We start from the raw sequence: 72,089 nt of genomic DNA, 5'->3' as shown, positions 1-72,089 counted from the left end.
TGCAAAAGGCAAATTGTTTGTGAGAGAAGGACTGGGGACTGTGTCATTGCAAGAGAATTTGTCCACTGGCTGTGGGGATAACAAACCAGGTCTGAGGAGCTGAACTCTGAGGTTCAGAAGCAACGACAGAGAAGGGTGCTTGGCAAGAGGAAATATTTGAGGCAGAAAATGAGAACATGGAGAATCATGCAAACAGTTTAAATGCCTCTGTTCAAATAAGAAGCAGTGCAGCACAAGTTCAGCTTTTAAGCCACTGCTTTTGCTTAACGTGAAGAATTCTGACAGCAGCTCACTGACACCCTGCCAGCACCAGCTGGGCATAAAAGCAGGAAGAAAATGAGTGATTGCACAACTGCAATCATACTGAAACATAGAGTGCAGCCTCTATGGCTGCCTGGCAGCAAAGTTGCACAAAGACAGGTAAAATTCTGAAAAACTGGTAATTTAGGACCTGAGCCTTCAGTAGCTGGCTAGGAAATTAAGAAATGAAAATAAACAAATACAATAAAAAGTAAAATCTCATAGAACACATTTAGTCTGCATTTTAGATATTGGAGATAAGGTTGGAAAAACCAGCTAATTGAGCTGTATAAAATGCACTTTTCAACTTTGCGTGTTGCAGGAGCTGGTTGGATGTACTGACTTTGGAAACAGTCATTTCATTCCACTAGGCCCCACAGACACAGTCTAGCTGCATGCATCAGCATTCATTCCTCTCTAAGCATTACTAAATCCAGGGAATTATATTTGCATGCTCAATAAAGGGCTGAACATGTTCCATAAAGAGCATATTGAAGATCCCAGATAGAATGAGTTTTAGTGCAGGTGGCATTACGTACATTACTTGCAGAGTACAAGTGGCAGCGACAGGTAGGGTACAAAGAAATTGACTTGGTATCCAGGATAAACACCACATCTTTTTACTTGCAAATTGAAAGTGTTAGATATGGAAATTAGGAATAAACAAGATATTCCAGCTGTGTCTTTTTGGAGTAGATTTGTTCTTTGGTTTTATTTTTTCAATATTGTCTTCTCTCATATATCTAGCCTGTCTTAAATCCACAAAAATATCTGCATAAGAAAAATCTCCAATAGGAGGTCTTGCTTTGCACCTGATTATTTTTTCTCATGTCTGTAATTTTCATATCACTTTGAGGCATCTTAGCAAGTAAAAGTGAGAAGAGCAAAACTTTCTACATTCTATGTAGCATTTAAAATAGAAAGGTTTGGAGTCTTTCTCAGACTAGTTTTCATCTTTCTCTTCTGTTCTGCCTAACACAGATGTTTTGCCTAACAGAGGTGTTCTGTCTAGGTTTTTACTCAGTCACATTAATTCAGAATCCATTGTCTCCATATAGGAGACTTTCACACTGCTGACCACAAGTTTTTTTTTCTTTAAGTCAACAAGCAGAGTTGGAAGGTCAATGTCATCCCTGGCATATACAGTCACTGCACCAGCACGTCTGTCAGTGTTGACACCAGCACTTGGATGGGCTTAGCTAATGGTCTGCAATACCTATTTGACAAATCATCCCAAGAAAGAGTTGCCATCTTGTTATTGCAACTAGTTTTAATATTTAATAAACCAAGACTTTGTTTCCATAATATGGAGAAAAGCTAAGCAGTTAATCCTCACTCATGGAGATATTCTATGCCTCCTTTCACTACTGTGAGAAACTCAAGACAAGAAGTTTTCCATTTATAGGGTAATGCAAGCATAATGGAATGGGTCACCAAACATTTTTTTTCCTTTCCATAGACTCAATTACAATTTTCCTTTCTCATACACTCAATTACACTCATCAGGCTTGTGAGATCCATGCATGTAAACCTTAACAAGTTGAGCAGGGCCAAGTGTAGGATCCTACACCTGGGTTGGGGCAATTCCCAACACAAACACAGGCTGGATGGAGGAAGGGATTGAGAGCAGCCCTGGGGAAAAGGATTTGGGGCTGCTGGTGGGTGAGAGGCTGGACATGACCCAGCCATGGGCACTCCCAGCCCAGAGAGCCAAACGTGTCCTGGGCTGCATCCAGAGCAGCGTGGGCAGCAGGGGAGGGAGGGGATTCTGCCCCTCTGCTCTGCTCTGGTGAGAGCCCACCTGGAACCCTGCATCCAGCTCTGGGGTCCCAGCACAGGGAGGACATGGACCTGTTGGAGTGAGTCCAGAGGAGGCCACCAAAGGGGAGCATCTCTCCTATGAAGGCCTGCTGGGAGAGAGATAGGGTTGTTCAGCGTGGAGAAAAGAAGACTCCAGGGGTACCTCACAGCAGCCTTTCAGTACCTAAAAGGTACCTATAAGAAAGGGATGTTTTACAAGGGCATGGAGCAATACAACAAAGTGTAATGGCTTCAAAGTGAAAGAGATTAAATTTAGATTGGTCATTAGGAAGAAAGTCTTTACTGTGAGGGTGGTGAAGCACTAGCACAGGCTGTCCAGGGAAGCTGTCTCCTGCTCATGGCAGGAGGATTGAACTAGATGGTCTTTAAGGCCCCTTCCAACCCAAAATATTCTATGATTTTATTGTCAGGGACTGAAACAAGGGACAGAGTCAATCTTATATTTTGTCTTCTTTTAAACACCCAGACTTCTAAATATAAAAAGACAATATTGCTAGCAGCAGTGTGGTCAGGAGCAACAAGACCTTGTCAGGCATCCAACACCCACCCAGTCTCCAGATGATGATAGCAGGCCATTAACTTGGCAGCTCTGCACTCTCCTGCCCACCCTCTGGCAGCCATTTCCTCCATGACAGTACTAAACCCAGTTGCTGTCATAATGACAAACTGGTCTTTGCTCCCTTTCCGTGTCAGCTAACAAATCACAGAATGAAACTTAGGTAGCTGAAGTCTCCAAACCCAAAGAGTAATTATCATATTTTTCACAGAATGAGCTGTCAGAGCATTACCAACCCAGATGCTACTAGATTCCAAATTGCTTAGTATATAATCTAAACTATATTGTTTCTGAAATATCTGCAATACATTCTGCAGTACCTGTATTACATATGACAGCACATCATTCCTCATGGACTGTAGAACTCCAGGTTTGCTGAGGTGTAAATTTTGTACACATGGTAAGTTCTTTGCCAAAACGTAAACATGGTCAAATGTGGAGCTGTTTGGGAATGGTCTTGCTGTTTTTTCTTGAGGAAATACAAATGGATGTTGCAGACCAAAATACCTCTTAGATGCAAGATAGATTAAGTAATCAAAGCAGTAGTTCATTGGTCCAGAAAAGGCAGCTGGTCAAAGCATGTACCTGGACTTGGCAAGACAGGGTATGAATTCCTGGCCTTGGATGAGAAGAGCAGGGTAACACCTGGGTTTCTCATGCGCTACATTAGTCTTCTCTTTCAGACATCTTTTCTTCCATTTTTCTGCAGAAAAAGAAATCTTGGAGGTCCAAGGATTTATTTCAGTGTAAATTTTCCATAATCCCAAATTTCAAGATTTCATGGAGTAAAAAAAAATCTCTACTGTCTGGGTTTTGTAGAAGATTGTATACTTTCCCTGGGGTAGTATGAAAGTATTTCAGTCTTAGGGCAAAAAAATGGTTTGGAATGTTTTGTAGGATCAGTTTATTGTTTTATACTGGCTAGAGAACTCCCAGATTTATTGGTCTGAATTGCTTTCATACTGATGAGTCAGTCTTTTCAATGCTTCATCTCGAGATTGGAGTTTAGAGACCAATTTGTAGTTCCTTTCAAGGTGGCAAGTGTCCCAAGGAAAGACAGTTGAGAGTTCACTGGAAATAAAATAATTTTAATTATTCAAAACAATTCCACTCAGTTTCAACCACTCCAGATTTTCTAAACTTGTTCCATACACATGCTTTTATATGCAGAAAGTAAATACATTATTTGTATGTGCATAACTTTGGCTCAGAGTACAAACCCCAGGGATCGCATGCAGCTCTGAATACACAGGTTACAGAAAAATTTAATTTCTAAACTTTTAAGGCTGTATTAACTCCATATTAGTTTTTTCTGCACTTCTGCCTCTCCAGATGTGGAAGCAGAGGAAACACTCCAGGAGGAGTTTTGATGCCACCTGTCAGTATTAAGTGATTTGAGCTGCAGCCACAAACTCCACTCCACAGGTAAAAGTCTGAGGACCTCTGTTTGTGGGTTTTGGGCTCAAGAAAAAATGGGTTTAGCCTAGACAGTGCCAATATATTCTGCAGTATACATTTCTGCTAAGGTTCAGCACAGCACAAGAAATAAAACCCAAGTAAGATAACATGCAGGGTGAACACAGTGAGATGTAAGAGATGCAACTGTCAGCTGCTTAATGAGATTGTTCCATGTACAGTGATATGAAGGAATAAAACTCTATCTGAACAAAACAGGTGGACTCAGTGCATACCAAATACCTGGCTGCATAATCAGTTATCTTGGTAGTCCAGTGGCCAGAAGGAGTCAAATCCCAAAATTAAATATGAGTAGAACATTTCCAAACTAATGTTCAAGCACTGAATAATGGAAACTGAGAACTGTTTTGAAACTCAGTGTGCCTGAAGACTGAAGATCACAGATTCATTCACAAATCATGGAAGAATGGCAGGCTATATCTGCAGCTGTCCTGCAGATATCAACAGGTCTATCTCAATCTCTGTGAAGAAAATTGTTCAAATATTTCAGTTCCCCCAAGAATACTGGTATTTGTGCTGTATAGTGTGATAAAGGGTTCATTTCTTACACAGGGAATAGACCATTTTTACAAATTCCATACCAAACAATTTTCCAGGAAAACATTTCCCTGATAACAATTCATCTGCTAATTCTGAACTGTGAGATTTGAATTCAAAAGTTTTCCTGCTCTGTCCTGCAGTGAAATGAACAGCCTTTTCTAACTTTTTTTTTTAAACATCCCACATCCCAGCATCTAGAGCAATCATGTGGCCTTTAAGATATTCCCATTTAAGTTTGGTCATCTTTGTTGGTTTCAGCTAGAGTAAAGTTAATTTTCTGCAGAGTGGCCAGCGTGGGGCTGTTTTGGATTTGTGTTGAACACAGGCTTGATAACACAGAGATGATTTTGCTATTGCTGAGCAGCACTTACTCAGAGCCAAGGCCTTTTCTGCTTTTCACAGAGCCATGCAGGCAAGGACATTGGGGGTGCATGGGAAGTTGAGGGGAGACACAGCCGGGACAGGTGACCCAAACTTACCAAGGGGATATTCCAGACCATGTGGCATCATGCTCAGGATGTGAAGTGGGGGAAGAAGGAGGAAGGGAGGGATATTTGGTGTGATAGTGTCTGTCTTCCCAGGTAACCATTACGTGTGATGGGGCCCTGCTCTGCTGGAGATGGCTGAATAGCTCCCAGCCCATGGGAAAAAGGGAGTTAATTCCATATTTTGCTTTGGTTGTGTGCAGAGCTTTTGTTTCCCCTATTTAAGTGTCTTTATCTCAACCCATGAGTTTTCTGCCCTTTACCCCTCTGGTTCTCTCCCCAGCCTTGTTGGTGGGGGAGTGAGTGAGTGGCAGCATGGGCCTGGGTTGGGGTTGCTGGCTGGGGTTAAACCATGGCAACTTCAAATTCTCACACACACTCTCTATCCTGGAGTGAGTTTCATTTAATATTTTCTTGTTAGAAGCACTTCACTTGCTACAGATAGTTATTTAATTGAGATGAGATTTGAACTTGAGTGCTGTATAAGAAGTAAGTACTGTTACCTCTTTTTTTGTAATTTTAATACAAGACTACGTCCAATGGACTTTCTGAAAGTTCAGTCACACCTGCTAAAGCCCCATTAGAATGCATTTTGTGAAAAATACTCATAACCAACTCACACTTTCATTAAGGGGTGCCTCACAAAGGTGTCTAAGATGCATGATGGGAGGCAGACTTGACATGGAGAGACAACACCAGAGGAAAAAAAGACTCTGGGATATTCAGCAAGGTGTTCTCTGATTCTTTTAAAGCAATTCCATCATTTCTATTTTCCACTTAAAAGACAGGGTCAAAAATGTGGAGACTTTTTTCCCTTCAGTGCCTTGCAGACATACTTAGGTATTGCTGATTGCTTCTTCTTCAGGAGCTAAAGAAATATGGAAGAGTCCTCTGAGAATGAGTCTCTCTATTCCCTTATGAAAGATAACTATTTGAAACTTTTCACTTAGAGAGAAACTTATATAAGGTACCTCATGGTGATTTTGAAAAGTCATGCTAAGAAATAACAATCCATGTGGTATTAGAGATCCATTGCCCTAGAAAAGAAGTAAAAAGGGATTCCTACATGTCTTTTCCTGATTAGGGTCAAAACCTTAGAAACAAATTAATTATCTAAATCTCTTGCACACACTGTTGAAGTGCAGATTATTTCCTTAGAAATAGTCCATGCTCATTCCCTCAAGTCTTCTTCAAGCTCTAAATTTAGAATCTTTTGCAACTATAATGCCACCTTTAAATAAAACTGGAAATTCTAAAAAGAAAATTTGAGAGCCAAGAGAGGGAACATTAGCAGATGTTGAACAGCTCAAAATCAACATGAAGAACAAATGTGTGATTATACTGGAATTTACACCAAAATATTCCCAAAACAAAAAAAAAAATCTCAAGGGACTATGAAAGGTGCCATAAAAGGCCAGTAAAAGTTCTTAATTCTTTAGAGATTACTGTAATTTTGGTTTTTTCCAATAAAACTCTGAAGTCCAGTTGACCAATATTTTTGTCAGAAAACATACACAGAAAAATTAGTGTATGGGAAATATTCTCCTATTTTTCCTTCCTCAGGATTCACATTCCTGCACTTAAATTTTATTTTTCCAGTTCTTTTAAGGCTATTTCAAGGGTGATTCTAGAAAGACTATTTTGGCTGAAAGACACCCATTTCCATACCCTATGGATGACTGACTGTAAAAAGAAAAGAGACTGAAGTAAGAAAGACATTTCATTCTTGACTGCACAAGTAAGAAAATGGGGCAAATGGGACAAGAGCTCTGTGTGGATGAACAAGGAACTCCAGTCACTACTCAAGCATTAAGCAGGAAATACACAGGGGATGGAAGCACTCAGGCCACTTGGAATGAATATAGAGAATTTGCAAAGTGGAAAGTAGATGAGGAATGTGGAATTTAATGCAGCCAAGGATGTCAAAGACAACAAGAAAAGTTTCTTCAAACACATCAGCAACAAAAGGAAAACAAAAGATAATGTGGGCTCAGTACTAAATGGAGGGGGAACCCTGGTAACAGAGGACACAGGGAAGGCAAAGATATTGAATGCCTTCTTTGCATCAGTCTTCACTGACACAACCAGAGATCAGGAATCTCTGACGGGGGAGATGGCAGGGGAGGGTGGGAGGGAGGAACCCACCCCCCTGGTGAACTTGATATCCACAAGTCCAGGGGCTCTAAAGGAATGCATCCCCAAGTTGAGAGGGCTGTTGAATACGGTAGCAAGGCCATGCACTATCACTTTTGAAAGGTCATGGCAACCACAAGAGGTGCCTGGGGACTGGAAGAAAGCAAATGGCACCCCAGTCTTCAAAAATGGCAAGAAGGAGCCACAGGAACTACCAGCCAGTCAGCCTCACTTCAGTCCCTGGAAAGGAGGTAGAGCATCTCATTCTGGAGGCCATCTCTAGCACATGGATGACAAGGTGATCAGGAGCAACCAGCATGGATTCACCAAAGGTAAATCATGCTTGACCAGCCTGATTGCTTCTAAATGAAACAAGTACCTGAGTGGAGAGCTGCGGATATTCTCTACCTTGACTTCAGCAAGACTTTCAACACTGTCTCCCACAACATCCTCAGAGGTACACTCAGGAAGTGTGGGCTGGATGAGTGGACAGTGAGGTGGATGGAAGATCACAGAGAGCTGTAACTAGTGGCACAGGATCTAGTTAGGGGTCTGTTATAAGTGGTGTCCCACAAGGTGCTACAGTGGGCCCAGCATTGTTTACTTATTCATTAGTGACTTGGATGAAGTGATGCAGTAACATCTCAGCAAGTTCCCTGATGACACAGAGCTGGGAGCAGTGGCTGATAATCCAGAGGGATGTGCAGCCCTTCAGAGGGACCTTGACAGACTGGAGAGCCAGGCAGAGAAGAATTATCTGAAACTCAACAAAGATAAATGCAGGGTCCTGCACTGGGGAGGAACAATCCCAGGCACCAGCAGAGGCTGGGGGTGACCTCCTGGGAAGTAGCTCTGTGGAGAAGGACCTGGGGGTCCTGGTGGACTGCAAGCTGTCCATGAGCCAGCAGTGTGTCCTGGGGGCCAAGAAGGCCAATGGGACCCTGGGGTGCATTAGGGAGAGCATTGCCAGGAGGTCAAGAGAGGTGATCCTGCCCTTCTGCTGTGCCCTGGTGAGGCACATCTGGAGTGCTATGCCCAGTTCTGGGCTCCTCAGTACAAGAGAGACATGGAGGTCCTGGAGGGGGTCCAGTACAGGGCCAGGAGGATAAATTATTGGACTAGGGAGCATCTCTCTTATGAGGAAAGACTGAGGGAGCTGGGTCTGTTCAGCCTTGAGAAGAGATGACTGAGGGGGGACCTGATCAATGTCTGTGAGTATCTGAAGGGAGGGTATGAAAAGGATGGAGCTGGGTTCTGCTCTGTGGTGCTGAGCAATAGGATGAGAGGCAATGGGCACAAACTGGTCCACAGAAGTTCCACCTGGAAACAAGGAAGAGCGTTACTGTGCATATTACCAAGTTACAGAGAGGGTGTGGAGTATCCCTCACTGGAGATACTCAAGAACTATCTGGACACAGCCCTGTTCCATGTGCTCTAGGATGGCCCTGCTTCAGCATGGAGATTGGACCGGATGGCCAACTGTGCTCCCTTTCAACATGACTCATTCTGTGATTGTTGTAATCTCAACAAAACCCAGTTCCAGGATACCAGGTTGAAAGTCTTCCACAAAGGTGATGTGTGACCAAACCATGAGAACCAATGGCATTTCCAAATGAAGGGAAGTTCAACAACAATGTGCCTAAGGAAATTCACAGTGGGGGAAAAAAATGTTGTGTATGTGCTAAAAAAAGATGTGTATGTCCTAATAATTAAAGTTAAAAAACTAATTAGAAATCACTCCAATTTTCTTACTAATAGGAAGGAAGGGAGGGAGTAAATTATTATCACTAATAGAGATATTAAGAATTAAGGCTGATCTCCTGTTTTTTCCTTCTGATGAGAGATAAAAGCTGACTGCTGCTCTTAAGGTCTTACTTGGTTGCCAGAACTGGAATTCACACACACATTATGGATAAGAAAGCAGGCTCTGCCAACAGCTGCTTGGAGTAGGTGTCTCCAGAGACCCAAGTGATCATGATCTATCCCTAACATATATCTGGCTGCCACTGTGGTCATAGAAGGCAACAGTGGGATAGATGTTGCTGGAGAAGCTGGCCAGTTACAATACAATCCGTGAGGAAAACCCTTGATCTTGCAGATGTAAATTGCTCCACAGGGAGAAGCTAGATCAAACCCAAAATGCAAGATTTTTCTTGATCACTTCCCAAACCAGCTGCAAGTGCTTTCCAAACTCATGGGCCTCCAGAAAGAGCACACTAACCCACTAGCACACTTCACTAAGTGAAGTGAATTTCACTTTTGGCTTAAATTGTTAGAAAGACAGGATTCTCATATTCTGGAAAATATTTTTTTTTAAAAATCTCCCTCTGGATTTGTATGTGTTCTCAGAAAAACAACACTGAGTTTACTCAAAGCAGAAAGGAAAACACCAGTTTTGTTGTTTCTCACAGCTTCAGTAAAAGCTTATTCCTCTAGAAATCAGACACAAAATAATCAATACAAAAAACTGCTGCAGTCTGGAAAATACTGTAGGTTGATGGTTTGGTGGGGCATTTATTCACAGGTGCATTATTTCTTGTTCAAGAATAAAACAGGCAGTAAAGAAGTATAGTTTGAAAAGCTTGCAAATTACTATGTGTAATGCACTGGTCTCTTTGGAAGACAGTATGTTTGGGCCTAGAAAAATCTCAAACATCCCACTGTCATTCTTACAGTCAGTCAAATTACCACTCTTTCTATGCAGCCAGCCAAGAGTTATTTTCTCTGCTTTGTTTAATTCTGTAGTTAAGTTAATGCCATACAAAAAGCACCTTGTAGAAAAAGTCTGCCTCGGAAAACAGATGGAAAAATATTTATATGCTTTGTATTAATAGTTTATATCAGTGGCTGACTGTTTCACGATTTTATGATAACATACTCCTCTAAAATAAAAACTACAATAAATGTAGGTCTTATCTTAGCACTGCTATTAGCAGCGTGAGAAAATTTCCATTCATTTTTATTATCTTTTCAGTTAACTTGTCTCACATTATTTTAAAGATCCCAGATTGAGTAGAAAAGCACAAAGAATAATTAAGTCTCCTAATCTTTGATGATACTCAGGATGAACAAAGCAGACCTTAATGTAGACAAAAATTTTGCAACTTCTGTCATCCTAGAGATTAACAAAAATATCTCATATGTCTTGTAAATACTACCAGAAAAACTACCTTGTATATTATTGAAGACAGTTTCTAAATTCAACACAAAAATCTTTTTCACTGCAGGAAAGAAGAGAATATTTTTCCTATCTAAATGAGAAAACTGCAAGGGAAAAAGGGACAGGTTATTCTTTATATTGTCTTAAAATTCACATCACTGTGATCAAATTCATTCCTGATTTCACTAAGCTCTCAAGAGGGATGAATGTGGCAAATGTGACAGTTATAAAAACTATCTTCCAATGGAAATATTAAAAAAAATTAATCTTCCCTTTAAAAAAAAATACTTAAGACAAGATCCAAAGCAAAACAATTACTACTTTCGCATTGCAATAACAGAGAGTTATTCATAGCTATAATAAAATCCAAAATACATCAATACTTACAAATCTATGAAAATTTTTATTTCAAGGTGAATTCTACATTGCTCTCATTTTTTTACATCTCATGCATTAGAAGGAACAATATAAAACATTCATCTGGAACTGCAATATTCAATCTGGATAAAGATGTACACTGACCGGCAGGATCCCTTAATATATATGCACACATTCGTTCAAGTTAATGACTTTGAGAGTTTAAGAGTTTGATAAAATATTGTTTGCATGAAATTTATACTTCAATAAATAATTAGGCAAATAGGTGTGACCTCTGGTATTCAATTTCAAATGTGAATGCATGCCTGAATTTTTCCAGGTGGGTAGAGAGCCAACACTCAAAAACAAGCCATGAAGTGTACCAAGTATTTTGTAACTACTGATTTCATATCTTTTCACAATTATAAACTTAATTGGAATTATGAAAAGTACAGAATATCTCCTCACTTGCTCCCAGATAAATCAGTCCCATCGGCACCACTGACTTCCAAAACACAAATATTAATTTAAAACAAGTGCTTCTGAAAACCTGATTTCCACAATAACCCTTAACTAATTACAGAAAATCCTTGCCAGAGCAATAGTGCAAGAAAAAAAAAATAAAATTAACAATATCACCACCAAAAACAACAACATAAAAAACACATAAAAACAGGAAACCATTTTCAGTCATAAATTAATTTACTTTTGATCATTTCAATACATTCAGCAAACAAATTTTAAGCAGTAATACAGGTGCAAACAACTAATAAATATGAAATAAGTGAAGCCCTTCCAGGCCTTCAAAAAATTTTGCTGACAAAGTCCACATTTCTAGAGGAGATAAAGGAGGGTTTCCATCCTTATCAATGTATAATTGTATCTTTACCCTACCTATGTGAAAAAATGTTGAGCCCTCATCCCACCATTTGTTTTTTTCAGAATTTCACCTCAGGACGGCCAGCAAGGCCAGGTCCCCAGATGGCTTGTCACAACGGCAACGCTATGAATAGACTAATGTTTTATTAACTTTGGGGTTGTGTTATGCAAGGCTATCAGCCCCTAAAATAGGATGCCTTTGCCACAGAATCCAGCCCAGGAACCACACTTGAATCAATGCAAAGGATCTTATGAATTCAGCAATTTTCTACCCTTGAGAGAGGCCACAGAAGAAAAAGTCCTCCTAGAAGCTGGTATCATCTCTCACATAGGACCCATTAGCCAAGCCAAAATGTTACAAATTCTAAGAGAGCAATTGTTGCCTGGTGTTTCCCCTGTTCTCCACACACTAGGTGGACACAGCTTCAAGAGAAGTTGTTCCTGCACACTACAGGCTTGTGCTCATGCCTTCATCATTACTCAGATGTGACAACAGCAAAGGTACTGAAAATCCTGGCCCTTACATTTAATAATAAAGTTGGTTCACCTGGGCTGTGCAGTCCACACTCTCAGTCTGCTGACACAGACTTTATAATTAAGCTGTGCTATAAAGATTGGCAGCTCAGTAAAATACATTCTGTCCACACACTGCCCAGATGACAGGCTCTCTTCTTTATCCCACATGTTACACTATGTGGAAATGTATGTTTGAAAGTGCAATCAATACCAGTCCTTTAAAATTTAGCTCTAATAGGGAATGTTATAGCAAAAAAAAAAAAATCAGAAGATAATGACACATTAAATCTTACCTCAGAACTGTAGAGTAGTGGTATTATTCATGAGAAATTTTAGAGTAGAAGGGCAGAAGGAAATACTGAAAGTTACTGCTGTGTTCCTAGATCCTATACCAAGGTACAGGCCATGAACCTAAGGGCTCTCTTTAATTAAACAACATCAAAAAAAACCTAAATCTCTAACAAATTTAACAGAAAACATACTGTACCACCTACTATCTTGTTCCACAACGTTATTGCCATTGGTGACAGTCTTCATTTTAAATCTGAATAAATCTAAATTCAATTCCCAAAACTTGGGTCTTCTTTTATAACTTCAATCTCTTCTTCTCATATATTTCTTAGAAGACATCTGTCCCTTCTCAGATATCCATAAATTACAATTCCTTCTCTTTCTCTTTTACCAGCCAAATATTTCCTGGAATCTCTCAATTTACAGCAAACTTGTTCTTTTCTTGACTCTTCACTGAATTTTCTCAGACTTAGCAACTCCTATTTTGAATTTTGCACACTTATAAAAGATCCAACATTCTGAAAAAAGTTGTTCTAGAGCTAAATACAAAAGCAACCTATCTTCTGGTTTTCTTTTTACATATCTCTGATATACACTGCAGTTTAGTTCAAATAATTAGGGATAGACAATCAAAATTGTCAGTATTAATAAGAGACAGAATCAGGATAAAGTTTACTTCATGGGGATTATTAAAATGATGATTTACACTCTAGCCAATAACTTGTTAATTTTCAAGTATCACAGATATTGGTGAAAAGATAATGGGCCAAGAAAACAATCTAAAATAATCCCAGTACTTTGGACTCCTGGTTTGGTTTTTTGAGGGAGTGGGTATGTTTGAAGTTTTTTGGGGTTTTGTGGAATTACTCTTACTAAGGAAAGAATGAATCAGCTACTCTCAAAATTTCTCTATTTTTAATATGCTATCACTCACAACCTTTTTAAGATAGTCTGATGCACTGTAATAGTAATGAAGAAAAACCTGCTGTATTGCCTGCATGTGTGCTCAGCTGCAAGTGAGAAATAAAATAATCCTTAAAAATGCAAAAGCACAGAGAAAGTATTAAGTAATCTTAGATTTGAACAGATTATAAAATAAATAAAATGGAAACTGGGTAGTCATATCTGAAGACATCATTAAAAATTTCCAATTTTTTTTTAGCTGGTAAGTTTTCTGGATCAAGCCAAGAAAATTACATTTTCTAATTCTCATATTTTCATGTTCAAAACAGAAAGAACAAGAAGAAAAATCTTATTTCTTTAGCAGGTACAGCAAACAGTTTAATTGCAAAGGAAACTTTTTAAATAAGATTTGATATTGCTAAAATCTACTCAGAAACTGATCAGGTGCAGTGAAGCAGAGTGTGGAAATGATAAGACCATCTGAACCAATTACATTTCACAGAAATGACAACCACTAACATAATTTTGTGCATTGGAACCAGTTTGCTTACATCTTACATTACTTATGCCTACTGTTGAGGTCTGTATTTCAATAAAGCAAATGTGCAAATGGCATGGTTCCTGTTAGAATAGAGTCCTCCATCAAGTTAAATAGCTGCACAACACACTAAAATCCAGATAGCTATCATTCAACATCATTTTTGCATCTGTCTAAACTCTTGTTGCAGTAAACAAGATAAAAAGGGGAAATGGTTCAGAAATGAACAGCCTTTCTTGTTTTTATTCCATTTGCTGGCCTTTCCAAGACAATGTCTACAATACACATCATCAATAATCATCATCATAATCATCCTTACAGTTAAAAAACCCTGACTAACTCCAGAGATATTACAGAAATAGAACTATACTGTAATGTGGACTTCTCTGAGAGCAGCATGTATAGACAACACGCTCTTTCTACAATTTTGATAACTTTTTAAATTAAAAGATCCTTTATTGCCACACTTCCATTCTTCTTTTTTTTTTTTTCAAGAAATCCAGATGAACACCCACAAAATAATGGAGAACTACAATTGGTGTCAAAACAGTAACAGACACTTGTTATTAATAAATGCAACAGCATTCAACATTTAATCACCATAATTCCACCCATTTTGTTGTGCCTGTTGGCCCAGTTCTTTGCCAAAATTGAGCACATCATTTTTGCTAAGATACTTCCGGCAAACTCCTCATTCTTTCAGCAACCTCTCAAAACAAAATCTTTTCATGAACTCTCTGATTAGCTGTCATGCTACCATTTCAGAGAAGGTGCTGCCTTAGGGACCTGGCAGAGGAGAGAAAACAGAAATTCAAAATACTAATTTAGCATTAGTAATCTTTTTTGAAGCTGCAGTGATCTCAGGAGAAGTAAGCTAGAAGGCATTGGGTATCAAAGGATGACTAGATTTGCCATTTTATGATGATATAAAACTCCTCTAGCCTGTAATAGCAATTTTTGCCCAGCACACTACTTTAAGAATGTAATTTAGCAACATGTTGTTTAGACTTGTTCTCTTCTGTGGTCTGTTCCATGGGAGCAGACTGTTTTAACTTCAAAAAACCTGGAGTATGTGTCTCAGTTTTAAGTGCTACTACAGTTTGAGATCATTAGCACAGATTTTTTGGACACACTCAGAAAAAAAATATAAACAAATCCCAGCATCTAGAAATTGAGAAGATTTTTACCTCAGGTGTCCTGGTGTCAGAAAAATCTTTGTAATCACTATAAGTTAAGCCCATTTTAAATATTAGAAAATAGAGTTATGTTATATTATATTAGTAAGAAGGCTTTTCTATCACTTCACTAAAAAGCTTCCCTCCTTAATGAATGCTTATGCAGGAAGAAAAGCATACTTTTCACAATTTGAGCTCAAGCTTGTTCCTTTGTTTCTCAGTGAGGATTACTGAAAATTTATCCAGCACAGAAAGATATGTACTGACTTAACAGACTCCTAATTTCCTAATTCCAAAACATTTCATTAACCTTTCTAAAGGGAACGGTTTCTCCTAAGAGAGAAGGCATGTTTCAGATAAAAGGACAGAGGGAGTCCATGATCGAAGAAAGAGTTTTCATATTAAAGACTGGTTGGCAGGTATCAAAATCAGCATGAAAACCCAAGAAATATAGAAGTAATTAAATACCAAAACCTCAGTCTTCTTGCTAGCATTGCAATTGTAGCCAAACTCCACTAGGCAAATCGCTGGCTGGAAGTCACTTTTTATTTTCAGATAAAAGCTTGCTATGTCTAATATACAGCTGTACTTTTCACATATCTATTCCCTGTAAAGGTAGCAATTTTCTCAAAAGAGGGGAATATTCATGTGTAGAGGAGTCCTTTAGTAGATGACTTCAGTCACTGTGGCCCAAATTTCCCCCTGTATTAAGAGGGTGCTGGGCCACCACTTTGGACTAGCAAAGAATTGCACTCTACGAAATTATTGGCTCTTTATGCTGAACTTGTTCCATGCTGAAGCTGAACTTCAGGATGTCCTCCTTCTGCACCTCTTCTTTCTAAATGCCTCTGTTTAAATGACTCTATTTTTTCCTTTTAACAATTTTTTCTTCACCAGGGCTTTGTTCTTTACTTATTTCTGAAGTTACCAAATGGCAGCAGTGACTAGAGTAAGAAAAGGAAATACAAGGCCTGCACAAGACTTTTTTCTAACTGAACAAACAATATGTTCCAAAATCTTACAGATATAAAAATCTCAAAACTCTTCACGCAATAAATGTACATTAAATAATTTCTGACAAAAGCATGATTTCTCTTCCATAATCCTCTCAGAATTGAAAGCAGGCATTTATGTCACCTTCCTGTTCCCCAGTCTGGCCTTTTCCAGGACAAAATATATGACTTTACAGTGCAAAATACTGAGACTGCTTTTTGTTTGTTTGTTTGTTTGTTTGTTTGTTTGTTTGTTTGTTTGTTTGTTTGTTTGTTTTAAAATTCATTTGCCTAAGTGCTTCATTCATTTACATTTTCTTTTCATATTAGGAAATAATAGATTCTGACCACTGCATTTCATACATGTGTGAGACTCCATCTACTTACAAGAAAGAGATCTGGCAGCAATAAAAGAGTAGAGTGAATAATGGCAGTGAATGTAACTGGTGCATGAGCATAGAAATGTAGCCAGCTTGTCCTGCCATTGGTAGCCATCCTCAGTACACTATTTTGATTGTTTGTCTCCCTTGATTAATAGCCAAAGGAGACATGAAATTATGCCTTAGGAAGCAAAGGATAGTATATAGGCAGGAAATAATACAGTTGTAAGATATTTGAATGTGGAGGAAAGGCACTTGAAATAAGTGCAATGAAGGACACCTACACTGGAGTTTCAAAGAGCTGACAGCACTGTCCAGGCTATTTGTAGATCATTATATAAGCTTCATTTTCAACACCCTGGATGGTCTGAGGTAAGTGAAAGACATTTAAAATTAAAATTAAAACTAAAAACACTGAATCAGAGAAACAAAAGAAATCCTATAAGCAAAGGTTATTACTTTAGAAACTATTTCTGTCCACTGCCCTTCCTATTTTCTTGCTAATCTGCACTGGAGCCTGAGCGGTGAAATATTCAGAAGTGCCCAGCCCCACTGAAATCCAATTTCTTTTTCTATTTTTAAAATTAAAGGTCTTGAGTCAAACCATGATGTATTATGCAATGAATCTGTAACAGGAAGAGCTGTATAACATTGCCAGCTAGTGGTCACTTGACTTCAGAGCACAATAACTCAATTCTAGCACTGTTTAAATATTTTTGAAATGTAATAAAACCTTTTATAGTTGTAGCTTAAGGAAATGACAAATAAATTGCAAACATATTTCAGTACCTTAGCTATCAGAACATAAAATTCTGCATGAAGGTAACATTTAGTTCATGAATATGCTAGTTCTTCATTTATGTTTAGTTTTCTAGTAGAAAATTACATGAAAATTTTAAGTTCATACCAGCACTGATTCCAATGGTGCAGGAAACTATATGATATTTTCATTAATGTTGTTTAACTTTACTATGTCATCTCTGAGCTGTATCTTCTAACACCTGGATAATAATATGGTTTTGGGTTTTTTTACAATTGTTGCTGTTAAAGACTGTTTATTCATTAGAAGTGAACCCTTACAAAGGCACAGACATCAGCAAAACAAACATGCAATGGATACAAAAGAGACTAAGAAAATTCAGGAACCTGCATTTATAACAAGGTGTGCATTTATAATAATTATACTTAAAATATTAATGATGCATTTTTCTGAATTCTCTCTGTAATCTAAGGTTTAGATTCAAACAAGCTGTTTTTATGAACATATAAAGGTCCATGCACACCAAGTAATGAATAATACACAGTAAGAGAGAAAAAGAGGAGAGAAAGAACAGATCCTAACATGAATGTTATGTCCTGCAAAAACATATACACTTAAATGTTTCTATAGATAGCTTCACTAGCTACAGTACATTTGCAAAAATTAAGTCAGTTGGCATTTGTGTGTCAGTATGTAAAGGTCATAGAGCAGAATATACATTCTGGAAGATAACATTTCCTTCAGATTAACATAAGAAAAAATTGAAATTTTAGGGAATTATAAAAGAAATTAAAGGCAAGCCTATGATGGTGTAAACAGTTATCACCAAAGAGTTCTTATTAAGCCATTGTTGGTCTTAATATGTTAAAGGTTTTATCTATGTCATCATTTGAAGCCAGTTTTAAAATTGCACTTTTCCCACTTGGATCAGAATTGGGAGCAATGATTCCCTTGCAAGAAATCTGTGATAAAACATCCAGCCCTGCAGACAGATCTATTGTGTGGATTTCATTTCAGAGCTGGCTGTGGTTATGGGACCCACACAGCTCCAAGTGGGAACACACCATGCTCATACTGGTAGTATGCAACAGCGGGACCAACCTGGTTTTGCCTGTAAAGAACTGGGCAAACATAACCTAAAATCAATCTATTTAAGGTCCTTCTAGTCTCAGGACATCATTCTGCAAAGATTTACGTGCCCATTTAATTTTATTCTGACTTCAGCAGAACTAGCCCTGGCAGACTTCAGCACTACAAGCATGGCAGGCAGCTTTGCAAATGACTCTAAGAGTTGGGATAATTCTGAGGTGTGACCTGAGATACTGAATTTGAGGGCCAAGTCCTCAGTAGTCTGAAAAATTGCACTGCCATTGAAATTTATGTGACGACTATCCCTAGAGGAACAGAGCTGTCAACAAAGGCAGAGATCTACCAAAGAGGCCTTACTCAGAATCCTTTAAAATTATCCACTACAATGGAAGACCTAATTTAGAAGATGTTTTTAAAAAGAAAAAAGAAGGTGAATTTCACCTTTTAATCTGAAAGAGAGGTTAAAAAAGGCAAAAGAAAGTTTGTTCCCTTTAGGCTAAGTCCACACCAGCTATTTCAGAGCAGTTTTGAAGCCCTTCTGTCGTATTGTGTTGGTTTGTTCCATTCCCCCTCTATGTTGAAATGGTTCTGCCCTGGTTCTCCTCCCCTCCCTGTTTCTGTCAGTCTTCCTAGCTCCTCCCCAGTTGCCCTGACAACAAATATATCCTCTCCTGAATCCCTCCCTGGTTTCCTTAGAAACCAATGTATCTCCTTCTGCCAGTTTCCCTGACTCCTCCCCGGTCTCCCTGGAGACCAATGTATCTTCTTCCAAATCCCGCCCCAGTTGACTGCCAGTCACTCTGCACCCCCACCTTTTTCTTTGGAACATTCTAGCTAGGGCGTTGAGTGATTGGTTCAGGGGCCGAGGCCCCTCCCTTAGTTTGTCACTGTTGGTGTTTCTTCTATGTCAATCCCTTGTACCCCACTCCCCCCTGGATTCCCATTCGTTCCTGAACAGTTTCCACCCCTGCCTCCCACACCCTTTATAACCTGATGTAACCCCCTCCCTCTCCCTCTTCAGTTCCTGGCCTTCCCTGGATTTACAGTAAACCCAGACTAGCCACAACTGAAGAGCGCTCTCTTCTTTCCTGTGGGCTGAAGCTTTAACGCGGCCACATCCTCCCTCAAGGCAGCACTGCTACTATAACGTAGGGTGCTGACCTTAGGCGCTGTGCCTGACATTAAGGTCGGGATAGTGCCCCCTTGGCTGCAAGCGGTGCTGGCCTGCTTGCTGGGACGTCTCTAGCTGTCGCCACTTCAGTTCTGGTGCCCAATGTGGGGCCTGAGAGCAGCTCCTGGCATCGCCTCACCTGAGCGCATCGCCTGAGGGCGTCTACAGACCCCACAAACAGGACTCACGAAAGTCTCACTGGCTGCCGAACTACCCCCAGTGGGAGCAGACCCTGTTTTAGTGGGTGGCGCTCCTGGGGGACCAGGAACAGCAGCTCCTCGTGCCCAAGGAGTCATTCCCACTGCAGGACCCCTTGCTCCGTATTTCTTTTGGCCCCCATCGGATTTGTAAGTGCTTCCTCTCTTCTGCCTTGTCCTTTTAGCCCTTTTTGTCCCTTTGCAGTGCGGGTGGTGTCAAAGGTTTCTTCTCTCTCTCTTCACTGCACAGCTTTATACTTCTAACAGGGGCCAGTGTGGGGCTATTCCTTATTTTCTTTGCAATTTTTCCAGAATGGGGGGCAGTTTGGGTTGCACCATTTAAGATCTTTCATCATGGGTGCTAGACTTTCTGCAACCCAAAAGAGAGCTTATACCCAGGTTGTGGGAATCCTTGCGGGGGTGGGTTTTAAAGTTCAAAAAAGGGAGTTACACAAGTTGATTAAATGGCTGTCTTCTCAATTTCTTGAAGTTTCCCCCGAACAAATATATGACATTGGTTTTGGCATGGTGTAAATTTTAAATTACAAAATTCGGTTAAGTCAGGGGACTCCTCATTAACAAAAATAATTTATTTGGTTTCTCAAATAAGATCTATATTAAAATCAAGTTCAAAATTGGGAAGACAGCCTTCGTTGTCTAGTTTGTGCCCCAGTTCTACCTCTACCCCTGCTCCTAGCCTTTTTCCCTCTCCTGTGTACCCTGAAGTTGGGATTTTGAGAGTAGCAACTCACTCCAGCCAGGCGCAGGGAGTCCATCATTCCCCTGGCTCTCCTCAAAGCTCCCAATCCCCCCGCCCTAGGAGTCCTGGCCAGACTCTTAGGGATCCCTTTCCTTCCCCCTCTTTCCCAGTTCACAAGCCCCCAGTTAGGAAACTCAGTTTGTTTCTGTCTCCCTTCACGAGATGGCTCCCATGGAGTCCAAGATGGAGGGAGCCACATGGCTAAAGCGGGAAAATCCCTTCTTCTCCGCACAGGAGTTGCAGGACGTGTTGGGTCACATCCGAGGTGTTGAGGGTTTGCAATTGGCAAAACAATCAAAGAGCACCAAGCAAATTAAGGGGCTGGATGGGCAATTGGCTTCAGTACGCCCATTCGTTTTGGACTACACGGAACCCCTGTGGGGGAGAGACCTCCTTGCCCAGTGGGGATCCCGAACTGACCTTCCAGCGGGTCCCCAGGTTTTTCGGGCAGTGGTCACTGAGGCACTCCCTAACTGGAAACTGAATTGGAAATCAGATAAACCAGTACAGGTAGCGCAGTGGCCGCTCAACAAACAAAAATTGAAGACGCTCAACGAGGTCATCAAGAAGCAGCTACTTAAAGGCAACCTGGTGGAGACTATGTCAGAGTGGAACTCCCCAGTGTTTGTCATCAAGAAACCAAATAAAGTTAAGTGGCAGTTCCTTCACGATCTCCGCCAAATTAACATCATTGTAGATATGGGTCCTCTCCAACCAGGGATGCCGTCCCCAACGATGCTCCCTTGAGATTGGAATTTGACTGTTACAGACATAAAAGATCAGTTTTTTCCAAATTCTTCTTCACCCGTATGATGCCCCATGTTTTGCCTTCACGGTTCCTGCCATCAACCATGGAGCCCCAAGTAAGCGCTACCATTGGCATGTTCTTCCACAAGGAATGAAGAACAGCCCTGTCATTTGCCAATGGTATGTCGCTTCCTTGCTGTCCCCGATATGTACAGTTGCCGAGGATGCCATCATTTACCATTACAAGGATGACATCCTTGTTTGTGCTCCGACAGATGACCGACTTACCCACATGCTTGACCTGACAATCAATGTATTGGTTGCTGCAGGGTTCGAGCTTCAGCAGGACAAAATTCAACGGATGCCACCTTGGAAGTACCTGGGTCTGGCGATAACTAGGCAAACCATTGTTCCACAAAAATTGGCCATCAGAACTAACATTAAGACCTTAGCAGATGTCTACCAGCTGTGTGGGTCTTTGAATTGGGTAAGGCCTTGGCTAGGAATAGCAACTGATGACCTAGCCCCTCCCTTTTCAATTTATTGAAAGGGGAAGAGGAGCTTAGTTTTCCTAGGTCACTTACCCCAGAGGCACAGGCAGCACTGGAGAAAATCCAAGGGTCCATTTCGGCCAGGCAGGCCCACAGATACCAACCGGGCCTGCCATTCAGGTTTGTGATTCTAGGAAAGTTGCCACACCTCCATGGGGTGATTTTTCAATAGGACGATTCTATCAAGGGCAAGGACCAAGGCTCAGGGGACCCTCTCTTGATCATAGAGTGGGTCTTCCTGAGCCATCATAGGTCCTAAAGAATGATACAGCCATCAGAGCTGTTGGCAGAACTGATCCGAAAGGCAAGATCACAGATCAGGGAGCTGGCTGATTGTGACTTCGACTGCATTCACATCCCTGTCAAATTGGAATTGGACTAATTCAAAAAGAGAACTTTCGATGAACTGCTTGAAACTAATGGGATGTTACAGTTTGCTCTGGGCAGTTATACCGGCTAAATTGCTGTCGATCGGCCGGCCCATAAATTGTTTAGTCAAGATGTTCAATTTACCTTGTCATTAAAAAGAATTCAGAGTCGGACCCTTTTGGAAGCGCTGATTGTGTTTATTGACACGTCTGGAACATCCCACAATTCTGTTATGACTTGGAAGGCTGATGTTGCCAAGGTGGAAGGATCACCTCAGGTAGCTGAGTTCAACACAGTCGTCAGGGCTTTCAAGAGGTTCTCTGAACCATTCAATTTGGTTACAGATTCAGCATATGTTGCAGGTGTAGCGTCCAGAGCAGAAAACGCAGTTCTACAAGAGATATCTAACATCCCTCTGTTTAATTTGCTCTCGAAGTTGGTCACTCTGGTCTCCCACCGAGAGCAACCATTTTTTGTGATGCATATCAGGTCACACACCGACCTGCCGGTGTTCATTGCAGAGAGTAATTGGAGAGCCAACCCCCTTGCTGCTCCTGTCCAAATGGCCCCGCTCCTGGATCTGTTCGGTCAGGCAAAGATCAGCCACCAGCAATTCCATCAGAATGCCCCTGGCCTTGTTCGGCAGTTCCAACTTACTCGAGAACAGGCCAAGGCAATCGTGGCTACATGTCCCCAGTACCAGTCCCACCAGCTCCCATCACTCAGTTCCAGAGCTAACCCCAGAGGCCTTTCCAGTTGTGAGGTATGGCAAATGGACATAACGCACGTCCTGTCTTTTGGCCGGTTGAGCTACATACATGTTTCTGTGGACACTTTCTCCGGTGCCGTCTATGCTTCTGCCCACACAGGTGAAAGAACAGTAGACACAGAAAGGCATCTCGTTCAGGCTTTCGCTGTCCTGGGCATCCCCAACGTCATCAAAACCGATAACGCCCCAGCGTACAAGTCCAGGGAGCTGCGTAGCTTCCTGCAGCAATGGGGAATAGAGCACCAGACCGGCATCCCCTATTCCCCAACAGGCCAAGCCGTGGTGGAGAGGACCCACCAGAGCCTAAAGAGGGTTCTAGAGCAACAACGCACGGCTGTGAAGGTGGAGTCCCCCCATGTCCATCTCACAAAGGCAGTCTTTACGATCAATTTTTTAAATTGTTCCTTCAAGAACCTGAACTCTCCTATAGTGCAACACTTCGGGCAACATGAACAGCTGCAGTCGAAGGCCAGGCCTCCAGTCCTAGTTAAGGACCCGGAGACCTGGAAGATGGAAGTACCATTTGACCTAGTCACCTGGGGGAGAGGGTACGCTTGCATGTCCAATACCTCGGGGCTGAAATGGGTTCCATCTAAGTGGGTCAGGCCCTTCCTCCCTAAGAAGGTATCAAAGGTCAGAATTGTGGCACAGGTTGAGCAGGATTGCTGGAGGAGGAGGCAAAAACCCTTTACCCTAGACTTAGAGCTCCTCTAAGCATCCCCATAGGGCAGAACCAAAGTTTTGAGTTTATCTCCTCATTCTTATTTCTTTATGGTTTTAGTGACCTTCACCCAGACGGCCTGTTTTCCAACCAACATCCTTTTGCTGGTGACAGCGTTTGGGTCCCTTGTTCCATCTTCAGGCTCCTGGATCATCCCCCAGCCAAAAGCCAACATCTGGCAGACTCTTGCCAAAGTCTTCGGCCAAGAACATATATGCCTTAATACCGCATCAGCAGAGGACCTAATGTCATCCTGCCTTGTGGGGATCCCTCTCCCTCCTAATGATCTACGTTTCCTCCTTAATACCTCCCTCACTACCCTGTTGCCCAAAAAGATTGCCTCTCCCGTCGACCCTAAAAGTGCCTGGAGGAATGGGATCAAAGGGCTGGCCCCTTTAGATTCCAAACCCCTTGAATTTGATTTGCTCGGCTCTGCCAATGCCTCTCTTTGTTTTCAATTTGTGTCCTCCCCAGTCCCTGGAGACAAAAGATTTGAATCAGTGTGGCAATTTAAGAAAGAATACATGGCTAGCCAATGGTGCAGAATCGTTCCTCAAATACATACTCCATCCACGTTTGGTGGCAAGCCGTTGTCCCTACCCCGTGGTATTTTCTTAATTTGCAGAGACCGAGCATGGGCAGGTATCCCCTCTCGCCTTATCAGAGGCCCTTGTACTTTGGGACAGCTGACGCTGTTTATGCCCAACATAACCCAAATTAATAATTGGAAGGCAAAAAACGTCACACTGAATTCGGCCCACTCTAAAAGAGATCTTAAAGATCTCGACCCCGAGTGTGACTCCGAAATTATTCATTGGTCAAAGCCAAAGGGAGTTGCGATTATTGTGTTTTTGCCCTGGGTATCCCCAGCCAAGGCTCTAGGTGAATTGGCCCACCTAGAGTGTTGGGTAGCTAAACAAGCCAACCTTACATCAGCCACGCTATCGGACCTCGTATCGGACGAGGAAATAACAAGGAAGGCAACGCTCCAAAATAGAGCAGCCATAGACTTTCTTCTTCTGCTCCACAACCACCAGTGCGAGGAGTTTGAAGGTTTCTGCTGCCTTGATCTATGTCAAAGGCCGAGCACGCCAGGACAGCCATCAACAAAATGCAAGACTTGGTCCATGACATTAAGAAGGAGACGTCAGACTGGCTGGGGGACATCTTTTCGGAATGGGGCCTTTCGGGTTGGATGGGGTCAATTTTAAAGACCATACTTTAAATTCTTCTCATCTTAGATATAGTTTTGGTTGTGTGCTCAATCATTTGGAGGTTGATCAAGAGGTTACTGAGTAGGATTGTTCCTACTCCAGTCATTAACCAGGTGGTGGCCTCTGAGGATGGACAGTCAGAGGAAGCGAGAGCCCCGGAGGAAGATCAGTGGGCTCCTGGCCCTCTAAGCCACCCCTGGTTTGGAGACTTATGTCCGGACTATGAGCACAACAACCAAATTCAGTTCACTTCCTTTTACACCGTTCATTATTTTTCTTTTTAAACAAAAAAGAGGGAGATGTTGTATTGTGTTGGTTTGTTCTATTCCCCCTCTATGTTGAAATGGTTCTGCCCTGGTTCTCCTCCCCTCCCTGTTTCTGTCAGTCTTCCTAGCTCCTCCCCAGTTGCCCTGACAACAAATGTATCCTCTCCTGAACCCCTCCCTGGTTTCCTTAGAAACCAATGTATCTCCTTCTGCCAGTTTCCCTGACTCCTCCCCGGTCTCCCTGGAGACCAATGTATCTTCTTCCAAACCCCACCCCAGTTGACTGCCAGTCACTCTGCACCCCCACCTTTTTCTCTGGAACATTCTAGCTAGGGCGTTGAGTGATTGGTTCAGGGGCCGGAGCCCCTCCCTTAGTTTGTCACTGTTGGTGTTTCTTCCATGTCAATCCCTTGTACCCCACTCCCCCCTGGATTCCCATTCGTTCCTGAATGGTTTCCACCCCTGCCTCCCACACCCTTTATAACCTGATGTAAACGCCCCCCCCCCCCCCCCCCCCCCCCCCCCCCGGATTTACAGTAAATCCAGACTAGCCACAACTGAAGAGTGCTCTCTTCTTTCCTGCGGGCTGAAGCTTTAACGCGGCCACATCCTCCCTCAAGGCAGCACTGCTACTATAACGTAGGGTGCTGACCTTAGGCGCTGTGCCTGACATTAAGGTCGGGATAGTGCCCCCTTGGCTGCAAGCGGTGCTGGCCTGCTTGCCAGGACGTCTCTAGCTGTCGCCACCTCACCCTTCCCTTAGCTCGCTCTACTGAACAGTTTGCTTACACAGGATGGTTTTCCTGTACACTGGACAAATGCCTTGGGCATTGCAATTAGTTCGTCTTTCACAGCAAAGTCTAGTCAGCCTGTAAACATTTCATCTTTAGATATCTCCAAACTACCTGTGTGGTGGAGACTTTTAGCATAGGGGACCAAGCTAGACATAACTCAGAGTAAATCCCTTGAAAAATATGTGTAAACAAAACCAGAAGTCCAGAACAAGCTTCCAAATACCAGTCCCTTCCTGATGTACCACATGATCTCCTAATGAAGATACAAAAATAGGTATTGGGTCAACAAAGTTTCTTCCTTCCAGCAATTACTACCATCAATACATGTATACATGCTTTATTATTTTTTAATATACTTAAAACATTTGTTGCTGTTGCTTCCCTTTTGTACAGAAAGCAGCATTCCTAAATCTTCTCTAATGCAGTTGCACAGCTAGACCATCTGCCTGAGATAAAGGAAAGACACTAAAACCAAAATGTTTCAGAACTAGCATTGCCAGCAATGCAAGAAATGATCCTCTGACAGACTTTCTTCTTGGTAGCACCACTTGCCTTTGACAACACAAAGCAAAGTGCTCTGCAGTCATCATCCACTCTGCTAAAATGCCAATAGCCATGACAAGACTTTTAACTCACTCCTATATTTATGAGAAGTTAGTGTAACAAAACTCAATGCAAGATGTTACAGAAGAGGGAGGTGATTTCATTAAAGAAAACTATCTCAAATACACTGTGCATGCAGCTGCATTCTCTGAAGTACCAAGGTATGGTTTCTCTTTTTCTTTTACAGGTTGGGGGATGAACAGATACAGAGCAGCCCTGGGGAGAAGGACTTGGGGGTGCTGGTGGGTGAGAGGCTGGACATGACCCAGCCATGGGCACTCCCAGCCCAGAGAGCCAAACGTGTCCTGGGCTGCATCCAGAGCAGCGTGGGCAGCAGGGGAGGGAGGGGATTCTGCCCCTCTGCTCTGCTCTGGTGAGAGCCCACCTGGAACCCTGCATCCAGCTCTGGGGTCCCAGAGAGCAGGACAGGTCTCACAGGAAGGACAGGGACCTGTCAGAGTAAGTCCAGAGGAGGCCATCAAGTTGATCAGAGGGATGGAGCACCTCTCTTGTGAGGAAAGGCTGAGAAAATTTGGATTGTTCAATCTGGAGAGGAGAAGGCTTCAGAGTAACTGACTTGCAGCCTTTCAGTACCTGAAGGGAGCCTTAAAGGAAGATGGAAAGGGACTATTTACAAGGGCATGCAGTGACAGGACAAGGAATGGTTTCAAACTGAAAGACAGCAGGTTTAGTTTAGACACTAGGAAGAAATTCTAGGGGAGTGGTGAGCACTGGAACAGGTTGTCCACAAAAGATGTGGATGCCCCATCCTTGGAAGTGTTCAAGGCCAGGTTGGATGAAGCTCTGAGCAATCTGACTCAGTGAGAATATCCCTGCCCATGGTAGGCAGGTTGGAATTAGATGATCTTTAACGTCCCGCTCAAGCCATTCCATGGTTCTACAGTTCTATGACACCTAAGCAGTCTGGTGAGAATCCCTTGGGCTCACCATGTGTGAAAGTTTGTCTGAATTTTCCCTTATCTGCCTCACGATTGTCATTTGGGGACCACTAAAGAGAAGACCCCACTGTCTAAAATCTCTGGCTCTGAAGGAGAAAGTCACATGCCAACAAGGCCCTGAGACCTGAGAGCATTGCTAAGTTATTGTTTTCACAGGTGTTGTTTGCTGTAGGCTAAGAAGGGGACACCGTGCCCTGTTTGCAACAATAGCTTTTGGAAGCCGTCCCACCTCTCGGCCTGGCCAGACTTCTCCTGAGTTCAGGTGGTCTCCCACAGAAGACCCTCACCTGTTTTACAACCACCATAACAGACAGACTGAGATGCAACAAGTCTCTCCATCAAGGACTGAGACATGAAACCCCCATGTGAAAAGGCCCCTCTCCTCCCTCCAAGGACTGGGACTGAAACCCCCAACCCAGGGGAGGTGTGCGGGGGGAGGCAAGCTGACCAGAGCAAGATGGATGTTGCAGGTGTGAGCATTAGACCATGAAGACAATGGCTGTCACCCACCACTGTGAACATAGACTGTGTGTACCCTTTCCAAATACCATTCCCCCTTTCCCTCATCAAAAAAGAGTATAATTAGAGTCCAGATGGACTACACTTCTGAGATCTCCCCAACGTAACAGACAGATCTTCGTCTGGACTGGACCAAAGGACTTCGTCTCTATGCTTGGTAGCTATATCCCTCCCTTTCTCTCTTTCTCTCTCTTTCTCTGTCTTTTTCTCTCCCTTAATCCTGCTATTGTATTTTGCTGTGGTCATTTCAATAAAGGTGCATTTGTTTTGATTATTACTGCATACGCCTGTGCCGTGTTGGTTTTTTGCACCCTGAGATCACATCCATGAACCATCACAAAACCCATTCATAAGGACGGATCGTGACACCATGGAGGACCAACACGGCTCACTACAGAACTTTCATACATCTTGATTTCTTTTGGATTGACTCCTGCACACTGACTGGGGAATGTGCTAAACATAATCCTTCAATGTGGACCGTACTGGAGCAAATGCCCAAGACTTGTGGTTCTTTTAATTTCCTCTAGGAACATTTTGTGGCTCCAGATCTCTCAATTTACCAGCAATAACATTGTACGTTTTCCCTTCTTGCTATCTCTGTTGGCTTTGTACAGCCTGTTTTTTGGGTAGCGGGGGGGGGGCCACAGAGGTGGCTTCTTTGAGGAGCTGCTGGAATGTCCAACAGAGCCAATCCCTGGTGACTCCAAAGTTGGATGTGCTGTTGGCCAAGGCTGAGCCAGTTATAAATGGTAGTAAGGCCTCTGTGATAACATATTTAAGAAGAAATCAAAACAAGAGTGGTGGCACACTTTTAATTCCAGCCAAAGAAGAGCAGAATGAGAACATGTGAAAGGAACAAATCTACAGACACCAAGGTCAGTGAAGAAGGGGCAGAAGGTGCTCCAGGCACCAGAGCTCAGATTCCCCTGCCACCTGTAGTGTAGCCCATGGTGAAGCAGCTGTGCCCCTGCAGCCCATGGAGGTCTACAGGGATGCTGAGATCCACCCGCAGCCCATGGAGGAGCTCCACACTGGAGGAGGGGGATGCCTGAAAGGCTCTGTGAGAGATCTGTGGAGTCTCCTTGAAGAACTGGACCCCCTGGAAGAGTGCCCCACGCTGCAGCAGTTTTGGGAGGACTGTGTGTCCATGGGAGGGACTCACATGGCAGTGGGTCACAGAGAGCTGCTGCTCTTGAGAGGGACTCACATCAGAGAAGTTCATGGAGAACTGTCTCCCGTGGGAGGGACCCCACGGTGCAGCTGAGGAATGACTCCTCCCCCTGAGCAGCAGGATAAACCATGGCTGATGAATTTACCATAATCCCCATTCCCTATCCTCTTGTACCACTGGGGTAAGGACGTAGAGCTTGAGAAGGAGGAAGCAGTGAGGTGAAGGTGTTTTCAAGAGCTTTTTTTACTTCTCATTATCCGGCTCTGAATGTGTTAGTAATAAATTCACTTTATGTCTCTAATTTGAGACTGTTTTGCCCTGATGATATTTGATGAGAGACTTCTTCTGGTCCTTATTTCAATTCAGGAACCCTTTGTTACATTTCTCTCCCCTGTCCAGCAACAGAGGGGAGTGAGCAAGCAACTTTTGTGGGTGCCTGACATCCAGCCAATGTCAATGCATGACACTATCAAGGAATATGAATGAAAAACTATATACAGCATTCTGTAGCAATTAACACATACCATACCCCTGGCTTGGCTGTCTTTAAGACTTTAATATATTCTTCTGTTAATGCTTCAGTTACACCAGTCTTAATATTTTTGGTATAAACATCTATACATTCTCTAAGTTAATTATCTTTGTATCCATTTGTTTTTCAATAATGGGGCATGTGCTAAATATCTAGCCATCTAACCCCACAGAGGCATGACTCCTCCTGTGCCTGACTACTTTCAGTTGCAAGTTTATTTAACACAACAGCTGACTCTTGCCAAAGGTATTCTGATATTTACAGCATTTAATTATAAAACAGAAGTCTATTCTACTTGCCATCACCTGTTTCAGCAAACACATTTCTACTGCACAGAGGGTGAGTATTTTTGGATATTATTTAAATAATTTTTTTTTCAAGTTAATGAAACGCAGGTTAATCTGTACACGCACGGAAGACAACTGTTCAAGCTTACTAAAATTTTTGCAAGACTTGAATAACAAAGACTATACAAGATTGTTCATTAATAGGTGAGGATTTTTAGTCTATCCACAGGAGGCATTAATGAAACTGATCTCAGATTTCACAATCTTTTAAAGAGACAACAAGGTACTTTCAAAGAGACAACAAAGACTTTTCACTTCCTCAGTATGTCTGCCCTGGGAGTTGTCTTATTTAGCATTGGCACCACAGTTTGCTTCCAGTTGGTAAAGGTTTTTGTGGTCCTTCAAGTTTAATGGTGATGCCAGATATAATTTTGTCAGATAGTTCAGTATCTTTTTGATATAACACTACTGTTCTATCATCTAAAAGAGCTGACAAGGTCTCAGATAACATCGAAGAAGCATGTATGATGTTTTACCCAAGTATTTGAAGCTCAGTGCCTTAAGGCACTTTCTAACTCAAATACCACTCTGGGGATTGTGGATGGATGTACTACTTCCTCAGCTAAGATTTTCTTCTATGACTAATTTCTCTTAGGAATAAAGTGGTACTATCTTTTTACAATGACACCTGCACCTTACAGTACTCTTGAGACCATGACGTGAAAGCAGACACTGTGAAAACAAAAGCCAAGATTTTCTGGTATTTTTTGCTGCTAACAGTAGGCTTTCTAGACATCTGCAACTAGCAGTGACAGACACTTTCAGTGCCTCCTGGCAATGGCATTATCACCACAACCTTAGGCAGTAAAGAAACAATGCAGTCAAGTCTTAAGTGATCAGTGCATTCAATGCTCTAAATAGGACTGCTGTGTCAGCCTTCCCTTAGACTTTTAGGTCTTTTTTTATGCAGGACAAAAGCTACACAAGACAGCATCAAACTAACATTCCTTTGATAACAAGCATGTGAACACTCCAATTAAAGCATGGGTATTTGCTGCTAAACCTGTCATGTACCAAAAGCTACAAACCTCAACATTTGCATGGACAGGAAAGAATTGTCATCTAAGGGTGAAAACAATATTGCATCATGAACAAATAAATAAAAGACATTTTTTAAGTACTGTAGTTAAGAAATTGTATCCTACTGGAATTAGTCACAAAATGGACACCTGAGACTTGTGGCATCTTCCATCTTAAAGCAGCCTTCCATCTTAAAGAACAAGTTATGTAAAGGTGTAAGTTTTCCTCTGTTTCCTGTAAGTTTGTGGCACACGGTATAAGAGGAAAATGGATATGTCAGATGGGGGATGAATTCTCTTCTTTGAAGGCCATTTCTCAGTTTTCAGAGATCAAGTTTGCTGTGATTTTCTTATTAGCTTTTGATTCATAGGTTTAAATTTAAAAATCTAGGTATATTTCAGATATAACCTTTGCCAAAATCATTGATCAGTGTCATGTCAAAAATATTTCCATTCAAAGCTAGGTCTGCAAGGAAAACACCTTTTATCAAAATGATATTTACAAAACTTTCTGCAACCAATGTTAATCTTTCATGTTACTTTATACAGATAACCCTTGCTTACCTCATGAGGTTTTTTATCAGGTTTGAAAATTCAGTTGGTTAGAAAGTCATGCTGTCTTCTTTCCTTCTCTTTCTTCAGTAATACCATGCTTTGTCAAATGCACTTTTAATACTTAATTATCCTGTCTGCACTCTGCTCTAGTTAGCTTGGCATTTCTCATAATCATGCAAGAAATACAATAAAATAAGCCAAAACTCTTAGGTTGAGTCTGGAGCCTTTGCAATTAGGGAAAAAATTTTAAACAGAATTTTAAAAATTTACCTCTAAAGGGACACATCTTCGCTGTTCCATTTTTATTGCTCTTTCTCCAAATATGACTACGTTTAACACTGAATAAAGCCAAATAAATTCAAATATATTTACCATGGGCTCCTTCCATAAACCTAGAGATAAGCTTTTACTTTTGTGTATTTAGTAATAAAGTAAAAGATCTCAACCAACTGCTTGAGGCAACTGTGCAGAACTTTTTAATATGATTGCTACATGGTAGCTTGATGTATTTTTCCCCCTAGAGATGGAAGAAATAGGGCAAATGAGTTGTTTTTACTACCTTCAGTTATTACCTGGAGTCATGAGTTGTTTTTCCTTTTGACAGACGCTGTAATGTCAAGGTGGAACCAGCCCACCCTTGGCGAGGCTCTATCCTAGGAAAGTGTTTTGCTCATAATAGGCTGCCTGACAGTCTGACCTTTATCACATTTTTCTTTCCTGTCACCTTCAGGAAGGGCAGCTGTGGTGCTGTTGATGTATTTCATACACAGACAAATAATTTCAGAATTATTCTAAAACTCTAAAATTTAAGTACTTCTCTTGATCTTGCAACATCTTCTGGTTTTTGCGATTTATACTAAAAAAAAGGAAAAAAATCTGAATTTTTTTTGATTACTTGGTTCCAGGATCATTAAGAGTTTCTAGTGCTCTGTATTTCCCAAGGTGCTTTCCAAACATGCCTTCATGTCTGAAAAATGAAAGCTAACTCATTGGTAGGGAGAGCTTACTTCTTGAGGAAAAATGGAAATCTATTGTCCAAGAAGATTAAATCCTTAACCACTCAGTTAAAGTCACAAATTATCAGCTCTGCAAACAGCTTTCCTCTAAGGACTGCACAGAGGCCTGCAATATCTCTCTGAGGTCAAAATGTGTGCCTGACAAGGATATGCAGAATCCAGTTCACTTTAGGTGGCATAATATAGTAAATATTATATTTCTCAGTCTTCCCTTCCAGTTTTATTTTTCTTTCAGTGTTAAAAAAACATATAAAGTTTGAATGCATCTTTAAATAATCTACCTAAAATATGCTACTATTTTTCTTAAATACGTGTTTTGAACTTTCTGGGATCACTAGATGCACTGAATTAACACAATGCATTTAAGCATGAGCACAAAGCATAATAGGAGTAGGTAGCTGGGCAAGTTTGATGTTTCAGCTATTTATAAGCCAATTACAGATGATGCCAATGATGAAAAAATACATTTTGTTTATTATGTAGGCATAAAGAAGTAAGACAGCAACAGAGAGCTACTTTTGGGCTTTAAGCAACATGGAAGGATACTTAGACCTACCTGCATGTGTAACTTTTTTCTTTAGTGCTTAACACTTCAGTTTGTTACTAAAACAATTTTGTCATGTTTTGCTTTTTTCCCTCCACTGCTTTTCAGAAGATGTTTGAACCACTACCCTGAGAAACAGCATTAAGTTACCAAAAATGGCACCTGCATGTGATAAAGCAGACACCCCCATATATGATTAAGTTTCTCTTACTTAAAGAGAACTCATCAGGACTTCCAGAAAAGACTGTAGTAAAAGACTACATTTTGACTTGCTTCAAAGTGTAAAATATGCTTAAAAATACTCTTCATCAAAACTAGGAGGAGGAGAAGGGAAAAAAAACCAATTGCCTTTAAAACTTCCTTTGAAACAGATTTTCTGGACAAAACAATACAACCACTGCAAAGTTCTCAAGATCAACACTTTCCACATGTGTAGAAAAGTACTTTGTCATGAATAATGTTGCCTGCCTGTTATTTACCAACAGTTTTTCTTGCATCATCATCAAATAAGGTCCTGATGAGCAGATTTTTGCCTACATTCAGATGAGCAGAGCTAGCAGCACAGTTTTCTTTACAGGCTGTTTCTTAACACAATTATATTGACACATAAGCATTTAGGCGTACATCAAGCATCAGTCAAGGGACACTTCAGATACAAGCAATTTTCTGAAATCCATAAGCCTAAGCTCTCACTGGGGTATGCAATCAGAAGTGGCCATTTTTTCATGTCAACAGAAAAAAGGACTATAAAAAATATTGACTTCCTAACTGCTAGCACGTAATGCAGTCAATTGCACTTAAATCATGCAGCTCTGTACTTCCCAGAGATTCAGCTGGTGATGCAGCATTTGCTTTCAAATTAAGAAAGGATTTTAACACATTTGCTTTAAGGTGCTAGTGCTGAAAATGCAATATATAAAGGCAGTTTTACAGCAACAGAAAATAGACTGCAAGGGCAGCAGAGCAGCAATGCTAGGCCTGGGTCTGTACCCTGAGCCATGCCTATCTTCCATTCTCTTACTGCAGTGTTCTTTCAGAAAACAGAGCAAGACTACTCTTTTTAGACAATGGGAGAAGACAAACAGCACCTTCTTTTCTGTATGACTTGTTCAAGAAAAATTGTCTAGGAAATAAAAAACTGATTTAATTTAGTTCTTTACACATGCTGGATTCAAGATTTTACTCTTAGATCAATCTTACCACTAACCTCCTGAAAAGGAACCCATAAGACAGCATGCCACTAAACAGAGGACTAGAAGTCATGCTCAGTTTCCTCAGTCACATAAAAAATAGGCTATTCTGTGGATCTACTCGTCTTGCTTCACCAACTTTTTCAGGTTGACTAGGAAGGGTCTCAGGTTAGCCATCCTGTGAGTAAAAGCTTTTGGACCAGAACAGAAAAGTATGACCAAAAATTTTAAACTTTTAGGATCAAATTCTCTTCTTGTTAGGAGACTTAATGATGCTAGTATATATATAACAGATTGCTTAACATGCCTGTTAAAACAATCTAAGTAATAAGTTTATTTATCATAGGTTTTATTATGATCTTTTAGTATATTATAATCAAAATACAGTAGCATCATATTTATTGAAATATTTTCATATTTCAATAAATGCATGTACACAACAGAGAAAAATCTCTGAGGACAGAGGAAAAGGTAAGAAGTTCCCTAAGTATAGTTTGCCAGATCTTTGTACTGTTAATTCATAATGTCTTTCCCTGCTTTTTTGGTTTGGTTTTTTTTTGGATTTTGGGGTTTTTTTTGTTTGGTTTTTTTGTTGTTGTTGTTGTTTTGTTCTGGTTTTGGCATTTTTTGTTTTTTGTTTTTTTGTTTTGGTTTTTTTTTTGCGGGGGGGGACTGTATTTGATTTCTTCTGAAAAAAAAATAAAATTTAAAAAAAGAAAAAAGAAAAAACGAAGAAAGGTACATTTCATCAGAACAACTAGAACCTTGTTTCTCTGGATCAGAAGCACAGCTCTACACACACACACACATATCAGCAGCTGCCCCAAAGAAGCATGCCCATTACCACACCAAGGAAGTGAAGAACTTGTATTACATGTTGTTACATTTGCAATAAAACATGCTCTGGAGCAATGGTCTCCTACATAGAGGTTAAGCACACCTCAGGGGTACAAGGAGGAAAGCTTTAGTTAAAAGTATTTTATTTACCACCTAAAAGTATTAAGAATTACAACTTTACTAATATATAACATATCTTGACACTGCACTGTCATCTGTGTGTATGCCGGACAGTCACACTCAAGGTAGACAGAACACAAGGTACCCTTGAGGAAGACTGGGTGCTTCACAATGCAGAAGGGAGTTGACAGTGATGCCCTCACTCCTTCTTTCATTTTCAGTGTATTGACATTTACATGTGCCCAGTAAAGCACATCTGTAGACTGCATTACCTATTTGCAACTAAACTAACTCTCACAAAATGACCCGGTCTCTCAAAAACGGTCTGGAAAAAAAACCAATGCAGATCAAAGGTAACACAAATGATACAAGCACAAACAGACAAGTTCCAGAGGTGATACTTCTGCTTCTAGTGCAAGTCCTTCATCAACCACTTTGCATAGTAATATCACAGACAATGTAGTTGATTTGAGAAAAAGTTAGTCAAAAAAATTGAAAACAGTCAAAGTAAGTACTTGAAATACAAATCTACTAGTGCTATTTCTAACAATGACCCTCTTTTTAAGTGTATATTGTACCGTTAGGCATTAGCTAACAATTGTATGGAGCCACAAGGATTAACAGGGCTTTTACAAATCAGCCATCCAGGACATGAAGAACAACCTTTGTAAGTTTTTTCAGCATTGTTTGAAGTCCTGTGATAGTCAATCCATTATTTCACAGATTTCACAGAAAACACTCTGAAGTTTGAAGAAGAATGCTGAAGGCTTGAAGAAACAAATATTAGAACAAGTTATGGGTTGTGGGAGATTTGAAACTAGAAGTGCTCCTATCCTGTCTCAGTTTAAGATACTTGCTAGATTTTTTTCTCCGTTAAGTACATAATGAACCACTTTTTAGTCCCTGATAAAAAGGTGTAATAGAAATGGCAGCTGCTCAACAGTAAACTGTTCCTTTATTTAAAGTTCTGTTTTGTGAAAAAACTGTACAAGTGTAACCACTGATGAAGTGGCTGCTTTGAATAGAATCCCTTAGAAAAAAGGGATCTAAGGATAAGGTTACAGCAAGAGTGAAATTAATTCACTGGATCACTCATGGGCAAGCTGGTGCAGCAAATAAACTGGAAACAAAAGCACATAAAGTCCTACATTGTCATCAATGTGGTAATTGTATAAAAACAAGACCTTTCAATATTAGAATCTTTACAGTACTTTGGAAATAGATGGGGAGTTACCATGCAAGTCTTTTATGCTACAGGGGTTCACTGGTTATCCCATGTGAAACTTACATTTTTCTTTCATGAAAACAAAAGCAGTTGCTCCACATCTCCTGACCTTTTCTGTGACAAAAAGGGTCTGCTAGTACTATGCCAGTATTTTTGAAAAATAAAAAAAATTCAATGTGTCTCTTCAAGATAAAGGTATTGTTCTAACAATTAGCAAGAAAAATTTCCTTTTAAAATAAAGGTATTTTATGGAGGAAGCATTTTGAAAATAGAAGTTTGAAAATGTTTCCATCATCATGCAATTTTGTTGCAAAAAGAAGTGCAGAAGTCTCAGCCATAAAAACATCTACTATCTGTACACTTCTACAGGGAAGTAACTTTCTAACCCATTTAAAAAAAACTTCCAGAGGGAAGTTTTTTAATCAATTTGTTAACACAAAAATTCAAGACCTTTCAATTAGTTTGCAAATCCAACTGACTGACATCAGGGAAAATGGAAATTTCCTAGTTGAGTATTAACCTGAATATTAATACAGCTCTGCATAAGTAGTGGGCAGGACTGAAAAACAAGGACCATGATTTAGTAAGCACAGCCTTCAACACACTTTCCATTTGGATAAATATCTTTGTGAGGTATCTATTTCAGTAATGACAGATACTAGAAACAGATATTAAATACATATTGAAGTTTAAAATCAAGATAAATTAACTTAGAACCAAATCTTAAAATCTCTGTATCCCACTGTGTTGAACAAAAATTCCTAAAAATAATGACGCATCAGGTATTTCTGAGCATCATTAACTAATTTTCTACTGGGAACAGAAAAATACTTTACACTACTCATAAAAATATTTGAAAATTGTTTATCTCATCTATAGCTTACCTTTTTACATTTTTATTGTGTACTTAATTAGCAGAGTAGTACATGTAATAATTTATAAAGAATAAGGGTGTGTGCACAAAATATTTTTTTTGCATCCAGCTCTGGATTCCCCAGCACAGGAAACCATAGAGCTGTTGGAGTGAAGAGGCCACAAAGATGACTGAAGGACTGGAGCACCTCTCCTGTGAAGACATGCTGAGAGTTGGGGTTGTTTGGGGTTGTTCGGGCAGCAGAAAAGAAGGCTCTGGTGTGAGCCCTTCAATGTACAAAAAAAGACTTTTAGGATAGGAGGCGGCTTTTCACCAAGGTATGTAGCAACAGGACAAAGAGTAAGAGTTTTAAAATGAGAATAGTAAAGTTTAGTTTGAACAAAGGGAAGAAAATCTCTACAATAAAGGGTGGTGAGGCACTGTCACAGGTTGCCCAGAGAAGCTGTGGATAATCCATTCCTAGAAGTCCTGGATATGTTCAAGGTCAGGTTGGATAGGGTGGCTCTGAGCAACCTGCTCTAGTGAAAGATGCCCCTGTCCCATGACCTTTAAAGGTCCCTTCCGACCATTCTGTGATTTTGAGATTCTACTTCAAAAATCTGATCCATTGCAGGGATACTATAAACAGTAATAAATTTGACAACTGCTACTTTTAACACTAATATATCTGTATTTTATTCCATATATCAAGTTTAAGACATTCTAAGCTGGGATCACGCAAAACTTACCCAACTGCAGTCCGGCCTGCAGCGAAAAAAGATTATCCAGCATAAAATTATCCAGGCTTGAATTACAAGAAATTCAAAGAAAAATTGAATTTTCAACGTCAGCCTCCTCAGAAAAAGCTATCAATTCTGTAGTAGTGTTCTACTACAGAATTATTCTCAGGGTTTTTTGTACTTACACTCTCCACTTCTCCACCCCAGTGGATAACATGTCAGGAACCCATGGAATTTCTAAGCAAAGCATGCTTTTCACCACTCTTGATAACACAAACACAACACAACAGGAATTCAGGTACTGTCATCCAACACTAGGATAAACCCACTTCTGCTCTGAAGCAGCCAAGGCACAACAGTGAACTTGGAAAAACAGACACTTACTCATGATACCTAGAAAGCTTGGTATTTATATTTATTATGCATTAGGAAGCTTATTAACTTAAAAACCAACCTGCATAGTACAAAAGGTTTCTTATCCGTGCTCAACATGGAACAAGTTTCAAAATATATATTTTTAAAATTTGTTCAGTCAATAAGCAAGCCTTTTAAAAAACTGTATAACTGTCTGTACCCTCATTACATTTATAAATACATGATTTACACAGCACCCCATCTGGAAAAATTAAAACTCCTTACAAATATCTACATATATTGTATACATATAAAACATTCATAGGAGTACTTCATCAAAGTTGGGTTTAATAGTCCATTTACACTGCAGCAAAATACATATAAATCTCTGTTTTCTTCATAAAATGTCTCTAAAAATTAGCACATTTGTTATAATTCATCACTCCTTTGAAGCATCTTTTAGAAAAAAAAGATATGAATATATCCATGATATTCAGCAGGTAAGACAGTGATATGAAGGCTGAATATGACTAATAACCGAACACTAAGAAGCAGTTAAGGCAGCGGTGAAAGGAATTAATAGGAAAAATTAGTTTATATGGCAGATAAAGTGGCGAAATGCAGTACATACATATATATTTTGATGTAAAGTACTCTGGCACCCACTCAGAATTGTCTATTTCTGACACTGCTCATTTTAATATTAAAATATATTTTTTTATAAGCAAAATATTAATGGGACCTGGCTCTTCAGTGCCATCTGGATTTGTTTTAACTGCACACAACTGATGATTCCAGAATGTGGCTTTAAGGTTTCTGTATGACCTTCATTTATGGCTAAGTACTATCCTGTGTGATCACACACATTCACAATTCTGCCATCTCATTTTCATCACTGCTTTCTGGTAACTACTGAAGTTCTTGCTAGTAAATAATACTTGAGAATTTCATTGATAACCACTATTTCAGGTACCAAAACTATATAGAGATCAGTGCCTCCCATGCTATGAAGACTACATGTGACATAGATGCAGACAAAAAGGCATAAGAAATGTAAAACAACCTATTATAGTGATGGCTGAAATTGTTCTGACTCAAACCTGTTTATTTTGCATTAAGTTGCAATTTTGGGAACTAAACATTCAAACTTTTAAAAAAATCTGTCTCTGTATTCAGGTTTGAAGATTTAATATCATCTTCTTCTACCCAATATCAGAATTTGACACAGCATTTGCAGTCCAATACTGGGTAGAATCACACCAGCTTGTGACCTGCTGTTCTAAAAAAACACTCCTGCATGCATGGCATCAACCTCAAGTAGCATACAGCAAGTGACCCCCTGTCACAGCTGCCTTCTCCTCAAAGGCAGGATACTCTGTACCTCCCACCAAGCTTCCAGAGCCACAATTCAGTGCATGAATTTGTTCCATCGCCCCCTCAGAATTTAGCCTTCATACAGTGCTATCCTGCAGCAATGGTTCAATGTCCTCTTCGTTACTTTGGTCTAGGTTGTTACTCTGACTACTGCTGATGCTGTTGCTGTGTTTTTTGGTACTGCTGGCTTTGTTCTCAGGAATAAATAAGGCAACTAGAAAAGCCAGGAGAACAATGCACGCTCCGATCAGGAAGGCGGGACCAGGAATGATCGCTCTCTACAGGAAAACAAGCATAATAAAGAATTCATTTTTTCAGACATTGACTTCTGCATTATGAACTACACCACCAAGGCAGGAGATCATGAGAGACACATTTATGGGGACTATAAAATTTTTGAAAACAGGTTCATATGTGCACTGTAAAGCAAATTTTCTACATCTAAAATCCCCACGAATTCCTCACCCGATCTCCACACTGATCGAAAAATGAAAAACACATAAAATTTTCAATTGAAAGTATGATTGCCTAGCTAATGAAACAGATGTTGACTTGATGCTTTTTTGTAATTTTTTTTTTGCTTTAGGCAACATGCTTGTAAAATCAACAAGACTCATCTGAACATTAATAGAATAAGATTTCAACATCCAGAAGTGCAAGTACTCAATAACCTTAGCTTCACTTTTCCATGGCTGAGATATCTAGAATCAAGTTAGCCAAATAAACAAGCATCCCAAAAAAATCAATATATGGGTGAGCAAAATAACAGTGAGACCATTCTCACTGCAGACACATTCTACTCATGTATGATAACTCAGTATTTGGAGTTATTGTCTCTTGCTTCTAAGCAGTTTATTTTAAAGTTCAAAAACAAAACTTACCCACATTTCATAGCCCCAACTAAAAACAAGGTTTTAACATAAATTTTAATTTATGTTAAAAATAGAAACATAGAAAGGTTTTAACATAAATTTTAATCAGCCAGGTTTTTCTGGCAAACCTCTACAAAAGAAAAATGTAAGCAATCCAGCTTTTTTTTAATCTTTAACAACTTTTCTGTATCTGTGTAAACTAAAACTAGATAAAACCAAAGGTGAAGCTTGTCAATCCTTTGTACTTTTATTCTACCAAATCAAATGTGGGAAGTTCTTCTCAAATAAAGTGGGAAAATATCTGAACATAAGTATACAGTAACCAGGCATTTCCCTTGCCTCAATTCTTGTTACAATCAGAGGCCTAAATTTTCAGCTGATGGTCTGTACATATAAAGAATATAAACATATCAAAAATATATTTTGATGATATTAAATCTTCAAGAGGGGCTACACACACAAATACTCAAAGAAGAAATGAACTTCCACAAATTAATACACCCTCATTTGCAGTATAACAGCTAATTCATCTGAGCAGCTTTTGAGTATTAACCACATAATTGTGGTTTCACTGAGAGGAGCAAAAATCTTTCAAAAGCTGCCCTTTGTCATTGCATTGCCAAGTGTTATTATTACTCTCCAACACAGCCTACAACTCCTCTGTTTGCTGTAAGGGTTTCCTGTGGATAATCATAATGATGCAACCTCACTCAAACTTTAGTTCCAGTAAATTTACATCAAAATAAGTTATCTGGTACTGTTACAATACCAAAACCAATGCTGCTACTACTGTAAATCTAAGTATTTACTATCACATTTAAATTATCTTAATCTGAATTATTTAATAAAACTGAGAAGTGAGAATTAAGTCATTTAAGAACAAGAACATCTTGTTCTTAAACGACTTAATTCTCACTTTTCAGTTTTATTAAATAATTCAGATTTTAAATCAACCAAAAAGAGATTTCTGGCACAATGAATTCTACACAGGAAACTCCACACCAAATTTTGAACTAACCTTAGCACTGAGATTCTGCTTTGTTTCAATTTCAGAAGTGTTATCAGGTATCAATCCATTGAGTTCCACATGGAAGACAAAGAAAATAAAGCCATACAGTGCTGGTCCCAGGCCATTGCACAGTCCTCTTACTCCAGTTATTATTCCTTGGACAACACCTAATGAGGAAAAAAAAGGTAAGATTTTCTTCTTTTAAGCAAGGAAGAAATGCTCAGAGCCAAGAGCTCTGAGTGTATTCTAATAATTGTTCCAAAATAGAGCATATCATAATTATTTCAACATTCTAAGATGTAAGAAGTTTATTGAAGACAAATCTGTTGGATTAAAATAATCCTCTGCACACCATAGTTCTGTCACTATACTTGAAGATTACTGGAAGAATTATTATTTTTATTATTGGATAATAGTTCATTATTATGATAAAGAAATTTATGTGCAGGTTTAATATTAGAGTTCTTCCACTCTCACGCAAAGCCTGCAATGAAGACAGCGAAGATAGCATTTAAATGTGGCTCCCATTCAATTTATTTTCAAGTGAAATTTAGAGTAATGCACCTAGATTGGGAAAATAGGCACAAATTCTGACCACTATTTATTTAAATACCAAGTAACCTATTCAGGGCAGTAAATTAAGTATACAGCAGTAAATTCACAATACTTGACTGACTGCAATTTTATAATGGATTCTTTTTAAAGCTTGATTAATCAAACTGCTATAGGTACACTTCTGTTTCGACTTCATTAAGTAATTATGACAACTATGCAAAAAGTGTTTTAATGATATTAACTTCACATAATAAGAGTCTAAAGATGCTACTTTACAATATTAATAATCTGCTTCATTCTTAAGGCAGCAACTTGTAAATTGGGAGGAAAAGAAAACATGCAAAAAAAGTTTTTACTTCATAGGTTTATGATATGAAAGTTTAAAATCTTCATGCCACTAGGTGGCAAAACCTCAGTCTTGAAAACCTTTGCTATTAACACCAGTTTCCTCTATGTAAAATCAAAGTTCAATGGCTTCTGTCAGCTTAACTAAACTAGTAATTTCCTGATGTAAACAGAAAACAAGTCTTTAAAAATCTTTAAAATGTCTCAACAAAAATGGGAGAGAGGGGAATAATTACAAAAACCCATGTAAAATACCATCTTTTGCATCTTTCAACAGAAATCCACCTCCTGGAACAGTATCTCCTTGGTACTTCTCAGATTACCTGCATTTACCTACTTCATGCTGTACAAAGCTAAAGTATAACTGATACTCAAAATGTAAGCATTTTTTTAAAGAGCATTATATGTAAGCATTTTTTTAAAGAGAATACTAAATTCAAGTTCAATTCGACAACAATACAAAGTCTTTTTACCACTGTTTTAATTTGTGATGACTTCTCATTTCACTTTAAAGGAGGAGTCATTTCTGACTGTACATTGCTTTTCACATCAAAACCAGTAAATTCTGTGTTTTCTCAGATTAACTGGTCACGTTGGCATCCTTTTCTATTCCTTGAAAATCTGAAGTATTGTATCAAATAGGGCCAACTTTTCTACAAAAAAAATAAAGCTTCTTTCCTACATTTATTTCAATCTGGTAAAATGTGTAATTAAAAAGGTAGCATTGTTACATTAATCCTCACTGTTTACTTAGAGAATACTGCATATAATAAAAGGAAGAGAAAAAAAGATAATGTTTTTGTTGCCTTCATAGTACTTTTACAGAAAGAAAGACAAGAAGTAGCTAATCAGAAATTATGTCTTTTACAATGTAAATATGATAAATTTGTGCATTTCCTTCCTCTCTACATAGACTAGCAGACTTCCACAGGTACTACCAAGTGAAAACACACAAAGATAACTTGAAAATTACACCTAGGTAACTCTTCTGCTTTCTAGAGAAAAAAGCAGTCTGATGCATAAACAGCAATTTATCAAGTACTCACCTTGTTGATCTGCCTCTGCATTTTGTGAAACCAGAGCACTAATTGCTGGGAATGTAATGCTTGACATCGCTGCTACAGCTCCCGCTGCCCACATCATCCTGCATTAAATACATAATTTGAATTAAAAATGAGACTGCCCTTATAATTACTCCCCACACTCCCACAAGAGCACCCCTATTTAACACTTCATTCCCTTTCAAAATATACATATTGAAACAACTAAAGAACTGGAAATTATCTGGTTATCTTCCTGCTCCCTTCCCATATATTATTCTGAACTTGCTGGAAGAGAAGCACATTTGATTTGATTTTATCCTAGCAGAGAAAAAAACGGGAATGGGAGTGAAGTGGGCTTTCCTCTCCTAACATTGTACAAAGGAACAATTTCCCAGGGTGTCCCAGTGAGACAATTCTCTAGCTTCTACAACTGACTAGGAAGTACTCTTGATAAATGACAAGCACTCCTCCCTCTCAGTAGGACACACTTAAAGAGTAAGATTTTCTAGCTTATGGTTCCAATTGTCTCTACTTAAAGACAGAAGAAACTCTAGATAGTTTCCTACAGAAGAAACTGTAGATAGTTTCTAAGACTGATGATAGTTGGAGTAAGAGAATATGTTACAAAAACAAGTATAGGTCCAATACCTAATGGGTAAAATAGATCTGGTGGAATTACTCGAGAGAACATGCTACTTATTAGCTTGTGAGTTTAAGAAAAAGTTTTAACCACATTCATAGACTTAATACTCAGTGGAACAAAATGTTGCCAAGACTCCCTTTTCAAAAGGACTGTAAGTACACAAAATTCTATCATTCCTACATATGCAAAATACAGACCAAATTTTGGTAGAGTAATGAAAATGGGAATACTTAATTCACAGAACACTCAAATACCCATGACAACAGAATTAGAAGTAAAATTTGTTAGGGAAAAAAAAAGCCTTTCAGTTCCTTAACAAGTGTCCACATAGCAAAACATATGCTTACCAAGACTGAGATCCAAAACCATACCAAGCCAGCTGAAAGATCTGAAAGCCAAGACCAAGGAGAACTGTGTTTTTGTTCCCTATAGATCTCATCAAGATACTGAGAAACAAAGTCTGCAAGAGAAATTAGTTCAACCAAAAGTTGTTTTAAAAAGTCAGCCTTGCTAAAGTAATTTCTCCCATGCAAAGTAATTCAGAGGATCTTTTAAATGATGAGAAAATTCACACCATTTGTCCTTTTTCTCCTCCTGTATTAAGCCCGAAATACAGGTAAGTCATTTCAACATTTAATGTACAGATATTCTTAACACTTAAAGGGTTACTTCTTTGGTACATCCAGAAGCATATGTACTGCCTTCTCTATGTATATTAGATGACAGTGTCTATTTCAAATAAAAACAGGCTTTCATTTTCACCTCTACAAGCCTATTGTACTACGGAATAGAGCACTCCACAAAATAAAAGCTGTTACCAAGCAAAGACAGTGCAGGCTGGACACAACTTGAATACACCAGTATCTACAAATACTAGAGAAAAAAAGACTGCTAGCCTGGAAGAAAGTAAACTCCTTAGGTCAGCTAAATTATTTTGCAAATTTACATTTAAACTTACAAGTAAATCCTGCTGCTTTGTCACCTTCATCACATACACTGAAATTTGGCCAATTCCTAGGCACCATTAATTACATTTTCTACTGACTCTTTACATAACTGATATGACCTTTTTTATTTGCACATGAAAGCTAATCCTAACCAAAGATTAGTATTTCCATTTTTTAGAAGTGTTACTGCTGAGGGGAAAGGAGATCCCAATTCAGACACAAGACACCCAGGGCAAGAAGCAGACACTTCCTAGTAAAGCAAAGTCCACATGGACAATTTGATTCAGTTAACGGACCACACTTTTCTTTAACAGGAGAAGCTCAGCAATGCTTCAGTAAAAATACAGAGAAAAGGAACCAGGACTGCAGAGCAGAATACACTTCCTCTCTTCTCTTCCTGATTGTATTGAGTCTGTCTGAGATGTAGTTAATTTTCCCACAGCAACTCTCACTGGTCTGTGGGTAGCTGGAAAGGTGTTGTTAACACACCAGTGCTTTGGCTACTGCTGAGCAGCGCTGGCAGAGCATCAGCGCTGTCTCTCAACATTCCCCCCACATCAGCAGACTGGGAATGGGTAAGATCCTGGGAGGGGACAAAACTTGGCCAGCTGACCCAAACTGACCAAAGGGATAACTCATCCCATATGGTATCAGCTCAGATACAAAAGCTAAGGAAAGGAGGAGGAATGGGGCATTTGTTATTTATGATGTTTACCTTTCAGGGCGACTGCTACGTGCGTGGAAGTCCTGCTTCCCGGCAAGCGGATCAACACTGCTAGCTCATGGGAAGCAGAAAATAAATCTTTTTTTTCCCCCTGTTTGTACACACCTAAACTTTTGCTTTTGCTTTAATAAGCTGCCTTATCTCCTAAGAATTGTTTTTTACCTTAATTTTTCTTCCCTGTCTGTCTGGAAAGGGGAGTGCTGGAGCAGCTCAGTGGGCATTTGTCATCCAGCCAAGGACAACTGCTCACCCTAGCTTTCTTGTTTCTCATTTCTAGTTTGAATGCTACATAGAAAAAATACAGTAATTCTACCTTCATGTGTTCAGTTCTTTCTTACCCAACATGCCAACACAAATCAGTATTTATGAAGCAAAGATTATGTCAATAAGCCTAGATTACTTCAGTAAGGTGTACTCTTCAAAAAGCTCAAAAATCAAAAGATTTTCCTCATTTTAACACTGAAAATTATAAACCAGAAGGAAAGCCACTTAGATATTTTTAGAAAAATACTGGTCTGCATAAAGTATAACTGGCAGATGTGAGTACACACAATAGCCTCAGAACAAACCACAGCACAAAGATTAAAATAATTTCTTGAATTGCTAATGAAGGCCACAACTGACACCAGGAAAACTGGTAAACATTGATGAATGTGTTGTTTACATCAAAACACCTTCGTTCTGCTAAGAATGGCAGCAAGGGTACAACATACTCTATATGCCATTCCTCCTCTTGTCATCAGAACAGGAAGACAAACTGTATCCATAAAGATACCAAAGATCACATAATAAAAACTTGGATTTACAAAAGACATAAAGATTTGTTGAAAAATCAGCTCACTGTTGCCAATTAAGAAATATGACAAGAAGATACCAAGGCCTCACAGCTCCTCAGCCTCCAAGCTGAGCTAAGTAACCCTGGAAAGACTGCCTATATGCAAGTTTGATAGCACAAACCAACTGAACAGGTGCAAGTAGCAGGACTTTTATTTAAAATAAGGCACTTCCCTTTCAGAATGCTTTGCATTTAGTAACAAATTTCCTGTATTGTTTTAGTGATTTTAAGTCAGAGTTCCAATGAATTTACTGATCCAAGTTTAGCAAATTTTATCTTTCTGATGTCCAGATCCAGTATTACTAAGGAAAGCTTATACAAAGTAAGAAACTTACACGGACTGTATCACGAATACAACATTTAGTGAATGCAAGATACACTGACATATTAGAGCATGTAAAAAGTTTTAGATGAGCTTAAATGAAGCATTAAGAAACAAAGCTTACCTGAGCTATTATGGACAGAATGCCCACCACAGCTATAAATGCCGCAATGCTAGCAGATCCAAAGCCTATAACCTGTAGAGAAGCAGAAATTGTGTGAAACAAATGCCAAACACAATCCAGGACAATTACTAGCAGTGAATATCTTTTCAATGAAAACACTCATCCCTGCTTATACTCTAGATTTGTACAGTATCCATTCAGGAAGTGTCTACTTTCAAGAATGATCCCTAACTTGAGTCTTTGCCAAGCAAAGTATAAAGGAAAAAAAAACCTCCTTAAAAAAAGGAGACAGAAGAAGTCATGGATCTGGAAACTGAAGTTCTCTATCCCTCCCTCAAACACAACAGGTCTTTGACAGGCAAGATCCCACTTCAAGACAGACTCAGAAACTGCTGTACTGAATGAGAACAAAGGCCTGCTTAAGGCAAACACGTGCTTAAAATATTGCAGGGTTTATGCATCAGGAGTCAAGTGTTACTCAGTTTTTGGCTCAGAGAATCACCCTGCCTTTAATTTTAAAGTTTTACTTTGTCAGAAAGCAGGCCTCTAAGCAAAGCCTATAACAACAGAGGTCATAAGGAATATTTATTTAAACATCCTTAGTAAGATGTGAAGAGACCAATATTTACCTGTCTCAAGTACAGAAAGAAACTAGAATACTGGCCAGCCTCAGGCAGATATGAGAATAACACTGTAATGCAGATTGGGAGAACTGTAGGGTCTTTTCTAACCTTCTTTAGAGACTGTAAAACAAAAGAACAAGGCAGGTATTAAAACATTGTACAAAGTCTATGAAAGCATGAAGAAAGAAGGTAGATTCCCTTTTTTTGCATGTATATACATCAAAACAATTACACATGGACACTGTTAAGCTGAACCTTAAGTCACAAATAATCTCTTTATATACAGTTTGGGGATCTCAATTCTTAAGTAAAGTTTCCATCAAGATTTTCGAAGCTACTGTTCAGTACCAAGTCAAAACTATTCCCCAAAAACAGCATTACATAATTGTAATACCTAATGTCTTCTAATGGACCTCCATAGTAATTATTTGTTTTGAAAGATACTAGCAAAAAATATACATTTCTTACACTTGTTCACCCATCATGTTAATTACTTTAAGGAACAAATAAATTGTGGAAAACAAATTCTGTAACTGCAGTCTTTCAAGCATGCTATTCATCTCTCAATATTCACAACCAGTTCCTAGCAGGACAGATCTTAAGAAGAAAAATCACTTCTTCCTTTCTTATGATACCAAGGTGTAATGAAAACATAAAATAACTGAGTACATGTGAGTGAGTGAAGTTACTACAAAGACTGCATGGATGTTTTAGCCCTTCCTATATATACCTATAAAAAGATCAGGCTTTATAGATCCAATCTCTATTAGAAATAAATCATACATAACCAAAAGGGGAAATCAAGAGTGCAGAGAGATACTGCCAAAAGTACAGTCATAAAGTGAGTATGTAAAACCTTAAAATATTGGGGCATAAGAATTCAGCATTTCTGTTTGCAATAAAATAGAGCACCTAAGTTAGAAAGTTAAAATATTGTACCTTTGGATTTCACACCAAACATTATTTTCAAATCTAGAATTATTTCATCCACAAAGTTTGGTTTGATTTTGTTTTTTAAATGTAGTTAGATCTTTATGGGCAAGAGCAGAGAATGGAGACTACGGTATACCAAACAGTCAAGCTACCAGTAAGGCTGAAGACTTCTCAAGCTTACAAACTGCAACTAATAATTATTACTTATCAATCACCGAATATTTAATAACAACTTATTGAAGTGCATCTTACTGCAAAAGGATCTGCCTGTTCCCATGATATAGAAGATCCCCATGAAGCAGGTCTTATTTTTTCTGGCAGAGATTCTGGTACAGCTAGCAGGATGAAAAAGATGTCCATGACAGCCACCAACGTGGCCACCAGTACAACCAGACTATCCCCGTAGCTGGCAGACAGGTATGCTCCAATGGCAGGACTAGTCACCAAACTTGCCGCAAAGGTGGCAGATACCTATGCACAACAGTTTACAAACGCATCAAAGTGGTTATTCTCCCATTACAGAAAAAGGACATAACTTGCTCACCACCCCTCCCTAGAAGTGTCATTTAAAAAACACCCCAGTAAGAATTCAAGTAAAAAACCCAAACCAAACAAAAAAGTAAATAAACCACACACTATTTACAACAATAAGTATGGGTCCCAAATACAGTTTCTCCTGCCTTCTCAACAGCACACCATACTAGACAGGATTTACACTCCAAGATCAGGTTTGGCTCAAAGGAAAATGGCTCTTACATTCAAATAGACTAAAATCTTTATTTTGTTTTCTAATTATGAATTTGAAGTGATTTCACTGAAAAAGTTGTCAGTACATTTAAATGCCTGCCTAAAAAAAGTTTAAAAGCTAAGGACGTCTATCAATAGACCTCCAAAACTTAAAGTAATATAGATATTAGGAAAGCAAACTAAGCAGGAATTATATTACCTCTGAATGGACTAGCTTGTACTAACCAAGCAAGTTATTTTCCTCATCTTTTAATCATGAAGAAGGATCATGTCTAAGTTATTAAAAATACTGTTTTATGCATTTTCATCCTTACTCTTCCCATTCTAACATTAGAAAAGGCCATTTTATACCAAAAAAGAAGTCATATGAAGTAGTTATGCAACTTAGAGGTGATGGAGAACTATGCTAAATTATATTACTTGCATTGTCTTTAACATTTAATGTTCTGTTTGCAAAACTTAAAGACATTCTTTCTTACACATGCCCTGTATGCAAGTTGTCAAATATTAATTCTGCTCCCATGAGCACGCAGCACTCCGTTCACTGTGTGAACACTAATCCAGTGTCTTGAGCCATGGTACACTTCTTTATCAAACTCTTTAATCAGGAAACAATCTGTTCATCAAAACACAAGTTCAATATGAAGGTCATAATCTGACCTTTTTCCACAAATTGAGCATATCTTACCAGTCCGTAGGCTGTAGTTCTTTCATGTTCTTCTGTTACATCAGCTACATAGGCAAATATTACAGAAAAGGTAACAGAAAATATTCCACATACTGAAATCAAAGCGAAGTACCACCTAATAATTTAAAAGCAAAAATTAGAAAATTTGAACTAAGATCTCTTGCTTTTTATCTTACTAATAAGCAAGTTTGTGTTTAAGCCTAAGAGGAGGGTTCCTTGAGAACTAACACAGAACTTTACTGGAGATGAATGAACGACTGTACAGTCTCACTTAAATACTGAAAAACAGCATTTAAATTCTTTTATATTCTTCTGTTTACTATACATCAGCCTAAAAAAGGAAGAAGTGGTCCTTTGAGGACGTGGTATCCATAGATTTTTACCCTCTCAAGTTCAAGTTATGAAAAATTAACTATCTTAGAAGTTATTTCATCAGCCAGTTAAGGAATAAACTATGATACATATAATGCTGTGGAACCTGAACTCTGAATGCATTCAGACTGTAAACAAAATTCTTTTGTAATTCCTCCAAGTTTCACAATTAATGTAAATGCAAATAAAGTCTTAACTGAGCAGTACTGACTTGGTTTCAAAGTACTAATCAAAGAGGTAAAAGATCTCACTTGCAACAATTATACTTTTGTTTGGCAAACAAATGATAAGGTTCATTTAGCTTTAAAAACAAATTTATTACTGTCAGTCACTAAGGGAAAAAATTAACAGCTGATCTTAAAATAGAGATAGATGGGATTGCCAAATCCTTAAAAGAACTGCTTTACTTGTATGAATATAGTTCATATTCCATTATTTCTACTTTTAGGACACACAGTTTGAATACCTCTTGAACAGAAAACCTCCAGAATAATGCAATCATGTCTTGAAAGGAAAGCTGCTTTCTTCTTGTCTTATTGTCCCTCTCCCATTTCCCCAAACATCTTCTCTGAATATCTGCTCTCCTGACAGGACTGCTACTGCAGTTTGTACCACTTACCATGGGCTTATTCGCATTAATGGAATTGGGACACAGGTGAAGAAAACTGTAAGCAGAAGAAAATACTTTCTTCCCCAAGCATCTGAGAGAGCACCTATTAGTGGAGCACTGAGAAATGACAAAAAACCCTGTGACAGAAGAAAAACAATTAGTATGTCGGCAGCTACATTTCCAAGGCTCACTTTACAATATAAGAAAAGAATAAAGTAGATAACTGAAAATTGACATTATTTGTTCTACAGTCTAGTTTTCTGTGATTCTGATGTTTTATGTTTCAAATCAAACCTGAGTGAATTTAAAAAATAAAAAAAAAGAGCTTATGTTCTTTCAAGTGCCATTTGATTCAATATAGAAGTAACACAGACTCAAAATCTTTAACACCTCCAAAATACAGTCTAGTTCCACAAAAGACATTATCTTAGCCTCTATCAAGAGACTCAGTGCTAGATTTCAAACCCAAGTTGCCCTCTAACTTGGACTGTCCCAGAAGAGGGCTTTGGGTAACATAACTGCTCTCTCAACAAATTTAACAGTTTAAATTAAATTAAACACTTACTGCTTTATACTATATATTCACCCTGTACAGTACACCTGTAAATAGCAAGAACTATTAAGATCATTTGAGCAGACCTGGCAACTTGAGATAATGGGACACCATAATGAGATTCCTGTGGCAAAGGTCAGACTCACATGTACAGTAAAACCAGAAAAAATTAACTAAGCATCAAATACTAGATTTTTCCAGAATTTCATGAAGTCCTAGAATCTAGGCCTCATATCCATTTTATTACACAGGAGAATTAAAATAGGAAAGGATTTCACAGGTTTGTTAACTGGGGAACAGCTCCTCCTAATCAGTACATTCTTCATTTATCAATCCAATTGCGCCCTAAGTCCAAACATTAGTAAATGCATGGTTCTGTAAGCACCTTAATACCCTGGAAGCCTACTCTGGCTAACTTTAGCTTACCTCTCTTATTCAAATGTAGTCACACAAGTTTAACATATGCATACAGACTTGCTGTACTAAATAACTGTTCTGTCAAATCCTTACAAACAAACCTGATTTTCAACATTTCCAGTAAGTAGACTGAGAGCAAAAGCTGTAAAGCCAGACTACCAGATCCTTGGAAAGTTACATGTCTTACTCAGTTGAAATTACTGTTTCTGTTCCTTAGAATCAGATTTCAGTGCAACATGAACTAACATGTTTTGCTGTCAAAAACATTTCCAATGTTTCACAAACAAAGTTTTAAAGAAAAAAGACACAGAAGTACAAGATCTCCCTAGTCTTTGATCCCCAGTTTATTAGACCTGTTGAAGCAATCCAAATATTCATTACATTACTGCACTTTTCTACAGGCATGCTCTGCACAAAATCTATGAGCAACCCTCTATTTACTACTTTTAATATACAGTTATATTGCAGTGTGAGAGAAAAACTTATAACAGGAAGAGGAACATGAGCTTTGTTTTTCTATGAGAACAATGAGAAGATAACTTCCTCTTTCAGTCTGAGACAAACATCCCAAGTGCACTGTGTTCTGCCAGTTCACCATGAAAGACAGGTGATCCTAAGGATTTTATGTTCTTTCAGCTAAAAGCAATGCTTTAGATTTGTTACGCGACATAGGGAAAAATAATTTCTGAGCACTATAAATTATCTTAGTCATAAGTTTCAGCAAGGGCTTTGCAGCCTCTCAGCACAAGAATTATGAAAGATAAGACTTTACATTAGTTACGCTATAAAACTCTTGCAAGCTTTTTTGTGGCCACAATTCAGCATAACCACTGTGGGAATGCAGTGGTCTAAGTAAGCTATAAATGGCCCTGAATATCTTGAATATCACAGAATGTTCAAGAGCTGATTAAAAAAATAGGACCAGGAAATAAACAAACCTGATGAAAATTAGCTCTTATGCCGCATTTTAAGACAAAATCACAGTGATCAAATGCTTCATTTTCTACCTCAATGGTATCATCATGATTGCATTAATTTTCCTCTGATATAAATCATTTAACATTAGGAAGCAGACGACAAAAACCTAGCTTTATTTTCAGACAGATCCTTATCAAAATTGCAAATAGCTACAAGTGGAACCTATTCAAATGAGAGGAATTTAAATTTCTGAGAAACATTCCACTTGTCTCGAGATACTGCCACTTTCGCAGTAAAACTTGAATTCAGCCCAAGAAACAACCACTACAGTAAAAAAATGATTTAAGAATTAACTACATTCTCAGTGTTTTGTTATGTTCTTATGGAAAATGTAGTTGAGACAAGTCAAAATATGAAAACACACAGAATATTTAGGTCAGAGGTTTAAAAAACATCCTTACCTTAACACCTTGAATAAGACCATTCATTAAAAATGTATGACTGGGAAAAGTTTCATGTAAGACCTGAAGGAGGGGGGAAAAAAAGCACCATCTTAATAATGAGAGTCAGGAGAGAGCTGATTCCAAGTTTAAATTTGATTTGTAAAACAGGATAGGTCTATGAGAACTTGTTAGAAAAAAAGTATCCTATCCCAAAATAAAAACTAAAAGAAAAAAACAAACAAAAACAAAAACCCTGGAACAATGAGAATCAAAGTATCTTCTACCTCTTTTTTGTCATCACAAGAAAATGTAAACACGATTTAATATCTATTTATTCGCATAAGTTCCTATGCTGGCAAAGACTGTAATGCAGAGATAGTTGGTTGGGACACTGCTCAAAAAGAGGACCAATGCAAGCAAAAACCATCTCCAGGCAGTACAAATTACAAAATTTTTATGTAGCTACTTCATTTAAAAGGTTGACTCAAACACTCTCAATATTTAAGAGTGAAAATGAGATTCTGCTAAATTACATTGACTAAGAAAAAATAGTGCTATATTCACAACTGAACACACAGCTGCTATTTAATAGCCATACAGTTAGAAACACTTCCAATTAGTAAGTAGATGCTTATAAATACCAGCAAGATTTCTGAGTATTTAAATACAGCTACAAATTCATGTAAGGTGCTTTATCAGCAGTCCTAATTCAAGGGAAAGAATGTTAATCTATGCTAAACAGATTTACCATAAATATGCAAGAGAGTTAAGGGCCTCACAGGTGCTATCATATTGACTAAAAAAAAAAATTATTGTGATGTTCAAAACACATATGCGCAAAAATTCAGATTCAAACAAAACTCATGTTCATTTGCACCTGATATTTATAGATAAGTGCCACCAATTACAAAAATTACTTATATGTATACTGAGAAAGTGTCACTGAAAAATATCAGCATCATTTTTATAGGAGGACTCAGATTCTCAAATCATAGGTTTAATCAAAGTGGTGATTCTCTTACTAATTACTGGTCAGATAATTCTCCTTATTCACATCACTTTTCCCTCCTGGCATCATTCTTTGATTAGGTATTTAAAACAATTCTTCACCTGTTAGAACACTGATCTTATGAACTGAGGAAAAAAAAAAAGACCAGAATTCAAATTACAGATCTAAAAGTAGATGTCTTCTAAGTTAAAGAAAAGCAAAACAAAACAAACAAAAATAGGAAACTCAGAGAGTCAAATCTAATTACCTGTGAGCTGTTTTCTAGTATTTTTTCCTGAGAGGCAACCCTTGCTGATACTAAGTTCAAGTCTTGGATATTAATTTGTTACTTTATAGACAAGAGAAGTTGACAAACTGGCAGAGTAGGGAACTGCTTTAGTCAAGTTCTACCAATAGATACATATTCAAAATATATAGATATATATTGAAGAGAGAACATATCATTAAGTAATTAATATTGCTACTAGCACTGGTTACAAGTCCATAAATAAAAAAAAAAATGTCCATAACATCTGGGCAGTCTTTGACTAGAATAGCCTTTGTGTGCTTTATAAACACTTGAAATCTTTTCTTCTCCAAGTATAGTGTCATGTAACACACAGTACAGTTTTGCTGACAGATGTCAAAAGAAGTGTAAAAGCAATTTAAAAATTTAACTTTAAATATTCTCAGCCATCAAACAATTTATTTTCATAGTATGCAACATTTTAATTAGACTGAAAGTGAACAATGACCTACAGAATAATGAAAAAAACCCACAAAAAATTGAGTAACCATGAGCTTTGATCAACAGGCCAGACATTATTATTTCTGCCCTTCCTACCTGACAAACCTGCTTGAGCAGAAGTAGGCAGCTGGCAGATCAAAGGCTGAACGTTGCTGATAAGATATCACTCTCTACATGGCATCTAGTACTGCTAGCTCATAAGCAGGCCAATGTAAGCTACCACTACATCACAAGACAGGTGCTAAGTATCAAACCAGACTTGAAATTATATAAACCCCACAGCAGCCATTCAGTGTTTACAAAGCTGATTACGAATAAAGATGATTACCCTCAACTATGGACCTATTCCAATTGGAGTATACTAATGGGCAACTATTGAACAACCCACCTATAACACACAGTTTTATTAAAATTTGTGTGGGTTTACAGATCTGTAAGAATTATAATTTGCATATTTATCCTTTTAAATGAGTAGTGTCAAACTTGGGCAAGTTGAAATTGAGCACTTTGGTTAAGAAAAAAAAGCAAAGAAAAAGAAAATACAAGAAAGAGCACCCAGTAAGCTTCCCTATACTTTGACACCAGCAAGACAGGATGAGAGGACAGTCATTTTGTGAGACAACTGCTTTATGGAAATGTGTCAACTGTTTATGTGAACTTCTTTATTACTAAATTATGTTAAGAAGTGCAGTGACTGTCTTTAGAAAAGTTAGGCAAACACATGCAAACACATTCCAAGAGTTATGTACATTATCTTACTTGGAGTTTGGAGAAATAAAAAAAATAACTCTTTCAATCATACAAAATTTGCTTGCCATGTTTTCAAAGTGGTCTCAAGTATAAGGCAATGAAAACCTGGACTAGTAGAAGTAGACCTCCTGCAATTGCCCACAGGCAGGCCCCACTAAAATGAACGAGATCCGTGCCCTCAAATTAAATGCTTCATATCCTATTACCAAACACTCAAATTATCTGTTCATCTAGAAAATAACCAGAACAAAATAAATACTTATGAAATCCATTTCTTACATGAATGCCTTTGCACTTTAAGTTACATACTGACAAAACAATCAGCCCATGTGAATATACATAGTTAATGAAGGGTTGCATAGTTTATTCAGTTGTTACAATGGGAAGATTAACTGAACTATGAAGTCTTGAAAAAGCCAGAATTTCCAAAGATACTTTAATCAATAGACTAAACAGGTATCAGTCTAAAAGGCAAATAAGAGTTAAAGAGCAGTACAGCAGAATTAATTTATTTTTCTTTCTCTTCTAGTCTTTCAGCAGTCCAGATCTCAGCTGCTTAGACTTCTGGAATTGAGGTAATGAGATATGCATTAATAAAAAGCAAATTAAACCCAAAATCCCTAGAAATTAGCAAATTAACATTTGTCAATACCAAGACAACAGCTGATGAACGATACTTACGGTTAGCATTGGAGTTGTCAAGAGCCCCCAGGCAAAGAATTCCAGAAATATGACCACCACTGCATGGTATACACTCGGCCGACCAATACCTTGTTGCTAAGAAAAAAAAACAAATGCAGTGGTTGTACACATCCAGTTCATTACATGTGCAAATATCTCTTACAAACATGTTTTGAGCATAACCACTTTTCAGCATGACCTACTAACCAAGCCCTTGGGAACAACAATAAGCCAAACAAGGGAGGAGAAATTGTTTTGTATTACAAAACAATAAAAGATCTCTAGGGAACTTCAAGTTTGCTCCCTTGAACACCTGCTGACTGAAAAGAATTATTGGCATTATTCCTGACATTGTCCTGTACTGCTCTCACCTCCAACATGTCTTTAGGCTTCCTCCCACATTCACAACCCTTCCACGACAAGGTGACAAATGGTATACCTCTCCCTGCTTCCTCCACAAGTGACAAGACACATCCACTTCATTAAGACCACAGCACTGCTTCAACAAAACCATGACAATGTACATAATCAGAAGAGCAACAATTTTTGTATTTGAAAATGCCAAAGTATGAGACAATAAGGAGCTGTTTATGTCATCTGGACAACTGTTTTCTATTGATTGCTGACCAACTGATTCTGTGCTTGTGTCTGCAAATACAGACTTCAGACTGTGGAACTATTCTACTGGTCAACAAGCAATTCCAGAAAGAATTAGCAAACTATCAAAGTACTCATGATTTTGTGAAACTGCTGCCATTCAAGATCAAAGGACTTGATCCCAGATGAGATTAATGAAATCTTTTTATTTAGATTAAATGGGCAGAACCCTTGGGAAAGATGCATTTAACCAGAACTGCTGCTTGCTTGCTTTCTTCCTGAAAGAGATTTAAGCAGAGGTGCTGAACAATTGAGTGGGCTTCTCTGCAGTGACAGCCATTGTCGACAAGAGGAGACTGACAGACATCATTTAGCTAGAGTTCTGTAAAGCCTTCAACACAGCTCCATGTGACAACCCTTACCTCCAAATAGGAGACACATGGATTTGAAGTGTGAACCATTTGGTGGATAAGGAACTGGCTGGATGGATGCAGCCAGAGAGTTGTGGCTCTGTGTTCAGGTGGAGGCTGGTGACAAGTGGTGTCCCTCAGGGCTCTAATGTGGGACAAGTGGTCTTCAATATCTTCACTCCTGACACAGACAGTGGGATAGAGCGCAGCTCCAGCAAGACTGCAGATGACACAAAGCTGTGCAGTACAGCTGCAATGGAAGGACAGGCTGCCATCCACAGAGAGCGGGACAAACTTCAGATTTGGGCCCACAAGAATCTCATTAAGTAAAAGAGGTCTGGGTGCCAGGTGCTGCACCTGGGTCAGGGCAATCACAGACATGAACACAGACTGGGAGAAGAATGAGAGTAGCCCTGAGGAGGACTTGGGGGTTATTGTGGATGAAAAGTTGGACATAAGCCAGCAATACGCACTCACAACCTAGAAGGCCAACCACATCCTGGGCTGCGTTAAAGCGTGAGTGAGTAGCCAGGAAGTGAAGGGAGAGGATTTTTGATCTTCTACTCGGCTGTCATGAGACCCCACCTGTAACACTGTGTCCAGCTCCAGAGCCGTCAATAGAGGAAGGACATGGATCTGTTACAGTGGGTCCAGAGGAGGCCACAAAGTTACCAGAAGGCTGGAGCATCTCTCCTGTGAAGACAGGCTGGGAATGCTGGGGTTGCTCAGCCTCCGAGAACAGAAGAGAAGGCTCCAGGGAGACCTCTGTGGCCTCTCACTGCTTGAAGGAGTCTTTTAAAAAAGAGTGACTTTTAAAAAAGAACGATGACTTTTTATTGGGGAGAATGTGATAGGAGAAGGGGAGTGGTTTAAAAAGAACAAAGGACAGCTTTAGATTAGGTATGAGGAAGAAATTCTTCACTCAACAAACAGTGAGGCACTGCATCAAGTTCTTGGAAGAGTTAAAGGCTAGCTGGATGGGGCCCTGAGCAATTTCCCTAGTGGATGGAATCTTCTCCACTGGTGGAGGGGTAGGAATTAGATGATCTTCAAGGTTCCTTCCAATCAAAAACATTCCATGATGTTTTAATTTCTGACTACCCCTTGGCATAGTAACTGTTTTACATAGTTTTTGTGTTCCAAAATTATCTTTGCCTTTCTCCTAGCAACTATCCTGCAGAAGACTGTTTTTCAGTGTTTCCAGCCAATCCAAGGCCATTTCACTCCAACAAAAGAGCGCAATTTAATAATGCAGAATTCAGTTAAAGGGACACTACCCAGTCATAAATATCAAAAAAAATCTGATAAATATCTGACTCATTTCAGCAAGTGGACACCAGGGCGAGCCTGAAACTCAGGATCTCGCACTGAACACAAAAAAAAAGTCAAGACAACCTATGATGAAGGTAGAGTACGGACACCTTCCATGGTTTTCCCCTGCTCAAAAACTTTTGATCAAATTGGTAGAAATCACATGTGTTGAAAATGCTTGCATTACAAGATTCATTTAACCTAACTGTCTAGAGTAAAAACTGTAAAGAAATTCCAAGTGTTTAAACAGTAAATGCATAGATCTGTAATAATTTTTAGATCCATCAGTTTATCAAAACCTGCAGGAGCAGTGTATTCTAGCTAGTAAGGTTCAATGTATTTTCTACATTGCAGCTTGCTTCCAAGCATGACAAATTGAAGAAAACAATTCTCTTTCTCCTTGGAAACAATATCATAGATCAAAGATTATCTCTGGAAAGCTTTCTAGAGTTATTAACATGCAATTTTTAATTTCTAAATAGCAAAGATTCCAAAGGCTATGGGGGTAAAAAAATATCCTCCTCATATATGAAGTCTGTAAGTACTTCTATATAAGGTAATAGGACAACAATTTTATGAATATTATTTTTGCCAAGATGTCTGTCAGTCAGACTAGCACTTAATACTAATTACACTGAAGTCTGAAGACCCCTTCCACAGCAGTTTCCTCTGAAAAAAGCAAATTTAACAGCAGAGTAGGTAAGGGACACCCCTGCCTCCACTTTACTTCCCTCACAACTTTATACTGCTAAGTATGCTGCTGCATCATTAATATCTGGTCTGCATTTGGCAAACATTTTTAATGCCATGAAAAATGAAGTTTTGGAGTGTTTAGAGTTTTTTAATAGTATTTTTATTACATGCAAATTTGATCTGAGACTTATACAGTTTAGCAGAAAAATGATGTACATACACACTCAAAGACAAGCATGGAGATTAAAACAGTCTGCAAGTCATTTCTGGCCACATCACACAGCTTACAGTTAGCTGCACCAACCTACTAAAAAAACAGAAAACACCAAAGCCTTTTGGATTCAAGCCATGACCTGAAAAACTAAAAGGATCATGAAAGGAACATGTACCTGTTAAAAATAAGACAAGCATTCTATGTCAAACATACTAGAACTACCAATATATTATCCACTTTGACTAAAGTTGATTATTTTCTTTCCATTCTCTTTACAGCGTCCTAAATACGTAGATTAATTAAAAATCTTGTGCTAAGGGCTGCATTGGAAAATTAAGATCATGAAACCAGGAAAGTTTACTGACAGTATCAAATGGACTGATGAAGATAGCTACTTCTGAATGTTCATCTTTACTGTAGCTCCCAAAAACTCTATCACAGAAGCTTCCAATTTTTAATCAAGTATCAACTTATTTTTTAAGAAACCAAAATAGTTTATGATTGATCATGTACACAGCCTGGTCCACAAATTAAAAAAAAAAAAAAACAACAATGAAAACTCTTTACTCAGTTCAAAATCAAAGAGTTTTCTAAGAGTTTTCTAAAAACATTTCACACTTGCCTTTTTCATAAAGCTGTATCAGAACTATTGGGTGAGGTTCATTTCTGCATTGAGAAAATACCCTGCAACAAAACTTCATGAAATTTACACAGAGAACTTTTGAGTATGTAAAAAATGGTTATAAACCTTGAAGCACAGGACCTTTAGGCTTCTTGAATAAACAGTATTGGAACAACCTACTGAACCCCGTAGGGATTTGAGAAATAAAAAAGGATTTCAGAAATAGTGCAGATATGGTCAACATAGAAGTTGCATGCCTCATTCACTGCCCTCAAAATTGAAAGTGTTGTAAGTGTCCTCAGAAAAGCCTTAAATTTGTTAAGGACCTATTTTCTACTCATATGAGTAGAAACTACTTTTCTATTTAACGTGACAGAACTGTGTGTGGGCTGCGAAACTATGTATGAACATTATAACAGCCTTCAAATGCAGCTGTTTGTCAAGGTTTTATACTTGCACAATCATTAATGAGCAAAACATTACTTCATCTCAAATGCTTAACAATACAAGTTTTAGGCCATCATTGTAAAATCTGAAGCCTTAAAAGTTCTAACAAAACATCTGTTATTTCTCCAGTTTTACATTTTGCTCCTTCAATGCCTCTTTTCACTGCCTAATTCTAAAAAAACATTTTTTTCTTCTGCCTTTCTTGGCCTCAGAGTAAATCTGAAACTTAATTTGGGATAACTACTGGGAGGCAGTACAATCTTTTTGCAAAGCTAAACAGCTGTTGAACATTCATAAATCCATGAAAGAATGTCAAAATGATAAATCCAGTTGGTAATAATTGCTCATAGAAAAGGAGGAGGGAAATGCATTCTAGTATTAGTAACAATATCTTACCTAAGACATTCTGAAGAACAGCTAATACAATTCACCCTAAAATACTCTGCAGCAAAATGCAAGCTTATAGCCAGTCCTAGATCTGCAGAGCGAACTAAGAACAGGCGGTATTTATTATTCATACAGTTTTTAGATAACTACTTATCTGTTAATTCAAATCTATAATGTAATAATTAAAATTGTTTGAATGCCTGCAAAAGCATCTTAACATCAATTTCAAGAATGCCTGTTTATTTTTCTGAAGAAATATGCTTTTTTCAGAATAAAATCACTTGTGACTGTTCAAATCCTGAAGTCATCCAGAGCACCTTTTCAAATTTTTTCTGTTTTGATGAGGGCCACACAGTCCTGCTAGGCAAATTAAGCAAAAGTTTCAACTGGATAAATAGGGTTTTTTTCCCATAAGGGTGAAGCAGCAGAGCTGGACATGAAAGGTTTGTTTCATCGTGCACCTGGAAAAGCCCTGGGCAACCTGCTCAGGCCTCACTGCTGATCCTGTCCTGAAGAGGAAGGTATCTCCCTAAAGTACCTTTCCAGTAACATAATCCTATTATCTTTCAGGCAGATAACAACCAAACTCAAACTGAACTTCTGAATTGACAACCACAGGAACTTGCTTTTGTCCCCCTACACCATCCCCTGGGAAATTCCTTCCCACCAAGCACTAGGGTCCCTCAGGAGAGTCTGCTAGTTGCTTGTTCTACTTGCAGTACAGACATAACTTTGCAAAGAGCACTCACTGTCCTGCAATATGTAAAACAACACTCTAATTAATTAGTATGAGTTTAATTATTTTTTTTCTAAGCGCCTACAGAAACATTTTCCACTACAAAAATTAACTGATTCAAATAGTCATTTTTTACACTACCACCTGCACTGCAGTCCACTATGTCAATTCTGGTATTTTCAAGAGGAAAAGAACTGAATTAACAGAATCAGTAAAACACTCCAAGAAACATGCTTTCATGTATCAATCATTCAGATTCTGAAGTTCATGACAAATTATAAAATTCATTCCCTTTACACACTTATCTTCATTACTATTTCATTAGTTTCCCCCAAAATACAACCATTTCAAATGCAAACTTCTCCTGGTACATCTCACTACAAGACTATTTAATCATTTTAGCTTATTCTTGAACAAGTATTATGCCACCAATCCATCTAACTTCACGATGAATTCTCTTTCTTCCACACCTTACCCAGATAGAGACAAACATTCAGTATCCCCAGAAAACTTTCTAGTGACTATTTTCTTTAATTTTCAAACAGAAGCATTTTGGATCCACCTTAATTCCAACTGTTCACCAGAAATGCTCTGCTTGCTGGAATTTTTGCTGGCAAAAATTCAATGCAAAAATACATAGAATACAAATGAAAGTGCTTTCCAATCCAGTATAGCATTTTAGGTATGTCTTGTGAGCTGCAATATAAATCATAACTTATTCAGATTATACACCGTCCAAACTTGTATTTCAGCTGCAAAACAAACACCTTAAGCAGATCTTCATCTGGACTGGAAGATCGTAACAGACTTTCTTAACAGAAAGCTAGGCTAAATCATATTGCACAGGTCTAGAGTATCAGAAAACAATTCATTCAAAATGAAAAAGCCAGTGAAGATTTTGCAAAGAGAAATTGTGTCTTAAAAAGTTCCTGGAGTTCTCAAAAGCACATGTATAGCTAAGGCAGATCACATCAATAAGCTTTCCAAAAATTCAGCAAACGCACTCAAAGATACTCACTAAAGGCTCTTAAAGGAAGCAAACTTTCCACAGGAATCGAAAAGAAAAGAAAAGCAAACATACACACGTAGGGAAAACAAACAAACAAACAAAAAAAAAAAAAACAATCCACAAAAAACCCCAAAACACGCACAAAAAAAAACCCAGGACAATTTAAAAAAAAAGAAATAAACTGACTGCAATCTGTTCATACAGCACAGCGACATTACCGGATGACTCCTCCTGCTCTGTCCTAGTGCCTATGTTGTTCAACGCATTCAGAAGTGAGCTGTAAAAAAGGATGAAAGTGAAGTGACGAAGTTCACTGATGACAAAAAGCAATTCACTTTGGAAGAGTTATAGGGCAATGAGAGCAATGGCAAAGAACAAGAGAAGTTTGTGGAATGTATAGAACAAATTAAATGGCAGATGGAAATTAATGTATATTAATTTAAGCAATGCAAACAAGAAGAAACAATTTTAATTCCACATATAAGATGATTACAACATCGGAATGTGATCCTGGAAAAAAAAGAGTACAATGAAAGAAATGAGTTTAGTATTCAGCAGTGGCTTACTAACACATGTTCAAAAGAACTTCCCCTGTTAGGAAAAAGATTATCACTATATTACTGCATTAACATGTGATGTGCCTGTCTAGCTAATCCTCTTCTTCTGATGTTCTGACCATTTTTAATAGCTCTACATAAAGATCCTCATCTTATCCTATGACTGTTTCGTTCAGGAGCTTTAAGCAATATTCATTGTTGAATAATCTATTTTACAGAAGCACAAGAGGCCCACAGAAAGAAAAGGAACACTACCAAAGATATGGTGGAATACTGAAGCAGTTTCCTCCAAACTGCAATAAAAATATTTGCAGAAAGGTACAAATGGGATTCATTGAACTGGGAGTGACATGACACGAAGGGTGTTAAAAAATTTGCCACCACCTCCTTACACTAAAATACAAGAAAATAAGTGGCACTTTACACAATCTATTCTTAAGGTCTAAAATGTCATGCCATACTGTATTTCCTGCTGGGAACACATTCCTGTTTCAGTTTAGACTGGACAAGTTTAGAAGCAAGAATATTTTAAGGCACATAAAGCACGAAGATCATTTCTGGTTCAGTCTTCATTGCTGAAGCCACTGAGGTAAGAAGACCACCCAAGAAAACAACTGCCATACATCCTGCCACATTCTGAAAGCTCCACTCTAGACAATACCTCATTGCTTAATTAAAATACTTCATACAGAAGTAACATATAACCAGCATATCACACTACAGCAAGTTGGAAGCCAATTTATCTGTTTAAGTTTTCTTTGTAAAACTTAGAAATATGTACAACACTGAGAAATTCCTCTAAAAAGCCCTGGCTGCTTAGTTAATACACATGCTTCTCCACAGTGCAGATAGTTACTCAAACTCCCTGTCCAGCAGGCGAGGTTAGGATCTTCATGACTAATTATATAACTATGACTTGATAATTTAAGTTTTTACTGATCTAGCCTACAGTGCTTCTCTTGGAATGCAACAACATCCACACTGATAGAACCCAGAGCATCAGTAACAGTAGACTTGTAACAGCAGAAGTGCCCTCTCAGCAAAAATATAAACCAGAATGATTTGTTTTTAAACAGAACAGTTAAACATTCCTGGTAACAATTCAGGCTTAATGTCAATCTAATAGGATGGGATGATTCAGAATTACATTGGCAATCTTGAGAATGTAATATTGTTCATCTCTAATTATTCAGATTTAACAGTAAAAATAACCTGTGTGGGAGAAAACAGTGGTCCACAAAGAACTTGACACCCAAACTGACAAATGAACTACCAAAAACTATGTTTTTACCACCAGCAATATAATTTAAATTCTACAAGCAAGAAATTTAAGAAACCAGCTTACTGAGTTCAGACCTGTTTCAGTAAAGTCTCAAAATATTAAATCATGCTGCCTTAGTTTTACTGCGCTGTATTTTTTATGGAGTATAAAAAAGAAAACTGCTAACACTAAGGGCAAGAATATGTAATTCTTTGGGCACATATAGTTGTGCTTCGCTGTGTAAACCAATATAAAATTTAAATAATAAAGGCTGGCAAAATTCCAAAATGTACAGTTCCGAATGTTTATATTATCTTTCCAAAATATATAAAGATCTTGGGCTTCATAATAGCTGTGACATTTTGCAGTGTCCAAAAACATGAAACTAACATCTGATTAATTCTCAAAGAGGTACAGATGTGTGACTTTTTATTTCACACTCTATTTAGGATTTCTCCCACAAAAGCACTTTATTTAGACAGTATGACGCTATTTTGCTGAAAAGTTTCCTTAGTGTGACATTTTACCGACAATAAGTTGCCCAGAAATGAAGTGCACAGTGCAACTATTCTGAATGCCATGCTAAGCTTTATACTACCAGCATTCATAATTCATATATAACAAGATTGCACAAGAGCTAACAAAATGTCCCATGGCATCATTTACTTAAATTTCTGAGGCTCACTGAAGTCATGGTAATACAGCCAAGAAAAATTATTTAATTCCACTGGAATTTAGTTAAACGTACTATTGTTTAACTATTATTAATTTTGAGGTAGTAACTCAATTCATAAGTCATTTGTTCAGCATTTGTATTTCAGCTCTTCAATTCAGTGAACCCAGTGCATTCAGCAAGGTGAGGTTAGTTACAGCTACATCCAAAACCAGAAGCTTCTTACACCCAAGCTGGAGGGATAAAAGGAGAAAACCTTGCACAATCTGACAGACTTGGTCATACTCTTCCACTTTGTCTTACTGATGTGATACAAAAAAAGAGTAAAAATAAAAATGCAAAATTAAGACATTCTTCAGAGACCAAAGAAGCAGCTCACAAAAAATTCGTTCCTGTATTTATTTCTTCAGCAGCAGTCCAAGCAGCAAGACTCCTCTTCCAAATGCCTGGGATGCACTCCCACTGAAATCAAGCAGATCTCTGCAACTACATCTAAAGCCATGATCCAGTCCCTCATATTTTACTGTGAATACGCTCTTTCAATAAAGTCTAGGCAGAGAGACTTGTAGCAATATGACAATCATGTGAGAATCACAGGGTGGTGCAGGAACTGCAATTACAAAACAGACTGTTCAGTCAGGAACAGATGCAGACCCAAACATGATAAAACTGCACTACTGAGACAAGGCTAGAGCCCCATGCGGTCTGTCTCATATGAGATGCTTTAGAGGATCACAAAGTCCTCCAAGGGCACAACTAAGAGGGAAGGGACAAAAAATACACTCAGAAAACAAACCTCAGATCATTTTATAAAATTAAGAATTTATGTCATTTTGAAGCTAAATTTTCAAACTTACAGAAGAGCATATATTAAGTTCTCAAAAGCATTTTTTAACACTTAATCCAACTTTATCAGATCCATCCATTAATAAAAAAATGGGTTAGAGCCTTTGTCAGTTATAAATTTAATTTCCATTTGAGTTTTACTTTTCAAAATTAGAGAAAGAAATCAGTTCTTTAATTTCTTTTTAAATTTCCCAGCCTGTACCTTCCATTTCCTAGCCCCTGTTCATATGTCAAAAAATTCAACTATTTTTCTTCTATACAGTTAGGAGATCAATCCTCTGTTTCTTTCACCACATCTTCTGAGCTGATAAAACTGAAACTTTCTGTTTCTTAACTAAAACATTAACTTTTCAAAACTCTTTCAGAGATACTTGTGTAGTCTGATTTCAGATTCCATATACACTAGACTCTTTAATGAGACATACTGCACACAAATCTGAACAGCAATTCTACCATACAGCAGATACCAGCTGCACTTCTTGAAGAGTCCAACCTGCTTTTTGAAGGGCATAACCATTTCTAAAAGACAACTGAAAGACTCAATACAGAAGTGATACACCATAAGAAGTGTGAAGCTGTCATTTTGGAATTAACTTACATAAAAGAAATTACTTTACTAATGAATTCCACAGAACATTTTTCTACGTATTCTCTGCATTAATCATCTACTAAAAGTACCTTAAGATCTTCATCAAATACAAGTAAGGCAGAAAGAATGTATGTGTATCAAACAGATACACATTTCAGGATTTTTTTTAATATTCTTCAGCTCTAACTACGATATCACATTAATGCTACATCATTAATATACTAAATATAACAGCTAAAAATACTTCTTCACCTTCACATAAAACAGCCCCACTATTTTCTCTCTGACAGCACAGATGCTTATCTGTGGGAGGACAGGTAACACACAAAGGAGATGCTGACTCCCTGACACAAACCTAACACTGTTTTATAACTTTTGGCACATGCAGAGCTTTCAGCATACCCAACTTTGTGAGCAAACTAATACTAAATTATTCAGGTACACATGAACATAAATATACCTCAAGGAAAGTTATTAACAGCTTGCAATTCAGATGCAAAAAAAAATGTATGTGATTTCAATTTGCTGAAAAAGATTCAGCATGGTAAGGCATTGCCTTGTTTTGCACCGGTACCCTTTCAAAAACTGTTCATTCCAGAATCACCTGTTTTATTTACTTTGTGCCTTCCCCTGGGTTCTTCTACTCCATCTGGAGCGCTGGGTTAACTCCCACAAAATAAGATGAGTTGTATCGCCTCAGCCAGCACCATCCTGCCTGAAACAAGTCACCTGTCATCTACTGCCGAAAGCTCAAGGGATGTGACCTCTGAGCTGGGTTTAAGGCACCTTGTGAGCACACTGACGTACTTAGAGAAAGGCTTAAGCCTTTTTCTTCAGAAAGCAATTAGGCACGGCTACCACACTTACAAACGCAACTTTGCAGCGAGGGCACGGATCACTAACTCCCTTCCAGCTCCTCTTTTTGCACAAGATCTGAGCGCTCAGTGTGAAGAGACGAAACAGCACAGCCACTTACAGAAACTGCATACGATACGGTAACCCCGTGGGTAAGGTTCAATACGGAGCACTTCCAAGAGCTCTTAAGGAAAACTTAAGTTTTACCTTCCAGACACCTCGGATTCATACATTTTAAAAGAAAACTTATTTACAGCCACCTGCTCACAGGTGCTGTTACGCAGGTTACTCCGCCCTGGATAAAACTCCTAAAGAATGCAGCGGGGCTGTCAGGGTCGGGCAGGGCAAGGTAGGGCAGGGCCGACTCGAAGAACCCGCCGCACCTCAACTTCCGTAAGGCATCCAGGGGCAGGACGCTCCAGGAAACACCTCGGCAGGCACTGAAGGGGAGCTATCCCTCACGGCCGGGCGGGCGCTGATACCCACGGGCCGCCCGGCCCAGCCCGTAACGCACGGCCGCGCTCAGGCCGGCAGGAACCGCACGCAGCCGCCGCCACCTCGGCGGAGCCCCCGCTCCCACCGTGCACTCACCGCGCCGCAGCCGCCCGCCGTCAGGCCGACCCTCTTGCCCAGCATGATGCAGCCGCCCCACCTGGCGCCGTCGCCGCCCTCCCACGACGGCGGCTGCGGCGACGACGACGCCGGTGGTGGTGGCGGGGGCTCCTCCTCCTCCTCCTCCTCCTCCTTTGCCGCCCGGTCCTGGGCTGGCGGCGGCTCCGGCTCCGGCTCGGGGCTCATGTCGCTCCCACCATGGCCCCTCCCGCAGCAGCCGGGCCGGGCCGGGCCGGCGGCTGCAGCGGCCGCCTCCGCCGGGCTCACGTGACCGCGCGCCCCCGCCCCCTCGCCCCGAACCGCCCCCGGCCCTGAGGCGGATTCGAACGGCGGCGCGCGCGGCAGCCAGCTTCCCTCCGGGAATCGGGGCCGGCGAGGCTGGAAGGGCTTCAACTCATTTTCTTTACATTTCCTTGCCAGCCCAAGCTAACTGCGTGTAGAATTTGATGCTTGCTTTCCTTTTTTTTTTTTTGTTTTGTTTTAGTAGTCTAGAAGCTCTTACAAAACTTTTCATTTCTTCAAAAATAGTCACCATGAAATATAACAATATTTTTGCTCTTTTCAAGACTTAACCATTTTTCTACTGACTTGAAAGGCAAGGGATTTTTCCCTGTACGGTTTTCAGTGTTGGTGTTTGTCGTTGGTTTGTTTTGGTTTTTGTATTGAGGCTTCCAAGGGATGAGAACCTTTTAAATTCAGATTCCTCAGTCAGAAATGTATGAATTTTAAGCTTGATGTATCAGCAAGAAACCTGTCTACCATGTAAGGTTCATGTAAAATGTATTACTTAAATTCATAATTGTATTTTAAAAATTTCACCATTAAAATATTTACATATATAAGTGAAGTATTTAATCCACTTTATATACAAACCACTATTAAATTATCAGCTGTAATGACTTTTGATCTGGGTTCAAGTGACACATCAACTGCTTTATGTCCTTATTGCATACAGAATTAGATACAGTTAGAACAGTTTTGTTAGCATGCTAAACTACATATATAATCCTTACTAGGAGCTGGTTGTCCAAATAAGTGGAAACACGACAAAGGAATAAATACTGAGTTTATGAAGAGATGTTACTAGTACAGTTCCTCCCAGTTCTGTGCTCTATGCTTTTTAGAGTATTCTTAGCAATATTTTTAAGCTATCTGGAGGTGTCATTAATAAAAAAGACATAGAGTTTGTTAGAGAATGCTATTCAGATTAATCAAAACTATAAAGTGTTGTAGAAATACAATGAACATGAGTGAGTGTTGAAATGTCAGCTGAAAGTGTTGGTAAGTCATCCTGGGGAAAAGAATTCTGAGTAGTCATTGGGTTTGTAGACTTCTAAGTCTACTTCTGCTTTAAAAAGATACTAGAAACTGCATAGATAGTTTTCTGAGATAATTCTTATATCTGGCAGTAGCTAGTCACTTGCTAAGAGAAAATAAAAAATAGTCTCTGAAATTTAAAACTATACTTTATCTCAGCTTAGGTACCTGCAAGTTTTTTTGTATTTTAATCTATTTTTTGGAGTTAATGAAGTTAAATTGCCTGGTTTATTGAAGAAAAAATATGAACCAGATCTAATGGGTTTTTTTCACATAGTTTAGTGAGGTTTTGTGAAGTGTGAAACACCTGCAACACTGTTTGAACAAAGTATTTCTAAGCAGAAGAATGAAGTCCCAAATTAACAATATTGTCTGGAGGTGAATCATATGTTGATCTCAATAAATCATGGCCAAGAGTATCCCAAGGAGGATGCCCTTGGGATGGCTGGATGCCTGAGATGCTGTCCCTGCATTTATCTGTAGTAGAGGAAATGTATTGTACTAGAATATCTGTACATAGGCTCTGCCCCAAGAGGTTCCAGTTGCCCTTGATGGGCTGCAGCTGCGATGTCCTTAACTGGGCTGCAGCTGTGGCTAATGAAGATAACTGGGATAAAAGGGGGCGGGTTAGCCAGTCAGGGAGAGCCTTGGAGGAGCCCTGACCTGAGAGAGAACAACATGCGGTAGAAGGAGCCTGTGCTGTGAAGATCTGCAGCCATAACACACTGAGGAGGTATGGACTTTAGAAATCTGATAACAACAGTATGGGACTCCAGAAACAGAAGAACAACATTTATCCATGCCATGCCGCCCGGTGGTTCTCTCTCCGACTGGCACTGCTGGTGCTCGGAGCAGTCATCTCCAGGCTCTGGCACAGCGCTGGCAGCCAGGCACTGCTGCTCTCATGGACCTCAGGTGCCAACAAACACCCTGCACACAGTCCTGAGTGCCCTCCTGAACAGGGAGCGCTGCTGCTGTCGTGGCAGCAGGGCCTTAACACTGAGGGGCTGGATGGCACTGAGGGCTCTGCCCAAGGAGTGATAGATATGGTGTATGGCCAGTGTTGGGGTGCAAGGTGCTGCTGGCCTGAGCTGGATGCTGCTCTGTGGGACAGCTGGGCCAGGCCTGCCTTTGCCGGGGCAATGCTCAACTCTTGGATGTGGCTGGGTCATCCTTTGTGTCCTTGTGACCATCCACAGCAGGGATATGCTCTGAGGGTTGCTACTGCCTCTCTGTGGGAGGCAGAACTGAATTGAGGCCGTTGGGTAATGACTCAAAACATTCCCCATTTGTGGAAAGCAGGGAGCTTTGTTGAAGCCCAGCTTGAAGATGGAAGAGTTGATCTTTTGACTGTGTAGTAGCTAACCTCTGATGTGGTGAAACAGAGAGTGAGTGAGATAGGAAATAATGCTGTTAGGGATGGGGCCTCTTGTCATGCTAAGTTGTCCTCCCTTGCACAAACCACCATCCCCCCCATGCCCCCTGCCTCTCCCCTTACTTTTCCCTCCCCTCCTTCCTCTCTCACCCCCACCCACACCTCCCCAACTACCAGGGACATTCATATGTGGCCTAAGGGTCATATGGCTGGTGGGCCACAATGGGCCATAATTGGCTCAACTGCCCTGGCAGGGCTACTGTGCTGTCTTAGACACACATGTTGTCTTGGGCAACTGTGTTTTCTCTGAAGGTGTCAAGGGCACCACCCAAAGTGTCCAGTGATCCACAAAATGACATGAAGCTTCCTGCCCCAGAGGCAGGCACCTGGACATCCCACCTGAACCTGACAATAAACTAAATAGATTTTGTGTTCAGCAGATTTTCCTGGGGATTTTTCCCTACCGGTTTTTTGGTACTTCTCCCAGCATCCAACAGATCAGTTCTGCAACCACCACTTTGACTGAGGTTGCTCAGCAACCAAGTCTTGGTGAAAGGCCCATGGGCAGTGAGAGCTTCACACCCTTGTGCTTTCTCTTTCTTTTCCCTTGTGCGTGTCCTTGGGCGATGTCACATTTTCATATTACAATGCTTCCTTGTTGTTATATTACTACAAATAATACTAACCAAAACCTGTTTTCCTTTGCGACCAAATTGCTCTATGTTATAAATGGGTAATGAGATAGTTCACTCTCACAATTAAGAGATGAATATTATGTGTATGTTAAAAAAAATTGTATAGATGTATAGTTATGTTA

The 72,089-nt window shown here is 39.2% G+C and overlaps 2 protein-coding genes across 3 annotated transcripts; one reads left to right on the top strand and one right to left on the bottom strand.

Moving 5' to 3' along the window:
- The first annotated feature begins 18,970 nt into the window (after positions 1–18,970).
- Positions 18,971–25,602, top strand: LOC143691993 (uncharacterized). Its single transcript, XM_077171408.1, has 2 exons — positions 18,971–19,869; positions 23,697–25,602. Exon 2 carries the CDS (start codon positions 23,882–23,884, stop codon positions 24,845–24,847), a length of 966 nt encoding a protein of 321 aa, XP_077027523.1. The 5' UTR covers positions 18,971–19,869; positions 23,697–23,881; the 3' UTR covers positions 24,848–25,602.
- A 12,931-nt stretch (positions 25,603–38,533) lies between these two features.
- SLC71A2 (solute carrier family 71 member 2) lies at positions 38,534–68,844 on the bottom strand. 2 transcript variants are annotated; one of them, XM_054651771.2, is made up of 13 exons: positions 68,560–68,688; positions 63,406–63,464; positions 56,762–56,857; positions 53,613–53,675; positions 51,273–51,400; positions 50,282–50,396; positions 49,099–49,317; positions 47,920–48,033; positions 47,291–47,362; positions 44,686–44,798; positions 43,699–43,796; positions 41,762–41,919; positions 38,534–40,149 (listed from the first exon to the last, which is right to left on the bottom strand). In XM_054651771.2, the coding sequence occupies exons 3-13, from the start codon at positions 56,768–56,770 to the stop codon at positions 39,949–39,951; spliced, it is 1,290 nt and encodes a 429-aa protein (XP_054507746.2). In that variant the 5' UTR covers positions 56,771–56,857; positions 63,406–63,464; positions 68,560–68,688; the 3' UTR covers positions 38,534–39,948. The 2 variants fall into 2 exon arrangements, with proteins under 2 accessions (XP_054507746.2, XP_054507745.2); XM_054651770.2 differs by lacking the exon at positions 63,406–63,464 and having other exon boundaries at positions 68,560–68,844.
- Between the last annotated feature and the right edge of the window lie 3,245 nt (positions 68,845–72,089).

The sequence above is a fragment of the Agelaius phoeniceus genome, chromosome Z (genome assembly GCF_051311805.1).
Source record: "Agelaius phoeniceus isolate bAgePho1 chromosome Z, bAgePho1.hap1, whole genome shotgun sequence".
In the NCBI taxonomy this organism is placed as follows: Eukaryota; Metazoa; Chordata; class Aves; order Passeriformes; family Icteridae; genus Agelaius; species Agelaius phoeniceus.
Note: the sequence above shows the minus strand (reverse complement) of the source record. Positions and strands in the feature narration are given on the sequence as shown.

Bases quoted from the DNA above. Each gene is read 5' to 3' on its own strand.
- LOC143691993 (XM_077171408.1), top strand. From the start codon at position 23,882: ATGTCATCCTGCCTTGTGGGGATCCCTCTCCCTCCTAATGATCTACGT.
- SLC71A2 (XM_054651770.2), bottom strand. From the start codon at position 68,766: ATGAGCCCCGAGCCGGAGCCGGAGCCGCCGCCAGCCCAGGACCGGGCG. The intron at 51,401-53,612 runs GTAAGGATGTTT...CTTCTGTCACAG, and splicing joins GTCTTATTCAAGGTGTTAAG to GGTTTTTTGTCATTTCTCAG. The intron at 48,034-49,098 runs GTAAGATGCACT...TTTGTTTTACAG, and splicing joins AACAGGCAGATCCTTTTGCA to TCTCTAAAGAAGGTTAGAAA.